At 39.5% G+C, this 60,948-nt stretch overlaps 2 protein-coding genes across 2 annotated transcripts; both read right to left on the bottom strand.

Moving 5' to 3' along the window:
• Nucleotides 1-6,080: 6,080 nt before the first annotated feature.
• On the bottom strand, nucleotides 6,081-36,732 carry smc3 (structural maintenance of chromosomes 3). The gene is made up of 29 exons (XM_053330655.1): nucleotides 36,553-36,732; nucleotides 35,969-36,044; nucleotides 35,054-35,092; nucleotides 34,898-34,965; nucleotides 34,553-34,624; nucleotides 33,681-33,760; nucleotides 33,496-33,574; nucleotides 33,079-33,196; nucleotides 31,946-32,121; nucleotides 31,336-31,416; nucleotides 30,648-30,812; nucleotides 28,932-29,053; nucleotides 28,337-28,550; nucleotides 27,915-28,018; nucleotides 26,696-26,795; nucleotides 25,441-25,601; nucleotides 25,034-25,175; nucleotides 24,681-24,831; nucleotides 23,524-23,675; nucleotides 20,982-21,134; nucleotides 20,681-20,839; nucleotides 18,682-18,789; nucleotides 17,349-17,457; nucleotides 15,405-15,652; nucleotides 9,828-10,040; nucleotides 9,093-9,284; nucleotides 8,492-8,669; nucleotides 8,155-8,261; nucleotides 6,081-7,238 (listed from the first exon to the last, which is right to left on the bottom strand). The coding sequence occupies exons 1-29, from the start codon at nucleotides 36,565-36,567 to the stop codon at nucleotides 7,167-7,169; spliced, it is 3,654 nt and encodes a 1,217-aa protein (XP_053186630.1). The 5' UTR covers nucleotides 36,568-36,732; the 3' UTR covers nucleotides 6,081-7,166.
• Nucleotides 36,733-37,888: 1,156 nt separating this feature from the next.
• On the bottom strand, nucleotides 37,889-43,196 carry dusp5 (dual specificity phosphatase 5). The gene is made up of 4 exons (XM_053330741.1): nucleotides 42,738-43,196; nucleotides 41,760-41,899; nucleotides 40,874-41,093; nucleotides 37,889-38,674 (listed from the first exon to the last, which is right to left on the bottom strand). Exons 1-4 carry the CDS (start codon nucleotides 43,099-43,101, stop codon nucleotides 38,268-38,270), a joined length of 1,131 nt encoding a protein of 376 aa, XP_053186716.1. The 5' UTR covers nucleotides 43,102-43,196; the 3' UTR covers nucleotides 37,889-38,267.
• Nucleotides 43,197-60,948: the final 17,752 nt, after the last annotated feature.

The raw sequence follows: 60,948 nt of genomic DNA, 5'->3' as shown, positions 1-60,948 counted from the left end.
TGAAACACAGAAATTAGCTGTAATGCCACATCCGCCAGGTATAATGGAGGCAAAGGACTTTGATAAGTTTTCATTTTTAATGTCTTAAGATGACACTGAGTAAATTTAAAGCCGTTAGATTAAATATTTAAATCGCAGCAAATGGCGGCAAAATCGAAAAGTAGAATTAAAATGGCTGACTTCCTGTTGGATCTTCGGTTGGTCCCAGATAGCCAGCTTCGGCCGGTGAGTAGAGCCGTTCAAAATAATTCTCATGTGAGGAAATGATACATTTTTCCATGTTCATAGACTCTGGATTTTCAATGATGGAGAATGAGTAACCTAAATGTATTTCTAAGAATATTGCTACCTATAACTAGGTAATCACACTTGTGGAAAAACTATACCAGATACAAACTATTATTCAAGGTAGAGTGTTTGTATATGAAATATAGGAGGTGAAATATAGCATCATTTCAACATTTATTGAAGTTGAAGTTGTGAGAAGTTTGGAGGGATAAATCATTATTTTACTTATTGATATCTGAAATATGACCCCGACTACACAGTGCTTTTTGTAAGATGTCAAAAGTCAAAAAGGTTGGAAACCATCTATAACAATGTGTTATATTTTAAAAGCGTGTTATATGTGTCTGAATATGTTCTTCTGAAAAGTAACTAAAGCAGTCAAGTTAATGTAGTGGAGTAGAAAGTACAATATTTCCTTAGAACTTTAGCATAGCATCAAATGGAAATACTCAAGTAAAGTACCTCAAGATTGTACTAAGTAGGCCTACAGTACTTAAGAGTAAATGTACTTACTTCGCTCTTGAGTCTCCTCTTCAGGAAGCAAACACTACAACACTTGATGACTTGTAAAATATTTGTGCATAAAATGTGGTCAATTTCATGTTAAACCAATAACTGCATTTTTTAAATTAATTATAACAAATTAGCTCACACTTTGCGTTTTAAGATTTGTGTTCGTTGATAAACTCCATTGTCTAAAGTTAGCAACAAGTTAATTAGCTAGCATTAGTCAGCTAAATATTAAAAATAAAATATTGCTCCATGGAGAGGTGCTATCAATAAAAATGTTAACCTAAACCACAGGAATAAAGTGGTGGTTTATGGCAGATAAATGTATATATGATACAGAAGACTTCAGTAGTAGTTTTCTTATCAGTCATGCTAACTTTAACCACGCTGTTGGATCTACTTCAGCTGGTGAAAGTGAGATGCTGCATTCACGGTACCAAGGACATTTAAAAACAACATTGGTTAACATTAACAACATACTTTACTGGGTATACCCATGCTCTCATTCGAGCGAGATTCTACTTTGCTATCTCACATGAGATTGAGACGCGGTCTGGTGTTAGCCAGGCTAACTTTACTACATATTTCATCATACAACATGATTCTGTGTAAGGACATATATCAGGATATATCATGATTTCTCATGTTTAGTTTTCACATAATCTATACACCTTCAGTAATATTTCTAAATGACTGTCCGTCTCTTTCTTGGTGTTATAATTCTGTTTAATTATTGTTAAATGGTCATGCATGGCACTTTGTGTTGATATACTGACCGCACTGAATTCCCTGTACTCGCTACTTGGCTAAATCAGATTCTTCTGCTCCTAAAGTCATCTAAAGTTAGCCTGACTATTAACAAGCCTCTAATATTACTTGGAGATGTCATGTTGTACCTCACCCTCTTCATCTATCATCCCAAATGGTAGAACCTCACTTATATCATCATCCACATTTCAAGTTCTCAAAAATTCAGACTAATCCTTGAATTTCTCTAAACCACCAACTATACCACATGACCACAAGTTAATGTATGGGAAAGAGCTCATTAAATCAGAGCCTGGAGATAATAATGCATGGAAGACTGGAAACAAACTGACAGCTATATAACAGAAAGAACATTTTAAATCTGTTTTGCTTGGTTGTGAGATGTGTGTGTGTGTGTGTGTGTGTGTGTATGTGTGTGTGGGTAGGGCCTACTCTCTAATGTCATGCCCATCTGCTCAACACACATATACACACACCAACACTGGTAACTTCATGAATTACATTATATTCCCCCAAGTGCGAATCATGCTTGTAAAACTATAACTCCCATCAGTGGTCCATTGTTTGGCAGGCTGCAACTTATCCTTCACCACTTTCAGGCTTCAGCGCAGACTTTCCAGCAGTAAAATAGTCATACAGTTCAGGAACCCTAACACAGACCAGAATCACATGTCTGCGATAGGGAGAAGGCAGAGTCAAGCGTCGACAGATGACAGACTGATCATCTGACAAACAGATAAAACAGACGGATATGGAGATGACACTGGAGCAGCAGAGACAGATAGAGAGAGAGAGCGAGATAGAGAGAGAGTCAGTCCATCAGGCCTGCATGGCAGATGGACCACCATGAAGTGCAAGGACACAGCCAATCTGTTCACAGGACTCACTCCTCCTCCTACCCTCCACCACAGTTAATAAGCACCTGTTAGACAACAAATTAACTTGTTGACTGTAAAAACCAGGACAGCTTTATGCCTGTTTTTATGATAAGGATCTTATGGTTGCTGGTATTATCTGTTCATGACTGTGCTCCACGTCCTGATACCAGAGGGCATGCTTGAAAAGATAGGGTGTTTATTGTCTGAAAATGGAGAGAAGAGGTGCCAGGATTGAAATCAAGCAGAAGAGAGGTGGATTAGGTGGTCAAGGAATTGGTTTAGAGAAGAGAAGGCATCATCACTCAAAACCAAAACTTACCTTTAACATAAAATAGATTTCAAATAGTTATCACATTACAGCATTAATGGAAACATATTCCTGAAGGGCAGGGGCGAAAAGAAAAAAAGGGCACATACAGTGTGTTCTTGCCACTGAAGAAGGCACTTTAGCGCAGGCTTTTGTCACCACTGTTCCTGATTGATGACCTGATATGTCCTTTTTATTTGCTTGATCATACATTAACCTTACTGTATTGACCCCATTGTCTTTATGTAAGACAGCTGATTGATAAAACTGTTATCAATTTAGTGTTTCATCTTAACAATAGATGCAGCAATTGTCTCAGTCTTTAAAGTAATTTACTACAGTGGCACTATAGCTACAATGGTGAAAATGTCCTGTGAGTGTGGCCTTAATTCCCTCAGGATTGTTAAGACCCATTTGTTTCTAACTAACCTTCAATAGGCATTTTTCATGTAAATAATAAATGAGAGGTGGCTGGTAGTGTGCACACTAGCTCGCTGTCACACTGTCATGGCTTACTAGCACACTTTGTATGAAGCCATTGTTGAAATAATAAAAACAAAAAAAAATGCTAGAAAGAATTATAAGGTAAAAGTAGGAGAGAGGAGAAGAGGAAGTAAGACGAGACGAGACATGGATGAAAGGAAATCAAAATATGTAGGAGGTGAGTTTGGGATCAGACAGACGGCAACATAAAGCGTAGGTCTTCTTGATCCTCCTCATCGTCTGTCAGCTGACTTGGCGACAGAAAGCATGCAGGGTTGTTAATATCTGGCAAGCGGAGCCAGAAACCTGCTCCGTGCTGGCAGGCCCCCGGTACAGAGAGCTGAGGTGTGCTGTCAATGTCGCACTAGGTCCACTGACATGCTCTCATCTGATCTCTGACCATCAGACTGAGGTCAGCACAGTTCTCATGTAGCAACAGAGTCAAAAACATGAATCTTTAAATGTATATCTCCTCCCTCCACCTCATTAAAAACACAGAATCTACAAATATTGTTTATGTCAAACGTTTAACAGCTGAACTCAAGATGTCTTCTACTTCACTCTGTTCTCATGTGCGCTGGAGGCCTCACATTTCAACATCACGCTTGTGTAAGTTACATACTGGACCGCAATTGCCTTTCACTGAAAAATTGTTGTGAGGTCACACATCACGCTCGTAAGTACTCACCTTGAACTCAAATTTAAGGTGAGCACAGACATACTTTCAACCTTCAGCAGATATATGTGAAAATAGCCTTCATACATCGTTGTGCAAAGTGAAGCTCAAAAATCCAAGTGAAGTGAAAAGGGAAAAAAACTGATTTTTGAGTGGAGGGGGGCTTTAAGTTCAACAGATAATGTATTGTGTAGCTACATGTATACTTTGTATCATTATGTCCTTTTTTGAAATGATGTCTTAATCTTTTTTGCTTGAACTTTGCTGGTTGGTTCAATAAGGTAAAATGCACCTGTTGTTTTTGCTTTACCTTAAGTTAGACTGACATGTCTAGTATAACCATCACTCTGATTTACTGTGTGCAAATGGTTGCTAAAGTGCATACAGTTTTTAAGCATGAGGGGAAAAAAATGAATACATATATTTCAGCAACTGAAGTCTCTTCACTGCAAAATCTTGCATTGCACTAATAGTGATTACATCTGGGCATCCTGGTGCACACTATCAAAAAGGCTAACAATTTCTCTTCTTCTTTCTCTACTTTAATTTCATAAAATCGTTTTGTACTGCCTTGTGCTACTTTTCTATCTTTACTTAATATATTTTTATATGTTACATAAAGCTCTTTGAATTGTCTCTTTATTCAAAGGTGCTTTACAAATACACTTGCCTCTTTTTCAGTCCTCCTTGTCTCCACTCTGAGTGAAAGGGCCAGTGTGAATTACTGCTGTTCATCTATTTAAAACTCTCATCCAGAACAACTTAATATTAGTGCCGTTCTGAATAAACTAGAATGCAAAGGAGTCATACAACATGGATAAGTGTTCTTCACACCCTTGAGTTTAAGAAAAGAAAGTGAATGTTCTTTAAATATGAAAATTAGATTAACGGTGGAGAAAATAACAGAGAAATAACAGATTAGGAGTGAATTGGGTATGAGATGTGGGGTTGTTATTTCTATTGTTCACTCCAGAAGTGTAAGTGTGAGTTGTGATAAACAGTTTAGGAGCAGAACAGCAGAGAGTGTGATGTTAAGCAGTGATTCTCAAGATACAGTATAAGAAGTGATTTGTATGATGTATCAAATTGTGTTGCCTCATTTTGCAGATGCTGACAAGTAAAATGACAAAATACACTCTTTGTCCTTTTCTTTTGATCGGTTATTTGGCTCCCGCAGCAGGCCAGAGGTGTATTTCTGCTTTAGATCATGACTAACAGCACAAAGGTTATAAAACCCCTGTTGTGGGCTTCCTGTTTTTGTAAGTTGAAAACCTCTGACGTACAATATCATTCGAGCCCTGGCGACTGCTGTGGACCAAGATACTTGGGAAGTCTGCGGTATTACAAGAAGGATGCACAATCCCATCTCATCGGGTCACAACCTTTCAGATCGGCTGCCAATGCAAGGTGAGGTTACACTAGAATGGCACCCACACATGTGTGACATGCAGGTTCTCCCCTGGCAGGCTGCAATTCAACAGGATCATTGATATAACAAACAAAATATAACACAGGTGTAAGGACTGAGTAATGTGTGCCAGATTCCTACCTTGATCCCAGACAGTTGCCGGCCTCGTGTCCACTGTGACCTGATGCTGAATCCTAAGCTGTAGTCAAGTTCTTTTTCAACAACAAATATTATTGATCCAGTGAGGCTCAGTTTGTGGTTACATTGAAACATAAAATACAGACATACAAATATAAGGAATATTTGAATATATGCTGATGTTTTACTTTATGGTAAATAAGTAGATTAATACTATTGATTTTTTTCATACAAAGATGTTTCTAGCAGTCAGTGGTAATCAAATGTACATGTAAAAAAAGGAATAATTGCAAACATGAATGAAAATGTATAATTGTATATTCAACTATACAAATATTTATGTTTATGTATAATGAGAGGGTAACTACATGTTTGTATCATATTTTCAGAAATGTAAAGCATGCAAGACATATTGAATCACTCCATGTTAAATAATACTCCAGTCATGTAGCGGTTATCCTTCTGAAGAGTACATAATGTTTCCTCAGATGTGTCACCTTACTTATTGACAGACGTGTTATTTCTCACATGGTGAAAACTGCTTTCACCATGTGAGAAAAACTGATATCAGTAGCACAACACCATCTAGTGGTCTTATAAAGGGATGCAATTATTTTATTTTAAAATCCTTTATTTTTTTAAGTTTTCTAATTACATAAAAAGGAACAATAACATGTAAAAAGCATTGCAGATTTGAAACTAGGTACAAGATATGAGGAGTTTCATTCCAACAACATATTTACTGAAGAAATTAAATGATAAATTACAACTTCAAGAAAAAGCACTTAATATTTAGTAATTTCAAGACCCAAATAGATATGGATTTCCACTACACGTTGCTTGTTTTTTTAATGCTGAAATTTTTTATTTCTACAATAGATAAGTTGTTTTGGAATGAAAACTTTCACATATTTAAATGACCTCAAACAGGAAATTACACAATACAGTAACAACCATAAAAAGGAACCACAACCTTTTAACTTTTTAAACCATATGTCTGGTTATGACTGATACAAGTTAACATTGTTTCTCCAGTACAAAGGGTATACACAGCAGAAAACTCAGAGTGTTTTTCAAGGGTGTCGACAAAAACAACAAAAATCCAGATCGGTTTAAGACTCTTCCATTTCCACAGAGCTTTAAGGTTTCACTTGAGCAATCTTCATGTAAGTCATATCAAAACAGTCTGACCTGTACACAGAATGAGGCGCTTTCTAAAAAGGTCCTCAAGGCTTGTTGCCCTTCGGAGCACCTCTGGCACTTCTCATTTCAAATGAAAAAATAATCACAACAACACAAAAGGGAAATGAGTGCTCTCTTCAGACAAAATGCCTGTGTAAAATACCTACACCTGTGTTTTCTAGTCTAGTTTTTCAAATCCAGAGCCACTGATAGATACAGAAGCATGGCTACACAGGAAGGGTGACAATGTATCTGTCTCTTTTTATGAAACCATGAAGTGATGTCAAACGTAAACTGTGAACATCAGCCATTTTGAGCGAGGGAGTTGCCTGTTTTTACTGTAATATGTCCAATTATATTCTCAAGTCAGAGATCGTCCAATAGGCTTAGACAGCACTGTTGATCTATAACAGGAGAACTAAAAGAGGCTGGTAGGCTGAGAGAGACATTTCTGTCTTTGGGCCCTGTTGCAAAAGGCTTCGAGCTACGCAGTGCACTGTAGAGTAGGGGAAGGAGGGGGGGAGTCTATTAGCCATGGGTGGTGTCATCCTCCACAAAATCTTTGGCCTGCTCCGCTGTGATCACATCGATGTGACTCACCTAGAAAGAAAAAATATCCCACACACACACACACACACACACACACACACACACACACACTCAGTTACTCAGTTATATGACCAATCGATACCTCCGCTTTAGCCACTCTGACTAAGCAGTAATCAGTTAGCAGTTTATGTAAGCAGTTTATGTTATGAAACCTCAAAAACTCAAAAGAGAAAACATTTTCTTTTCAGTAAAGCAGCTCAGCAGAAAACCACGTCTACCCGGGGAAATTGTGTAGCAGTAAACAGAAAACGACAGACTGAAATCAGTAACAACAGCCATGAGGGAAATTAAAACCCAACACCAATTGAGCTGCAAAATTGTGGGTGCCAGTCGGCTCCCTGTGAGGATGGTTTCTTAGATAAAAAATCAATAATAACAGAATTGTACAATATTTATTAAAAAATATGGGGAAAAAATGACTCTGATGCAAAGACTTTGTGACTGTCTTTTTCAGGCTCCTCCAGAAGGACAACGATGACACTGAACCTGAACCGTTCTATTTTAGGTTTCACAGTCATATCAAGCAAACCATTTTATGACTACAGCTCTTCATTCCTTTTCACCCTATGTCTCACGACTGTGTTTGGTTCATGTTGAATAATGCTGTTTAGTTTATTTTTAAACAAGTCTGGAGAGAAGCTGCGGGTCGAGCAGATGTAATGCTCAGGAGCGTGTTACGCATTACATCAGCAAATGCAACAATATGGTTTTTAAGAAGTTTTTGGTTTTCTTTCCATGTCTATAAATGTGATGTTTTTTTGGAGAAACATCACAGCACTTTTTAAGTCCTCTAACGGACTGCGTGTGAGAAAACCTCAGAGAAGATTAAACTTGAATGATCCCTGCAGACTTACTGGGCAAATCCCGGCCTTTAACAGAACTAGAACACTTCAAGTAAAAGCCTCACCTTGTTTCTGAATTTGACACCATAGAATTTGTCAGCTGATTCGAGCAGCTCAGGCCTGAAGGTGGTGGTGATGAACTGGGCGTGCCCTGCCAGCTCAACAATCATGTCTGAAATATAGATGCAATATAAAGATAAAGATGACGTCTATTTGAAGCAGAATTGCACAGATTACATACAACTCAACCACAAACTGCAGCCATATGTTTGAATCATCACCTCACTGACACAATGTCAAAAAAACACATTACGTTGAGCCTTACTACTCAGTTAAATGTATTTATTTATAATATTGTCCTAATTTTCTCTTTACATATATGAATTTATGCTAACACTTTACCTGAGACGGCTTTCCTGTGCTGGGCGTCGAGGGCCTGGTCAATCTCATCAAACAGGTAGAAAGGGGCAGGGTCGCACTTCTGGATGGCAAATATCAGGGCCAGAGCCACCAGAGATTTCTGACCCCCAGACAGCTGCTGCATCTCTCTCATCTCACCCTGCTTCCCTGTGAATGAAACCTGCACAGGACAGAGGAGGAACAGTATTGGACTCCAGGCAGAGAAATGTCATATTTATGGTTTCAAACTTGAGAATGAATGAAACAGAAAATGTTGTAATTGAAGTACAAATTACATCAAGATATTGAATATTACTGACTCATTGTGTGACTGATCTAAACACCATTCAAACACTTGATATTCACCATCTGAGAACATCTGTGTCAATTGTGTTTGTATATGAATGAAGACAGAGATAGTGGATATATAGATGTTAATCAATTTAGCATATTTTAAGAAAAATACAGAGTTACTGACTTCTAAATTAACCACAGGTTGCAGTGCAGTGAACTTTTGTCGCAATTCAGTCAATGTGCTGAAAATAATCGACTGGTTCATCGTCAGTTTTGTGGATAGGACCCCTAATGACAAACGCAATCTTACCCTGATGCCGACTCCAGTGAATTGGTCCACGGAGGGAACGCTGCTCTGTGAGCCAGAGCCCCTCTCACTGTCTGCACCACCCTCACCCTCATCCTGAGACTGGCTGCCTTCAGCATCACCCTTCTTCATCACCAGTGTTGCTTTGCCTCCAGGCACCAGCTTCTGGAAAACCTCACTGAAATTCTTCGACACCTGGGGGTGAGAAAATATGCCAAGAACAGGCGCTGGTGAATATCAGTTATGTTCCTAAACAGTTCTTAAAGTGAGAATCTACAGATTTGTAAAAGTATAAAAAAATCTGTAGTAAAAAAAATCTGATTGTCTAAAACTTCAAATAAGTAAACAAAAGTATACTACTAAAAATATAATATATTAGCAGACATCTAGTAAAATATTTCAAGAAAAAGCTTCAACTTGTAATAATGTTATATTTCTATAATGTTATATTATTAGATAGAGACTGAAGTACTTGTGGGGACTCTATATGAACAAAATATCTGGTACCAACTAGAAAAACACTGCTGTGTTTCCAAAATATCAACTACTGACAAACTATCTTAGTGTATAACAGTCTGCATTATTGATCCTTCAAAACTGAGTCTGTCTGTTGTGTTCACCAATGACTGCAAAGCCCGGCAGCTGGCTGATGCATCATGGACCTCAACACTGGCTAACTCATGAGTTTAAGTGAAAGTGGATGTTCCCTTGAAGCTTTGAATCTCAGGAGTAACAAACCTGTTTGAAGGTGAGCTGGATGGCCTCATACTTGCGCAGCTCCAGGACGTTCATGAGCTCCATGATGGATTTGTAGCCACGGTCTAGCTCCTCCTGACGCTTGATTAGCTTTTCCTTCTGCTCAGAGAAGTTGACAAACTGGTCCAGAGCTTTCTTGTTGACATGACTGTACTTCTTCAGCTCTGTGTTGCACTGCTCCAGTTTACGGAACAACTGGATTATGAAGGAAAGAAACAAAACAAAAAGAGAAAGATTAAATTGTTGTTGCCCAGACGGTGTCAGTCAGCAAGTCCATGAGTGTCTTTATTTCTTTATCTTTAGTAAATAACAGCTAAAGCAAAATCTGTAATATAAACTTTAGTGTGTGTCACCATCTCAACAGACACAAGCTCTGCAATGTTGGAAACTTTGCTATATCCTGTGAATTGATTGAACTGTCTTAAAGCAGGAAAAAAATCCAGATATATTCTACCTTTTAGAACAAGCATTTAAAAGTGTCTTGCTTGATTCTAATAATATCTGATGATGACATGACCTAATTAATTAGGAACCAGCTTAGTCTGGCTCAAAAATGACATGCACTCTCCAAACTCTTCAAATATAAATTCATCCATCTGAATCACTGATGACCGAGGGAACATGAGCCATTATTACTTGGCCCTCTCATCCACTTCTGTAATCAATGGCACCATCTTGCCCCCGAGCAGTGTCCCAAGGAGAAAGATTAACTATGTGGAGTGTTTATGAGAAAGTGTGAGGCTATTTTCAGCATTGTCGGGGAGGGGGGCACACACGCACTATGTACATGCTCAGACACTTATGAAAGACGCAGCCAGGTCCACTCAACTCACAGTCTAAGCTCCCAGTGGCAGCTGGCTGAAAAATCAGAGACGGAGCACTAACTAGTGTCTGAGTCACTGGTGAGTGGGTGGGATGTGATGGTCTCAAGTCTTATTCCTTGGGGAATCTGGGTCTATCTGTATGTGTATGTGCGGCGCGCACACTCATGGGTGTGACTCAGACTATGTCTGGACTAAGTTGTTGGAAACCGTCGTTTTTATAGTTATCTCTGCCCACAGAGAAACACCTGAACAATAAAAGAAGACTGTAATTTCTTCTTCTGTCTTCCTTTCAGATGGCAAACAACAAAAAAGCACATCACCGCCAACATGTGTAAGGAATGAGACAAAAAGCCCAGCTGACATTGTCTGACTAAACAGCTGTGTGATCAGCTTCATAACCTGCATCTACAACCTGAAAATTAAATGAGAAGCACATTAATCGAAGTGCTAATTATATCTGACATTTTGAATTAACAGCTGTACCCTACCTATGAAGCTGATCAGATTAAAATGTTGATTTGATATGAATCAAAGTTTAACTGGGAGACATCTCTCAAGAGAAGAGCTGTCCCTGTGGGAACCTACAAAAACACACAGTCTGCTCACGGACTTCTGGGGTTTAGATATGTAGTAGACGTATGTTAGGGGAACTCCACCTCGACTTCATCATTTGCCTCACTTAATAGTGGCACACTCAACAATCTTATACAATCTTACAATTTGGATTTCCGGAGGCTTCTCCACCCCACCACGAAGGATTTTTCTTATTTTTTACACACATCTATGCCACCTTTTCAACAAGTAGAGTAGAGTGGCCCTACTACATGAATTCTGTGCTCAAAAAAATTGGATTTGGACCCTCCTTCATAAAATGGATTGAAATAATGTATTCACGACCGACTGCATCAGTTATCATCAGAACATCTCCCCTCCATTTGCAGTTCACCGTGGGACCCGTCAAGGTTGCCCCCTCTCCCCCTTTTTGTTTGCCGTTATCATCGAACCACTCGCTGCCAGTATCAGATATAGCCCTTTAATCTCTCCCATTGACATGTTTGGCTATAAACATCATCTTTCCCAGCCGCATTTCCAGCAAGTATCAATACCTCCTCTCTTGACTCTCATTGATAAGTTTGGCAGTCTGTCAGGATTCTCTATCAACTGGGAGAAAAGCAAATTTATGCCAGTCTCTGCAGCAGTTAACGAGGCATATTTACAATCCATTCCATTTAAGAAATCCTACAAAGCTTTTACATATTTAGGAGTGACTGTCACCAAAAACCCAAATGGTCTCCTCCAATTAAACTGGCAAAGCAAAACTGAGCAAGCCAAAACCAATATTGAGTTTTGGAAAACACTCCCAATATCCATGGTCGGGAAGATGAATGCAATCAAGATGATCGTATTGCCCCGCTTTCGCCATCTTTTCCAATCCATTCCATGTTTTATTGTGCAACTACAAGCAGTTAGACTCGATTATTATACCTTTCATTTGGGGCTATAAAACAGTTAGAATCTCTAAAAAAACACCTATCAAAACCAAAGGATATGGGAGGTTTCACTTTACCGAATTTTAAGTTGTATTATTGGGCTGCACACTTATCTATTCTCGCATGGTGGAAGAAGGGCCCTCTTTCTGAGGCAGACTCCTGCCCTGCATGGTTGTGTACGGAATGAATGCTTGGGAAAAAAAACTTCATTATCCACTCTTCGTAACAGTCCCACTGCTGTTAAAAAGGCATGCTTTAATAATAGTTTTGTAATTGGCAACACCATAAGAATCCGGAAACAGATAAAACATTACATCGAGGCTCCAAAAACCTACTTGGACACCCCAATATGTGAAAAACTTTTTTTTTTTTTTTTTACCAGGTCTGACTGATAATGTTTTCCTCACATAGGTTCCTTTCAACATAGATAAACAAATTTGACCCTGCTGCTAAAGGGGCTGTTTCGTTCTTTTGCCAGATCCTGCACAACAATACTTCATTGAACACAGCGAGTCTTAGACAGGCATGGACAGATGAGCTGAATGCAGAACTGGGAGATGAAGTGGGATGAATGTTCATCATATACATTAAGGCTGCTCAATTAATCGAAATTTGATCGTGATTATGATTTAGGGGCCATACGATCTCAAAACTAATAACGATTTTTAATAATGAGATAGCACTCAATAACAAAAGGTTTTATTTTGAAAAGCTTAGACCAGAAGCCACCGGAAGCCGCTGCAGCTCCGTCAGTTTGACAGAAGCTGAAACACACGGCGAAATGTTTTAACTGTAAGTAAAAGTGCAGTTTCTAGCCTGCGTCAGACAATGCTGAGTTTATTGACTAATTATTAAAAACCTGGATGTGATGTGTGAACTATCGTCATCTTAATCGGCCAGCACTAATATCTCTGCACATTTTCTGCTGTGTGTTGCATTAAGCAGCAGATAAAAGGCTGCTGCTTGGAGAGAAAATGTATTAAGCCGAATGGACAAGAAATGTATTAAAAAAAACGTTTTAATAATCGTGATTTCAATTTTGACCCAAATAATTGTGATTATGATTTTTTCCATAATCGATCAACCTTAACACACATGATTGCGCTGTGAATGTTAGGCATTGCCTTATACAGTTTAAGACATTATGTAGGCTCTATTATTCTAGAGAAAAACTGCACAGTTTTTTTCCTGATATTTCACCCGTTTGCTACAGATGTAAGTCCATGACTTGTAACTTAGCACATTCGTTTTGCTTATGCAGTAGATTGTATTCATACTGGAAAAGTATTTTGCATTGCTTCTCTATGGCTTATGGGAAATGTTGGGAGCCTAATCCATTTGTAGCCATTCTTGGGGAAACTACCCCTTTGTCTTTCGCCATAAATATGAGAAAAAGGCTATCCTATTTGGAACTGTGATTGCGAAGAAGTTAATCCTCCGGGCATGGAGGTTGGACATTACACCCATGTACGATCTGTGGGTGGGAGAAATGATAAATATGCTTCACCTGGAGAGACTGAGACTTTATAATGAAGACAAGGGAGACACGTTTGATAAGATGTGGGACCCGGTACTGCCACTGTTTCAAAGAAAGGACTAATGTGTCGATCACTGGGAAACACCTTGCTGTGCGTATCTCTCATTTTACTCTTCACTTTGTATATTTCTTTTATTTGTATGTTAATTTTATTGTCATGACTGTGGCTCCTGTTAATATTATTATTATTTCTTACTTATGATGTGCTGATCCTGTTCATGTGTTTTGTTTTATTTGTTAGTTTTGGGGTGGGGGGAGGGAGGGTCTTTTTTCTATTATCTTTGTCCTGTGTTCTTGTTTCATTCTGAAAAACAGTGAACATATATATATTTTTAAAAACTTCACCTTTCAGCTGTAACAGAATAAGTAAAGCTGCTCTAATCTAATTTTGTCATTTTAACCAGCACCAATTGGAAATGAGAAACAAGCTACCTGAGTGTTTTCTATTGCCCTTTGCTCCCCAGAAAGAATGAGGAAAGATGCTATGCTTGACTAGAGATTCACCAGCACAGGGGTTTAATGACTCCAGGTAGACGTTATCGTTTATATCGATATTATTTATTCACACTCTTTATGGAGTAAAGTAGTACGACAGTAAGAGGCTACAGGACGCTGTTGTGTTAGCTGTGGTCGAACGAGGTACAGAGTGAATGTAGTGAGGGAGCTCTGACAGTAAGAAAGCCGGTGCACCAGACCAATAAAAAGTTATTTTCTGATTGTTTCACAGCGGTTACGTTCAACAGCAGAAATAAACTTCCCCACACACGTTCACTCGACCCTGCAGTTCAGCCTAAAACCTACGAATCTGAAATGCTGGCGTGCTATTTAAAAGCACATGGCAGCAACATTATGCTGGTTTTGGTTGGTTCAGTGTAAAAAATCGAAGACTTAATGCAAGATCTTCCTTATGGCTATGATGATGATGATGATCTCTGTGTTAAAGAGCTATATGTTTCACCTCAGTGTATGCTACACACACAGAGACAGTGAACCTGGTGAAAACTGGACAAGTACACTTGTTATGTTACTGTAAGTACAATAAAAGCCAGAGTAAAAAACCAAGAAGTAGTAGAAGTAATTTAATTTAATCCACTATTATTCAATTAAAATGTGTGGCCACTAAACTATAACGCTTTGGGGGAAACCCTAATTACTTTATGGAAAAAAAAAAAAAAAAAAAAAAAAAAAAAAAAAAAAAATATATATATATATATATATATATATATATATATATATATATATATATATATATATATATATATAGTATATCGCCATTCAACTAAAAAATATCAAGACATGACTCCAAATATCTTGCTCATCAGGAATGAGATCCAAAATGGGATGAACTATCAGAAAAAAATCTCTTCATCAGACAAGTTAACGTCAGCAACTAGCTGGTGAACACATAAGCTGCCAAGACTAGAACTGTTGCTCTGTAACTGCTAGATGTATAAAATAGGCAACTGTTCAAAAGAACGTGTACCCCACAACAACTTTATAAAAGCTGATAATAGAGTTGTATTTAAACTGCTGCCCCCAAGTGTTCACAAACAGATAAAATGATGAATCAAAGGTCAACAGTATGAGGTGGCTATTGTAACATATAGAAATCAAAATACAACACCTGTCAGGGATGCTAATGGCAGCTAGTAGAGAATGAAACTTAAATATCACAAATATAAACATGAATATATGAGGCTTTGTGTACCTGTTTGAGTGTGAGGGTCTGGTACTTCTCAAATGCCTCCTGAGGCAGTGAGCCCAACTCTCTGATCTTCTTCATACACTCCTCCTTCTTCTTGAGCAGCATGCCCTGCCTGTTGGTCATTTTCTCCAGCTCCTTAGTGTCGTGGTTGATGGCGTCATTCTGCTCCTTTTCGATGTTCTTCCAGCGCTCCATGCTCTTTATGTGGTCCTTGATCTCCGCCTCTGTCTTGTCAATCATAGAATCCAGATCTGGGGATAGACATGAGAGACGTAAGGGTGATGCATTAGAGGTGAAGGATTTCAAACCAAATGAGACATTATTGCAATATAATGTGGCTTATTCCCTGGTTCAGAAAAAGCCCAACACTGTCACAGGCTGGATTCTCTGGTTTTAAAAGTTACAGAAATAAACTTTTCCCGAGTAGAAAAAAACCAGCCAGCACTCTTTATAAAAAGGTGTGAGTTTCATCTTCACTGAGGAACCATAATTACTCCTTCAACAAAAACCTACAAATACAGAGGCTATTTCTCCCACTTAGTGAAGAGAGAGAGACACAAGAAAATCTGATTAACTTCATAATCATAAATGGAAAAAGTGACATGCAAAGAGTTTCCGACAAAGGATTAAATATAATATCCACTTAAGAAGAAGCTCATGCTGTGAATATGTCATTAATAAGTTAGTGAGAATGATCAAATATGAATCCATGCAAATTAATTCTATTCAGGGACAAGTGCTTGCTGACAACTGCATTCATCCTCATCTGAGTCACAGCACCACAAGAACATTTATACAACTGTGCGTCCCGGCTGTTTGTAGAAGAACATATTATCCAAACTGTGAGTCAAACACATCACACCAATTCCCACCATCTGCTGGACATACCAACGAAAAGACGTAGTCTGCAGTTTGTCAATTTAGATTACCAAGTTTTATAGGACATTATCATTATTGTGATCATTAAAGCTGCAGTTAGTAAGTCTTATAAAAGTAACTTTTTGTCATATTTGCTAAGACTGTCACTGTGTAAAGACAGCATTACATGAAACTAGTAATCTGTAAAAAAAACAAAAAAAAACAAAAACAGGCTCATTTAGCCCCACCTACTGCTCCTACTGCAAATTGACAGAATCCACCGCGACCGGACAAAAAGCCAAATCAGAGCCAGGATTGTGTCTGATGGAGTGTCTGACAGCTGTCAATCACTGGTCACGCACAAAGCCCCCTCCCCCTTCCTCCTCAGCTCGGTCAAGCTCATATCTCCGAGAGCGGCTTCAGGAGCGTAGAGAAAGTAATGGCGCAGCAACAACCACCACGTGCACGTGGTTGCGTGTCGTTGCGCGCATGTCAGCCTCCTCTGGGGGAGTGACTTTGGAGGTAGGGCAGGAGTGCAGCGGAGAGGGAGGGGGAAGGATCTGAAAGTTGTACTTCTTCAAAATTTGATGCTAAGTCCTCTCTCTCCTCAAAGTTACCATCTGCAGCTTTAATCATTAAGCTTTGATTTGTTAGTTTCCTGAAAAGGCTACTGTACAATATGGTATTATGACATCGATCATTACATTTGCCTCTGTTTAACACATTTAGATATTTCTCTTCATGTTTTGTTTTTTCTGGCCTTTATGTAAATACTATAACTAAATTACTGAGCTGACCTTGTACTCATATTGCCAAAGATGATTGTAGTGCATTATTGGTAGAATGCAGACAGATGTGTGAAAGCTGAAAAAGCAACTAACACATATTATATTCAATCAGAGCTAGATTGTTCCAGAGTATAAATAAACAACTCCAAATATGTTGTTTCAACTGTTTGATTTTTTTGCATTTAACTGAGGCAAACTAGAACCTACCACCAACCATGAAAGTGTGTGTGTGTGTGTGTGTGTTGTTTCTAAACTTTATCTCACTACCTCCTATCTGTTTAGTCTTTAGCACAGTGCGTACCTTCTGATCGAGACAAAGTATCTTTGACACGTTTGTTGATGCCGTCCAGCTCAGATGTTGTGGCTGTGAGCACTGTGCCTCCTTCAGTCTCTCGCAGCTCGTTTAGCTCCTGTGTTAATGCAAATTAGGTCACATCAAAAAAAAAAGAGGGTCATGCAAATGCAAACACCCCCACTAGAACATGCATGAATCAAACAGCAACAGTACAGTGTCAACACATTACAATGTTTTCTTCATTGAATCAATTTGTTTGAAAATTCAAACAAAGCACTTGATTGCAGTTCTGCATAATTATTGCAGCTCATTATAATATATAATATATATATATATATATATATATATTATATTAGTGTTGTCACGATACCAAAATGAATACCCACAATACTATACCAGGCCAAGTATCACGGTTCCGGGTAGTATCACGATTTTTTTTTTTTTTTATGAACATGCAATATATTTACAGAAGTTAGAATTACTTAATATTGGTTGGTGCATGATAAACATACATTTAATGCATTGCATTGTAACTCTACTGGTTAAGTAAAAAATAATTGCAGTGTACATAAAAAAAATACTTGTGGACCAGAATAATCAGCACAGTCCCAACTATAGACAACATAAACTTGAATTAATTACGCCGAACCATCGCTTTAAATGCAACAAAGTCCGCTAAAATCATGTTTAAACAGACGTGTACAGTATTAGCGTCTCTACATCTCTCCTCTGCCATCCAGAGTGACTCGTCAACCCACAGCCTGTCAGCCAGGACGCTCTGTGCTGCGAAGCACTTCTGCTGCTGCACAGAGTGCTGTTCGCTTATTTATCAAAGTTTATGAATATTGAACGTGTTGCAAGTCCAAATTTCCCCTCTCCCCAGCCATCGCTCTCTGTTGTTGGCAAGCTGCATGCATTAACGCGTTTACTTTGACAAAAGCGCTTTGGAGTTTGGCCGCGGGAGTATTTGTTTTTATTTGAACAACCAGTTCCGTTACTGAAGCTCTGCTATCATGACGCTCAGGTCTGCTGCTTCTGCCATGACTGTCTGTGTTTTGTGAGTGACTGCAGCTGCAGAGATGAGATGTGGCGCGAGCACCACTGCGCAGTAGCACGGGACAATGCAGCTGTGCTCACAAGCCAGATTTGTTTATACAGAAACTATGGGTCCCACTGGCACCGTGTTCAATGGTAGTACCGTTGTGTACAAATTATAGTATAGTAGGCACCGTGATGTTTTGGCACCGCGGTATACCGTGGGTACCGGGTAGACCGTGCAACACTAATATATATGTATATTTATACACCTATTTCTAGGGAGTTTATAGGGACAGCGTACCTGCTCCACTTGGTCAAGACGTTTCCGCAAGTTCTCATTGAGATATGTCTCCACTCTGGTCATGATCCCCTCCAACTTGATCCTCTCATTCAGCAGCTGTCTGTTGTCCTGTGGGTGGACGGGGGGGGGGTCAACACAAAACATGTTGTTATGTAACACACTAGTGCATTTTACAGCTACTATTTATTCTCAAGAGTGAAGAACCTGCCACACATAATGATGATGGCAGAGTGATAGAGAATTCCAAAAGTGAGTAACAGAATATTTCAAACAAAATTTTGAATAATGTTTCTCCAACAAGACATTTGGACTGCCCTTGTTTGACCATAAACTTCTTGTGCTCTACACTGAACAAAACAGACGCTAAGAATTCTGATTACTTTGATTAATATCTGACATATCTGTAATTATTCACTGTAAAACTGTCTTTTCCCAAACACAGTACACAACCCCCCCTCGTGTGTATATTCAATTATGACAAGACAAATGGCACAATAACAATAAGACCCTGTTTACACCTGGTATTAACTTGCATCTTGAGTGCTCTGATCACAAGTGGACAGCTATAAGTACGTCACTTCACACCTGTGATTACAATACATCTCCACGTGCGTCACAAGTGACCACTTATGATCGGATCTCACCTCCCCGCTCTATGTGTAAATAAATACGTGAATCATTTCTGTTTGCAAGGACCAAATGCACTGTTGTTTTTAATAGGCAAGAGGCAGCAATGCACTTCCTGCGCCTAATCTGCCAGATGTTAATAGAAGTTTGCAAGGACCTTGACGTGGACAAAATCAAAACTCTTTGACACAAATGGAAATCAGTGTGTACTCCGTCCACAATAATACATTTTTTAGATTTACATTTAGAAATCCCCAGACGATCAGCGGGTGGGAAGATCTATGATGTTGTGGTATTGCGAGACTATATTCACACCTGCCCTTCAACCTGTTCACTTGTGGTCGGATCACCTGACACACATTTTAATGCCAGGTGTGAAGAGGGCCCAACTCATAATTACAAGACAAAGTGTTATGTGTCAAGCAATATAATTCAACAACTGCCAACACTGCAGAACCATACATGAAATGCTCCATGTTGTAGGGGCGGAGTTGTTACACAACCATAGCGGGAATAGCTGAGAGTTCACTGAGGTGAGAGCTGAGAGCAGCTGGCAGTGAAAGAAAAAGCGGGGGCAACGCTGGATCACAGAAACATCCCACACACAGCTGCTGCCTGCTACTTTCACCTCAGTCAGGTTATTTGAATACACTAGCAGGATGGGGGGGGGGGGGGGGGTGTTCTAAAAGGTTCAATCTGTGGGGTCTGAGACACTATGTACGATAAAAGAAGGAGCAAACATTGAACATTATATTCTATCATCCCTACACAATACTGTAATGTCATGCAGCTAAATTGGATTTTGTTGTTTGATTAAGTCACAGACTGAATGTTTATTGGCTGCTGTTGATCTTTGTCATTTCAGCCAGTGGTCACTCACTTAAAAACGGTCTAAAGGTTATCCTCTACAATTACATGCACCTTCATGATGTGCCATTTGAACAAACCTTGAGGGAAAGAAGTGACCTTAAGGGAAAATTCACAATGAAATTTGTGGTTAATTAAGCTCAATTATGGCTCTGACAAACTTCAGTTTAATTTGAAGTGTCAAATCTGCATGCTGTGGTTTTAATGCGCAAAATTACAGACAAGACACTTTGGTTATATAAATAAGTTATAAATAAGTCAACACTTGGTCTCAGCCATATTCAAAATATCTAACACAGAATAACTGGTAGCTGAATCGGGCAGTGGCAACATTGAAAGTAAATGATATCACTTTTGAATCTTGTAGTGCTTCTCCTCAATAAAGAAACTGGACAATAAAAAAACACTTATAATGCAGCAGCTTATATTGATCAGTTATTATACACTGTGCCACAGATCCTGAGTTTAACAGACAGATCGTATGTCTGTTCCTTGTCGTCCTGACCTGCTGGAGCTGACGGATCTCATCATTGAGGTCGTCGACACGCCTCTGGTCCTCCAGGCTGAGCTGAGAGAGCAGATCTGTACCAAGCTCAGCCTTCAGTGACTCCCTGGTGGACTCCATGGCATGAAGACTGGCCTCCAGACTTTGGAGACTGCGTTGCTGGAGAGGAAGAAGAGGGAGAAAAGACAGACGTCAGTGGACAGCACAGGGAGGCTGCGCACTGGAAACAAGCTGAACATAAATATTAGAAAACGCCTCAAGTACAAATAAGGATATTATGGCATCAGCAGCACATGATCACCTTGGGCATGAATGTCTTCTCCGACTGCTGCCTCTTCTCCTTCAGCATCTTCATCTCTGAGAGAATACTGTCTCGGGATGCCTTAAACTTCCTCTGTTGTGTCTCAATCTGCTGCATCTGGTTCATCAGTTGGTCAATCTCATTGTTAATACGTGGAGGCAGCCATTAAGGAAACCTAATGAAATCAGTGTCTACAGGCTACAGCTGCCCTGAACACCTCTGCACAACATTTACCTTATGCAAGTCTTTTATAGCTGAAATTGTGCATACTCTAATTCAAGCCAAGTATAAACTACAACAAAATAGCATTATAAACAAATGTACGACAACAGAAAAGACAGAGATTAGCCTTTGTTGCGGCTCTTCTTGTTAACAAATACAAAATCTGTAGAGAGCTTGTGGACTTTTTTGTTAAAGGTGAAAACAAAAGGGCTTCAATAATACGACTGGGTTTCCAGGGCAAGTCTGTGTCATCACTGATATCAAAGCAGAGGATTAAGGAGGGTTGCACATACTCTTCATTAAGCTAATTTAACAGACGGTTTATTGATCCTCAGGGACTGCAGCTCTCCTTTGGCCCTTTGAGGTTTAACAAGACTCAATAAACACTGAGGCAAATCAATCTGCTGGTGGTTTTATCGATTTAGAAAGGGCCACTGAAAGTCAGGGGACTACCCTGATTCAAGACCATCTGATCATTGTCTTGAATGGGAGCAGCTGACATCTGGTCCCCCTTTCCCTGAATTAAATGACTTTTTTTTTTTTAAAAAGAGAGAAACATAATCTCTGTGATGATCACTTTAACACCTATGAATAAAATTTAAACAGACGCATTACACATAAAGTCGGTAAGAGTTGTAGCAGTTATGATGATTAATCACAGCACAAGTGCACTTATTGCATGACCTCAATACTTCCACTGCAATGTGGTGCTGGTGGCAAAATCGAGTTAGCAACTTAAAATAGAAGGAATGGATTGAGGTGCATCAGCGTAATCTTATGCTTATTGACAAAAGAAAGGTGGAGAGTGAAAAACAAGAGGCTTTTAAATAATTGATCTGTTCTGTGACTCACTGCTGCAGGAGTGAAGGACGAGCGCAGTGTCATCGACTCAGTCATCCATTCCCCCTGCCTATTCACACATGTATGTAATCACCAGGTGCGCGTATTCACCCGCACACACATTACCGGCTTGGAGTGTGAAGTAACACACAATCAAACAGGTATGCAAACACATAGTTGATCATACCTAGGCGGAAGTGACCATATCTATAAATATGCAGTACATGCAAGACCAAATCCTCTCTCCAGCTCTGACAGCAGTGAGTCATGGCTCTTTCCAACATGACCTGACATCCTCTAATCCTTCTTGACCTGCTAACACCCTCTCATAGCATCCGAGTGAGCCTGCTGCTGGCTTTGAGGTAGCTATATACTCCTGATGTGTTTAATCCTTCTCTAAAATACAGACCCAGCCACATGATATCACCCTGTAATTGTGTGAGGGGGTTGTCACAAATACAGCTCCTAGATAGAGGAAATGCTACTATATAGTACAGGGTGGTGTGTAGATTAAAACATATTTCTTCTGACAGAAGAGGACAGTCTGAAGGTTTTCTTGGTTCTAAAACAATTGCTTTCTTATTTACCTACCGTTTGGTATTCATGTGTGACTCAACCCATTTTGTTATAATCAATACATATCCCCATTTGTGACCTTTGCTCCGTTCATTATACCGTGACTCAGACTTCTCAGTGCAAAACTTAGGGGAGGAATACAAATGTAATTTTTTTGCTTGTTGTCTGAAATCTATAAAAAGAAGATCTAAAAAGGTGTTTATTGTCTGCACGAAATGAGAACATATTTCCCTGGGACAAAATCAACATTTGAATCCAGTATTTCCACAGACATTGCTTACCTTTTCAGCGACAGCACTACAAACAGCTGAGTATTGAGCTGCACAGTGGGCAGTCTGTATAATACTGAATTTAAACGTTGGTTGCACTTTGGTCAAGATGTTCTCATCGCAGGGATGATTTGCTGGATAACACGTAAAAAAATTACATTTTTATAGCCCTCCTTAGGTTTGCCCTAAGAAGTAAATGTGAGCAACATACAGAGCACTGAATTTACAAATAGGAATAATAAAGATGTTGACTTCAATAGGTAAAAAAATCTGTCCCTTATGAAGTGGTAGTTTGGGGAAGTTTTTCAAGAATCTACATGACTCTCTTCAGAGTAAACCACGGCCGTAAACTAAGCCAAAAATAACTAACTAACTAACTAAATAAAGGCTGAGTAAGATCTTTCCAATCCACATTGAAATATTAACAGATTGTCTAAAAACCTGTAGAGCTCTGCAGCACAGCTCTCCATATAGCCACTTGCCTAAACTCTGATATAAATCTCACATTTAAAAAGGATTTCAATTACATGCTCTGCCTTCCCAATGGAGAGCATGTGGAGACAACATTTTCCTGTAGCCATAGATGACTAAACATGATCTTCAACAAACCCATTATACAGCATTATTAGGATATGCTCAATGTTTCTGCGCAGATTCTCATTGAGTTTGGCCTCCAGTTCACCCAGCTCCTCCTCAGCTTTCCTCATGTCCTTCTGCAGCTCCAGACGAGACTTTCTGGTATCGTAATAACCTCCTGTCAGAGCTCCACGGTGGCTCACCTGGTCACCTACAAGGTCACAACACGATGTACCGTATATAAGAAATAAAAGGCCACGACAGGACTGTCATTACATTCAGTCCTAAAAATAAATCCCTGCTACATTAAAAAAAAGTTCAGTGTTGCTGAGGCAAGTAATACCAAACCTTACTCTGAAAATACAAATAACAGATATCCTTTCATAAATATGAACAGATGTTGACTGATTAACTCTGCTCATTGTTCTGTGACAAGGACTGGAACTCCTCTCCTCTGCTGCTCATTATATTTATTAGGGGTGTCACGATCTCGATTGTAAATCGAATATAGATCGAAATTATGTCACGGTCTAGACCTTTGAAATCAAAGGAGGAATTGAGGATGTAGCCACACCCCCAAAGTCACGTCCTACAGGCGGGTCAAGAGGGAAAAAAACACACACGTGTTCCGGGAGATTGTATATAATTTGCGGGTATGTGGGAGAGTTGGGATGTCTGCACTAAAGCAATAACTAGCGCTATAGGGGTATTTGTAGCACCAGAGATGCTACTGTTAGGATACAGTTAGAACACTGTTAGGACAGTTAACACACTTAATTGTTCAGGGATGGCTATGGACATCACTGCTTTAATTTAGTTTTCGTTTTATTATGAACTTGAATATCATCTAATATGAAGAGTGCACACTGCAGTTACAAAATGGCCACTAGATGATTCTTTTGTTTACAGTAAGTTTACAATTGACTACTGAAACAAGTGTTGGTTCCATTATATTGCTAATAAATTATTTAATTTTGACAGTAAGGCCTTAGTGTGGTACATAGCAAACAACTGACGGAGATTATATCACTCATTAGTCTAGAAATGGCATCTGTGCTAAAAGGACCCAAAAAAAGGCTTGAGAATCGAATCGAATCGTGACCTTAAAATCGAATTAAATTAGAATCGAGGCTTTGGAGAATTGTGACACCCCTAATATTTAATCATTTATTGGCAGTTGTATATATACTATAGTGTGTATTTCAGGTGAGCATACCCTCCAAGGTTATACAGTCCATGGTGAAAGCTCTGGCCAGCTGGGTGGAAACCTCCATGCTACGACAAATCAGGGTCTTCCCAAACACATGCTTGAAGGCTTTGTCGAAGTTGGTGCTGTAGCGCAACTTGCTGATCATGGGAATGGCGTCCTGGGGGGGTGAAAACAGGTTGGAATGAACATAAAAGCAAAAAGTAGCTGTAGTTGTGATGAGGAAAGGTTTGCGTTGTTGTAATTCATCTGAATGTTGCATCAAAGGCTTGATGTAAGAAAGCACCTGTCAATTAGTAAATGCAGAGAATTTTTGTACCTTTTGAACTATGCAAAATACATTATGTACACAAAGTCCTTACATTGGTCTCAGGGTAGGCGGTGTCCCTGACGTCTAGCTTGGTGAGAGGGAGGAATGTGACTTCTCCAGGAAGGTTCATTTTATTGAACTCCATTAGTATTTTGGTGCTGACTTCATCAGTCTCCACAATGTGGTAAAAGAGTCTGAAAAATAAAGAATGGATGGGTTTAACACAGTGTTGTATAATCTGTTGATACTGTTTGTGCACTTTTATTGCTTTACATGTTTTTTTATTGCTTCTAATGCCTCCATTTAAATGAAGGTTGAAACAGGTCACCTATGTGTGAGCGTGTAGCATGTGAGCAGTGAAGGTAAAAGCCACTGTTGTTTTTTCTACTTTTGGTGCAAAGTGTTCACACCTGCCACAAATGTTTGTAAGTTATTGAAAACAATGGAAAAAAACCTGACCTGGTACCAGCAGTCACCTCCACGCAGGTGTAAAAGGCGGGCTCGCACTCAAAGTTATTCATGACGATGCCGTGATAACCATTGATGACATGCTGGTTGATGCCCTTCCTACGGAAATGCTCAAGGACTTTGTTGATGCTGTCGATACCATTCAGAATGGCCTGGAGGAAGAGGACGAATATTGAGCACTTTATTTATAAAGTAAAAAGCACCTATTATTGCTCTTATTTAATTAGGATTGGAAAATAACTGACATGTATATATTCTATAAGTATAAGTATATATTCTGATACATCTTTGATATATCACTTTTAAATGAAATTACAACTGTGTAAATCTAAAAAATGCACTAAAAGCACTTTATCAACTATTATAACTGTTTAATAATGTTATTCAGATTTTTTCTCTCACAAAAACAGACATGACTTCCTCTCAAGCAGGGCACTGCTGTAAGAGCAGGAAAATGTTTTTCCATTAAGTGTATAGACAAATGCAAAGATGTCTTTATTTTGTCAATATTGTGCAACACTATACACTGTGCACAATTAATTTAAAATATGAAATAGGACAGACAGTCCATCAAAGGCTGGAGACAGGATGAGTCAGACGGGACCAATGAAAGAAAAATAAATGCAGGACATTTGTCCATGAAACCACAGACAGCATCCTTTCATCTCAGCAGAAATTATTCAGAAGTGATATTTGATTGATGCATCTGCACAGAAGAAACGACTGGCAGTGACTGGATGGGTCAGTGAGGAGTGAGTCATATGTAAATTTAGCCAGCTATGATAAGGTGCCAGTAGCGAGGCAGATGAATGATTCCATTTGATATACCTATCCTAACAACAGGCTGAGTCACAAAGTGAGTCTTTCACAGTATTCAGGTGGGCTCAGAGAGAGTGAGGCACTTTTTCACTTGGGAGTTTAATTTATCTTCACTTGCCCATTTCCCCTCCATTAGTACTTCAACAAGTTAAGTGCATGTGTGAAGGTTTTATAGACATGTGGCATGACAGGCAATCTCTGCTTCTGAGTGCCATCCAGAAAAAAGGGTGGAGAGTGTGTATTATGTTAGCAAGCTAATAAAAGGATTAACGAGATACCAGTAATTTATCACAGCTTTCAACCATCATCATTTACATGTCTGTGCATAAAGACAAGTGCAGCACTTGTGTCCAGACGGAAGTGTTAGGTATCCCGTAGTTCTGTTATACAAGTCAATAATTATGCAATCATGCACAGAGACACAGACCTTGCCGGTGGCCGCTCGAAGGAGCTGCTGTTTCTTTTCCAGGTCCTCTCGTTTGGCTGCCAGGGCCTGCTGTTCTGCGTTCTCCTCACGCCACAGGTAGCTGGACAGACATGGACAGTCACACACTGTTACACTTATGTCACCAGAAATACAAAAAGTCAATTGCAGCCATGATACTGATGACAGGAGTCAGTCAGTGATTTTAAAAAAGAAAATTCTGACAGATAGAGGGGAACTGTAATAACATAATGTAAATAATGAATGAATAAACACAAACAAAAAAGAAAACTATGAAAATCTCAGGTTGGTTTTAAATTGAATTTGCACATCTTTTGAAGTCTTTTTAGTTTTTAACCAATATTGAGACAGCTTTTATCCTCATAAATACTTTTCTCATAAATTCTTATTAAATATTCAGATTCAAATAATTGAAACAGTTCCCCTCTTGTTTCAATTAGGAAATTGTCCTAATTTTAGATCATACATTACCAACAGCATGTGGCATCTACATGTTGTGTTCCATCTATTAAAGCTGTCTCCACGCTGCTTTTTCACCCACTACACCCAAACAATGGATGACAGAGGAGGGTGCAGACAAGCGTGTTAACTTATTCATAAAAATAATTTCATTCCGTTTTATTGAATGATAATCAGTGTTTTTTATTGAATTTAGAGGAATTCAGTTTGGGTTTTTTTTTTTAAAGAAAAAGATTACAACCTCTTGTTTCAATCTTAAAAATAAGTGCCTTGAGTATGTAACTTAAAATTATACTTGGAAAGAGCTGAATGGAAATGCTCCATATATGTCATGTTTTCAAGAAGCAGGGAAGCCTCTCTCTTGACTCTCATTTCATTATGAACTTGCTCCAGAATTCATCCAGACTAGTAGATGTTATAAAAGCAAAAAGTGTCTGGCAGCAGAAGCCTGAGGCATCCTCCTCCTCTGCATTATATAAATACACCTTGTTGTGTAAGTGGACATAGAAGGCCCACTGACATTCACAGCAGACGATACAGCAGTATGTCAATAAAGGTTGCCAGGCAAACACAGCATAATAACAAACTCAACCTTTCAGCTTAATACAAGATACCGGCATGAGTCGTGAGAATACATATAAATCAAGTGACACTATAGTATGTGGAGTTACTTAAAAAAATATAGTAAATAATAAAGATGTGATGTGAAATAGGAGGTTAGAGGCAAAGATAAGAGTCTTACTTTCTTTCGCTCTGCAGTTCATCTTTCCTGTTCTTCACCTCATAATACTTTTTGTCCAGCTCCTCAACACGGGTCTTGACCTCATTTAGATCTTGATCGAGTTTCTAAAGAGACAAGTTGAAAATGGGTCAGACACACTCACGGGTTAGATTAAACCAGCAAAAACCTTTTACAGCAACAAAGCAGTTTTTATGATCCACAACAACTGGATGTAATTTTGGAGGGGAAAAGAGAAGAGAATAACACTTACAAACAGCAGTGAAATCAATGAAAGTTATAGCTATAAAAAGTACCATTCTTAAACTGTAACTTCCTTTGAAACTGGTCTTAAAAATTAGTATTAAAACCAGCAACTAGCAAATAATCGAAATATAAACTGCACAATGGAGAAAAAGTGCTGTGGTATCGGTTCCTCCTCCTACATTGTACTGCTCCAGGTTCTTCTCCTTGTTGGTCTCAGTGTCTTCCAGGTCTTTGTGGATGGCTGCGATCTGCCTCTTTTTATCATTGATGGCTTGGTCCAGAGACTTCAGCTCCTTCTTGATCCACTTGTCCCTCTCTTCTTTGGAGGTGAACTGACTGCCGCGACCCTGCTTGGCGTACAGGTCTGTCCTCTCCTGTGTAGCCTGAGCCAGTCTGGAAGGAGATGGTACCACAGAAGGAGTTAAGACTTTGTAAACTAAACCACAAGTTCACACAGAAAGCCACATCAATGGGTCATTTTTTTCATATTCATTTCCTGATAAATTAGAAGTTGATCTTGTCAGCCAACAGTTATATTTTCATAATTTTGATGCATCTGTGTGCCTCAAAGGAACTCAGGGTCCCCTGTCTGCAATTCAGGATTCAAAAATATTTGTAGCACACCTGCACCAAAGTGCTTCAAAATAATCCATGAATATGCACCTCTTGATCTCTCACTATCAGAATGTATTCATAATGTAATGACTGACTCATCAAGTTAAGGCTGGTCACTAGCTGCTCGGGGTACCATAGCTGTGAGTGAGTCATCCCTACCTGGAGATGCCCCGCTCCTCTTTTTCCTTCACCATGTTGAATTTGGGCTCCGTCTCTTGTAGCTCCTTCTGCTTTTCCTCAATTTTCTCCAGCAGCTTCTGGCGCTCCTTCAGCAGGCGTTTCTGTAAGAGCAAAAAACAGGCAACTTTACAACAGCTCCCAAATGTAGAAGAGATAATGATGGTAAGAAAAGAAAAACAGAAAGTAAAGATTAAAGATCAAATAAATTAGGTCAAGTCAAGACTGAAGGTACTAAGGAGGACAACTGCTAAAAAGACTTTGATACAAAACTCACGATCCAAAGATATAGGCTGCTCTAATCACCTCAGTATGGTATTACCTATATACCCATATCTATACGCTACATTTGCTCATGCTATCTTATCTTACTCTAATTGACAGTGAAATGTAAACAGTTGAGTTCTCCCTTTTCATTCCATCAGTATCATGTTATTAACCAACCATTTAGAAAATCAATTCTGAACATTGAATTGATGAGGCGATAAAACTCAAACTTCTCATGTGAACAGATTTTTTCCCCCATGCCTAAAAATGAAGAAACATTTCCCTGTGTAGAGTGACCTATTATGAAAAATGCATGCCTCCTTTGTATAAAGATTTTGAAAATTAATTTTTAATCCTTCAATTGAACTTCATTAGTGAGGTGCATCATTACAGACACCAACAGGGATCACCAACTGCAGAGCCACCCACTGACCACTGGCAGTGAGCAGACATTTTGTCAGTCAAGGCCGCCTCAAATCTGATCAAAATCAGTACCATCAGCAGATAATGACGCACTTCTGTTTCCCTTGCTTTTCATTTTGCTCCAACAACTTTTGGCTGATGCTGTGCCAGTTTTAGCCAGGTGGGCTTAATCCAACCACCAGCCAGCATGCTGCCTGGGACCCATCATGGTCCTCAGACAGACTGAGCCAATAAAGCTGTTCTGTATGATTGTTCATACTCACACGTGCACACAAACACACACTGAACATGAGGCCATAAGGACCGTGAGCCATGCCAGCTCTATACACACCAATTCATGCCAGGAGTGATGTATAGTGGGACTGCTGGCAAGAGTCCGATATGCAGGCTGGTGCTGCCTCTATTTTGGTTTGTCATCCCAGTACTGGAGCAGAAAATAGTTTTACTTAAAAATTCAGCACCAAAACTGTTAACTACATTTGGCCATATTTCTTGTTTTTAAGGGGAGAGGAGACATTAGGATCTGTGCTTTTTGTTTAGTCAGTGAATCTACTGAGACAATCAAGAGAAAATTAGTGATGCTTTTGTAAATTAATTTGAGTCATTCATTCAAAAATAAACATTTGCTGTCAACAATTTTTGAATTTTCCTGACATTCTGTGTTTTTATATTTATGTAAACTGAATATGCCTGATTTTGTTCACTTTGTTCCCTTCGAGCTCTGGTAATTTGTTTTCTTTTATTTATTTTACTACAAAAACCATAACACTGAAAAAAAAATTCACCAACCAATGAGAGGCCATGAAGACTACCACATACTATTCTTGCAGAGATGCATGAAAAGTGAATGATTGTGGACATTTACCAATCTTTTAAACATGTATGAGCGGAGTGGGTGCAAAGACAAAAAGACTATCATCACTCTACATGCAGTGCTGTAGGGGAAGGGGGAATGTTGTTGGTGCAGTATCACGTGTGCAGAGTGACGCAGATGGGAGGCTTCCGTACCCTCTGTTCGCTGTTGCCTGCCAGCTCATCCTGCAGGTCCTTGGCCTTCAACTCGAGCTTGGTCCTCTGCTTGATCTGCTCCTGGCGCTCAGCTGACAACTGCTCTCTCTCCTCCTTCATGGCGGAGATCTTGGACTTCAGCTCCCGCACAACACGCTCCGTCTCCTATAGAATGAGAGCCAAAAGGAAGAAACAGGCCATGAGATTGAATTCAAACTTTAAGAGTTTACTTCCACGTCAGTAAATAAATGACTATCCATTTATTTACATTAAAATACACGAAATGTCAGAGCGGTTGGGAACATCAGCAGTCTAAAAATGTTTTAATGGTATTCATTTTCTACGCTCACTACAAAAAATATTGAAGATCATGATGACACATAAAGTTAATATCACTCAAGTAGTTTTGTATTCTATTTCTGTTATATCCTGCCTGACATTTTGTGATTCACAAATTATGCTTGTGTAGTGAGTACATTATAATCTCTCAGTGTGAGATATAAGAAAGAATAATCATATTTTTAAAAAGTACAAAATTCTACAGCATAAATGCAACATTTTACCATATTTTTTTACCGTATTTCAGTGTATATTATAGCAACTTGTTAAAAGGATCATGTATTTTTGTTGAATGTTCATTTTCATCCACCACTAATCACAGGTTTACATCCATGATGGATTACTTTACCTCTACTTTGTCTCGGGCATCTTGCTGAGCATCGCGCAGCTGTCTGGATTTGTCTCCACAGGTCTCTCTCTTGGAGGACAGCTAGAAAAAAAACACAAAACAAAACGCTCAGTTTTGAAGCTGTACATGACTGAAGTACCACTTAAATGCTTAGTGGACAGGCCACAGTGATTGGTAGATTGTTGCATTCAAGCATCTACCAAAACAAGGCAGACTCCTTTATTCTAACAAATTTTGAAATGCCTAAGTGTCTCACATTTTCATATATGTGCCATGTGTAATGCACATGGATTGTTGGCTTCCAGTTGAGCCAACCTGGCTTCATGATTGCTGCCATAGAGACAGTGCTAAAGTAAACAATCTCATAATGATGTTTTGACTTGGTTGCCTGGGTGCTGCCTGAATAATTCGTACTGGGTCTACACCCACACTTTCAATTGTAACTGTCATCTTCTTGGTTGATCAACTTTGTGTTTGTCAATCAATCTTTTTGCATATGACATCCCTCTCTCCTGGAGTTTCTGATTTGACAAGCTCACAGATCACTTGTGAAATGCTATATGCATAAATTGGGTCATACACAGTTCAGATCTTTGTGGGACTCTCTTACCTCATCCAGCTTGGCACGGGTTTCGTTCAGCTCCTGATTGTAGATGGTGTACTCCAGGGCTCTTCTCATCTTGTCCCACTTCTGGTACTGAGCCAACTCCTCCTTCTCATCCTCCAGGGTGTGCAGACGCTCTTCAATGTATTTCAACAGCTCATTGATCTTCTCCCTCTTCCCCTCTGCGATAGACACACAAGTTGTTGTTTTTGTAATGCAAACAAGTGATGGTTTAGTGGCTAATTCTGTTTGCTAGTACTGGAATTGTAAGTTTTTCACTATCATGTATAATGAATCCACCATTAAGACTTGTTTTAGATTACTGTTCCTCAATGGACACAGATGTATTTCCAGCATTATTTTCCAAATGAACAACCTTTTGTTACTGTGCAGTATAGTGTGTATTATTTAGTAGGCTTTACGCCTATCTGATCGGCTATATCGGATCGACTGATATTTCGCATTTCATGCAATTTGTGAGGTCGGCTGTAATGTCTTAATTCACCGGTCCGATCAATGTCATCATTTTGAAACTTTTTGCAACATGACACTTGTGACTTACTTGTGTTTTGTCGGTCTCATTTACTCCGAAAAAGTTCCACACCACCGTCATGTTTGTTTGAATCCGACAACTAGTTTTGAGCCCTGTCACGATGTGACGGACAATAAAGTTTTTTGAATCTTGAATCATTAGCTGTCGGATTCAAACAAACACGTGGGTGGTATGGGCAGACAGATAAAACACAAGCTATTTGCAATCTGTGCAACACTAAAGTACCTCGTGCAGAAGCACCTGCAAAATGTTTCAACACCACAAATTTACCTGGATAGGGAACACAAGGAGGAGCATGCCGAGTTTAAGAAACGCAGCGGTCACAAAGAAGACGTGATCGGATATCGGTTTATTTAAACTCACTAATCGGTGATCGGCCCCAAAGATCCTGATCGTGTAAAGCCTATTATTTAGACTGTTCTTATGAAGCCTATGGCTCATGAAATGTACTAAGTGAATATAGATGGACAATATGAAACCTTTTCAAGAACACTTGGATTTCTCAAAATCAAGTAAAGAAAGCATCTTGTAATGCAGTCTCACATGCATGAAGGTACTCAACACAATAACATTAAGAAGCTCATACCTGTTTCCTTCATGAGTGAAATACTCTCCTCTTTGCGCTCATCATACACCCGTGTCCCTGCCACCTCTCTCAGCAGCTTCAGACGCTGTGAGTCGGGTGCCGTAGCCATTTGGTTGATCTGCATGAACCATTGAAATAACGAGTGAGACAGAATACGATACTGTTCATGTTCCGTACTTGACACAATACACTTTACATTTAGTGGATGTTAATTTATGATTTAACAAATAAATTACAGTCCCTCTATCAGTTGATAGATAGATAGATTTTAACATGAAAAATACAAAAAAAAACACCCAACTAGACAAGACATCCATCCAGCACTCTGGCTTTAAGCCCTGCTTACATATTACGAAGAACAAACCCCAAAAAAATGGGTTAAACAAGTATGAGGTTATGCAACCACTCCTCTCTCACCTTTCCTTGCTTGACAATGTAGTAGGGGTTACTGCGGGAGAAGCCGGCACTCTCCAGAAGGTTCATGACATCATTCTTACTGCAACAATCACAGACTCCATCAAACAAGTGATTACATGGATTCACAGAGTTGTTACTTCCTGTGATTACAGGGGCACAGACAGTCTGTCCACAGCAATACTTACGTCACCATCTTCTTGTCTAAGAAGTACTGGTCCTTCTTTGCACCGATGACACGACGAAGGGAGACTTCTTCTTTATCAATCTGGAGGGTGAGACATTTATGACTGGTCAGGAAGAGAATCACACTGCAGCAGAATTAACTGGTTATGTCATAGTATTAGTCACCCGGTTCACACCCAGTTAAAACCAATCTTTGTATTTCTAGAGTAGTAAAAACATCCTGTCTGTCAAAACAATAAGCACAGTGTTTACCGAAGCAGTCTCGACTATATTCAGGGGTCACAACCACGGTCAGCAATTTACGGTGACACTTCAACATGAATATAACAGTAATGCAGTTCTGTGTCCACAGGTAGCCTAGGCTAAGGGCGCTCATAGAAGCAGTTCTAAAGGTAATATTAATATCAGATAGTTTGCAACATATATTGATTATGATGTTGTGTAATATTTTGAGTGCCTTGGTATAAATGCAGTTGTAAAATGGGCTATGCCTTTGGTGGGTGTGTTAGGTGTTAAGGTCACTTATTATAATGCTGTTAATTTGGCATTGGTAGGTGTTGTACACAGACCAGGCAACAGCGGTGTAAAATTATATTGGACAGATGACACTATGCACTTTTTAGATTACAGTCCAGATGGCGTGACAAATACACAAGTGCACTTCAAGCCTGAATTTATGATGGCAGCAAAATTTAAAACAACAAAGTATTTATTACATAGACAGACAGGTAGGCCTCCTGCTAACACAGGAGACAGAGTATTATTTGGCAGGCTTATTGAAAGGTTTCAACAGCACTGCAGTAGGAGGGGGAAATCAATCCTTTTGTCAGACATTACAGTAATAGGATCAGAATGAAAATTGTCTCATTCCTACCGGCAGCCGGTTGTCAGAGTTGTCAAATATAATCTCCACAAAAGCCGAAATGACACGAGGACCAGTTCCCTCCTACAGTGACAGGGGAGGAAAATTCATGTATACATTGAGACAACAACTGAACATGGAGTGTATGTTATAATGTATTTATCTATGTTTTTCAGTCTCCTATAAAACTAACTTTACATGTTACATGCTAATAACAGATACAGTAACTAATGTTCTTATGCCTGTTGTAATCCAGCTGTGATTAGACAGTTACACAGGTTACATAAGTGAAAAGTTCATTTTATTTTCAAAAAAGTGGCTGAACCTGTTGTGTGTGTATCATTTGCCAGTACTTACATGGAGCAAGGCCAGGCGCTGCTCAGGTCGAAGGTGGCTGAACTCATCACTGAGCACAAACTGAATGGCTAAGGAAACAGAAAGGAGCCATCATTTTAGACAATGGGCTTTACAAGAGGGGACCATGTTTGATTGTTGTCATTGAGGCCCACTTACCATAGAAAAAGTTACTTTTTCCTGACCCGTTTCTTCCAACTGTAAGGGGGGAGGGAAAACAAAATGAGGGCATGACGACACACAGCATGTTCACAGCCACCCACATCAAATTTTGGCTCACTTTCAGCTTATGTTTGTGCCTTTATTCGAAGTACACCCCAAGCACATGAATGCTATATACTTATATAGCCACGTTCATTTAATTTGTATAGCATTTTTCATATACAATGGCAGTTCAAGGTGCTTAACATCAGCATAAAACCAATTGACCAACATGATGACCATTTAATGTTTCACTCAGCACTGCTAGTATTTTTCTCCTCTTTGCACTATTTGTTTACACTGTGACTGTTTCACATGTACATCATCATACCTTATATTTCTGAAGATTGTGGTGTTGCTATTTGTGTAAGTACACTGCTAGAGTCAAATTCCTTGTGTAAGTTAACATGCTTGGCTGAAATATAATTAAAATCAAACACCAAATCAAGCACACACACACACACACACAAAATAATATCAATAATGAAAACAGGAAGAAAAAAAACAATATAAAGTTGAAAATTAGTTGTCCAGGCACACACACTCAAGTAAGAAACTGGTCAATCATAATGCTGAAAAAACTTTATTCTTTAAGAGTTTAAAACATACCTTTACCACAGAACTTTTAGTTAATCTGTATTTTTCTTTATTTTCTTACTTGTTTTAATGTTTGTTTTTAACTTGTTTTATCGCTTAAAATGTAACGTACTTTGATTTAATGGATGAAAGGTGCTACATAAAGAAAGTTAGATAGTTATTATAAACGTGGAAACAGTACAGAGCAGGACCAAAGGAAGTGGATCGTACTCCTGGTACAGTAAAACCGCAACTACACCATAAGCAATGAGCATGTGCGGAAAAGTTGATACTCACCAATGACATTGTGCTTTGGACTGAACGGGTCCACCACAGTTTGGTCCCTATAACTTCTGAACCCCTGGATGATGACCTGCACAGGACCCCGGAGACCAACGTGAATACACAGCCCATAACACCATCATAACCTCAGATGAGTTATGGATTACTACTACTAAACACCACTACACACAGACACAGGGCCTTGGCTGACGCTCATCGTTTGGTGATCCCCTCATACACATAAAACACTGGTTAAACCACCACAATAACGCCAGATTATATCTTTAAATACGAGAAAGCAAGTTGACTGCATGATGCCGGTGCAATGTTGACACAGACGCGACTAAATCAAGTAACGTTAGCCTCACGTTAGCTTGTAGCCTTAGCCTAGCTTCCTAAAAGGGGGCGGGCAATTCAATGCAATATTAATCTAGGTAGCGTTTATAGGCTAAATATCTAAATATGGTGTGATCCTGCTTAACTTTGCGACTAATTTAGAGCTATAATTCGTGTTGAAACGCTGTATTATGAACACAATTATAACGTTAAGCTAGCCTCATTAGGCCAGACTGTAAGTAACTGTAGTGTTCCTCGCTTACCTGTTTGATGTACATGGCTGTCTAAGTAGGCCGTCTCCTTGGCTGAATTTGGAGATAAACTTCCCCTCCACTAAACCGGAGAAGTCGGGAAGTTAATGACCCGAATTTATAAGAAAAAAACCCGAAATATTTGCATTAAAAATCGGTGAAACACTGTGCGGCAAAACACAGAATAACATGGAAAATGGCGGCGGGGGCGGGATGTAATGGATTATACCATGATCTAAAAACCGGGTGGTAGCAATAAGCTTATACTAGATAGTGTATGATTTTAATGTAAATTAGATTGCATTTGATAATTGAACTATACAGTGTCTTTAAGAGCAGTATGCTGCATTTTCTGTAACTGCGTTTTGTTGTAAACAACAGGTTTGGCACGTTTATTTTTTTAATGCCTCCCTATTTTTACAGTTGGTACAGCCCAGCTGTCTATCCTCTGGGCGCCAAATCCCGAAAAGAGCGTCAATAGCGTTACGTTGTGTTGACAGAAGTATGAAGTCTATAGATTCATTTGTTAATTATTTTATCCAGATTTCACATACACGAATCTAAATTTTCAGGCAAGAAACCAGCTTTTCTGGAACGGTGTGCGTATGTTAAACAATAGGCTACATCTCTTCTATATATGATTATAAAAATAAAAAAGCTAAAACGTAAGCTTTACAAAATATTAATTGAATAAGTATTCCCTTTCTTCTTTCTTTATCTTAGTGTCACCCTTAAACCTCCTGGCGTGTTTATGATTGTATATTTGTGTAATAATGTTGTATACACTTATCTTTATATTCATCCATGTGTTGTCAATAAAGAAAAAAGTATGAAGTCTATAGTATAAACTAAACTTATTGAATTAAAGCTGCTGCTTGGCAAAACTAATAATAATAATAATAATAATAATAACAATAATAATGAGGATATTATTATTTGTAGTAGTAGTAGTATTATGATGACAATCCATCCTCGGTCATCACTCACACACACATCTCATACTTAAATAAAAGGAGTAGATAGAATAAAATATATACACATATAGATACATACATACCCATGCACACATACATAGGCTACATAAAACGTAGCCTATTAATAGTTATACTGGGTCACAATAACTTGATGACCTAGATAACCTATAAAATGACCAAGAGGCTATAACTATAAATATGAGCAAATAATCTAAATCTCCTCCCAAAGGCCAACTCTAAATCACTGCAGGTGTCACCGTTGCCTCCTCTTTATGTTGTCCTGTCCTGCAAAAATATATAGACCTACTCTAATACATGCATCATTTATACCATGCACATGAGTCAATGATCATAACATTGCTTTGGAGGTGAAAACATTTATTAAACACATATTAACATCCACATTATTGAAAAAATCAGACAGACTGTAATTTTCAAATAAATTAGGTTTAAATGCCTGACTGTATTTGTGAATAGGCAAATAAATCACAATATCAACCTAAGGCATGTATATTGCAGTTTATCACTGTGCTATGTTGTTTCATCACTGCAGTTCAGACGACAGGAAAACAGCATCAATGTGAGGCCCATGGATTTCACTGATCTGAAAGTCTCATGAAATGAATACTACAACTCTTCTGTTGCTGATCTCCAGTCTATCGGCTCTGCTGGTTTCAACACCAGGCACACAGACAGCACTATTTTTTATTTTTTATTTTTTTCAAGTAAGACTACAAGCAGTCACAGTTCATTTTAAGGCAGTGCAGTTATTGGGCTCAGTTTGAACTGGTGGTGGACCGGGGACTGCAGGCAAGAGGTAGGGAGGGTGAACACGGATGGCTCAAAGTTTTTGGTGTTGAAGGTGGTGGTGAAGTCGTTGGCAAAGAAGGAGGCAGATTCTGGGGCGCAGGGCGTGGCTGGTTCTGGTGTGGCAGCATACAGTGGGGCTGTGGAGAGGACCTCTGACTCAAACTGCAGCAGCTGACCCATGAAACTAAAGTTGGGTGAGATGACTGCCCGGCGCTGCTTGATGATGTCGAAGGCAGCATCCAGTCTCAGCTGCTGGGTCCTCATGATGTACGCCATGCAGATGGTAGGGGAGCGTGAGATGCCTGCTTCACAGTGGACAAGGACCTTTCCCCCTGATTGCTTCACGTGATCTGGAAAGAAGAGAAGAAGGACACAAACCAATGTTAATTATCTGTGATGAGCATGTATGATCTGAATTGTTGCACAAAGTCTGGTAAAAAAAATGATTTAATTTAATAATTTTAACAGTCTAATATTATTAATTTGGGGGTTAAATGGTGAATAATAACAATGAAAAGTCACATTGATTGAACTGGCTAATCATTTAATGCGAACACTTGTCTACACATCCTATTTAGTTTCTCTCTGAAACACATACACTCACAACAGCAGCAGTGGCAGCAGCACAATATGGATAAGCATGACCATCAGCCTCATTGGAACTTATATATTATATTCTCTACCAGTTTGAGTTGTGCACACACAGGCACTTGTGAGGCTTGTCTGAGTCACTGAGTGCAGCTGTATGTGAGACTTTCTTCTACACTGCTGTGGGGGTGCTGGGTACTGCTTCAGAATTCACTGGCGCAGAGATGTGTGCTCTAATTTAGAGCTGACGCACTTCTACACACATATCTGTATGTTCTGCCTACACAAAAATCTGTCATCTTTTTTAGGGTCGCTCCTGACATATTTCAAGATTTTGCTCATCGGAGCCACTGCAAACACCTACGTGTCTCCTCTTCTGTCTGTCTCATGTGTAAATTTGATCAACCAACAGAGGGCTTATTCCACAAAGTTACTGCAGACACCTGCACATGTGTCTCTCTATTAAATAGAAACATTGAGTGCCACCTCTATCTAGCTCTCAGAGCCAGTGCAGGAGGAACAGCTCTGGTCCTCGATAAACCACATGAATGAATCATGAACATCCCATCTGGAGTGAAGGATGCAATGAGGAAAAAGCTTGAAAAAAGGGGTGACAGCAGCAGTGGGTGTCTTAATGACTATCCTCGAGTGTTGCGCTTCCATTGGCTGGAGATGTCACAGCACACTTCAGCAGCTGTTTTCATCCAGGATGTCGATAATATTTATTATCTCTTCCCTGACTGTAAATCATTACCAGGTCAGAAAGGCTTCTGATTGATTCTTGTTTGGACACGGTGAGGATTCGTGTGCAATGCATTTACTTAATAATTACATAATCACCTGGCATGGCTGATGAATTTTTAGTATAGTTTAGGCCAATCCTAAATGTAGACTAAACCTTCCCCTGCAACAATTAACAGCCTTATGTAATAGACAGGGTTACACGAAGACACCCTAAATGTAGGCTGCATCCCCAAACAATACAAAATACCAACAACAGCAGCCACCCAATATTGGTCAGCTAAGCTGTTTGTGGGTGAGCTTTGTCCTTGGTTATGCCTGTCTAAAAATAGCCACAAGCACATTGTGTACATCTTTTGCTGCTGTTGCTGCTGTTATTATCCAGCACCTCTCTCCTCTCCCACACACTCTCTCTTCTGCTGGAACACACTCACTGCCCTGCTGCCCTCAGGCCCATCAATGATTCCCACCTGCGAGCAACCAACAACTGTGCTTTCTCATACTGTGTCAGCCAGCTTGCTTTTATCCTCCACCCAATCGTCATAAACAACTGTGTGTGTGTTTGTGTGTCAGTCAGCCCCCAACCTCCTCCACCCAGCCATTACTAAACACGGACAGCTCACTCACTTGTCACACTGACTGGCCACACCCTGCAGAATAAGCTACCGAGATTAGGCCTGGGAGGCGATGACGGCATGGGAGCGTCTTTTTCAAGTTAAGACAAGGGGAGGGAGAGAGGTCGAAGGGGGGGAAGTGAGCAAATCCTGAATGAAAGCAGACTGGCTGGATATGTTGGTGGGGGATTGAAGGCAGGCGATCAAGTTAAACTGATTACAGCTGAGTTTCTTGGCAGCAGGCAAGAAAGCGGTGATAAAGGAGGCTTATTTGAGCATGAAGACGCATTTCAAAAATAAACACACTCATGTATGTGGCTGTCTCTCCATCACCTAACTCAGCCTGGATATTTTTGAGACTTCTAGAGGGGGGATGTTGCACTATAAATATACAAATACCGAAGTTGATGTTATTCCTGGAAAAGACTTGGTGGTGGTGTATTTATTTCCCTCCCTAGCTTGTTTGGGTGAGCAAACTATTTTTAGTATATTGAGCCAAGTGAATCAGCTTCTTTATAAAAATAACAAAACAAAAACAATTCTGATTCATCCTACATACACCAAGAGTTGTTCCCCATAAAGGGAGAGACACAATGTTCAACTCACCAATAAATTCTATGGCCTCCTGGAAGTGAGAGCTGATGTCGGCCATGTGGCTGTCCTCCACTGGGATCCACTTGTAGTCGTAGTGGCCCTTGGCCGGCTGCTGGTCCCTGCGCGACACATTGAGCAAGGCCGTGATGTGAAGGTCGCTGAGATAGTCCTGTCTGGAGGCGTGGTAGGCACTACCGAGGTAGAGGAAAGGCAGGATCTCTACAGGTTTACCCTGAGAGAGGACACAGGGGAGAGAGGGGAGAAGGGAAAAAGAAATGTGAGTCAAGTAGATAATGCAAGACATCAGATTAGACCCCTAACCTTAAAGTATTTGCCTTAACCCATGCATAATGCATAGCTGGGAAAATGCCACTTTTCCCCGAGTGCAAGCCATAACATCCAAGCACCTGCCAGCTAGAACATTATGTTCATCTGCAGACAAAACGCACCAGCTTTCTTACAGCTGAAAGGATGGATTCCCTCCAAATATGTAAACAGTTAAGTGAAATAACCCACAATATGTCAACCACAGACACAATAGAGTGTTCTTTTAGATGTGAAGCACGCAGGCACATGCTTTCTATTTGGGCAGTTGAGGAGATAGAGGAAAGGTCATAGATGAAAGAGTGTTTTTCTCTATGGGGTGTCCTAATGTCAGCTGGGCAGCATTGAGTTGCCTCTCCATTTATGAGCCAAATATGAGATGTCTGGGGAGCAGTGAAGGTCAGAGAATATCACAGCTATGTATGTTGAGAAACTGTTATGATGGGCTGATGCCAAATATAAGTCACTCTGATGTCAGCAGGGCTTTGCTTTTTTTTAAGAATAAAAACTGTCTGTGGATGTGCGCCCTGTGTGGGAGGGAGAGGGCATGTATACTGTAAGGGTGTTTCCATACCTGATCATAATCTGGTTTGTGGTGAAAGAGCTTCTCGCTGTGGCTGTTGACTCTTTTCTCGGTTTCAGTTCCGCTCTGGTCGATGGTTTTCACCTCAGTGCAAAGTTCAGGATATTGAGAGTGGAAGTTCTCGTATCCTCCTGAGAAAAGAGGGGGAGAAACACATAAGCACATACTCTAAGAAATAAGCTCCGAATAATTCTGCTTCCACTCTAAACACACAAACACGCATCTTGTGAAATGGCAGCGTTTATGAAACAACCTAAGACCCGGATTATAACTTTTATAACCTGATTAAAGCGCGTAATTAATTACAGGAGCCCGCTGTAGACGGACCGGTAATCCTTTTAGGCCAACTCCCTGAGGATGTAAAGGTGACAGACGGAAATGGATGTGCTTCAACATGTTATCACAATTCGTAAAAGAAGGGATATTTAATTGTCTTTCTATCTTTTTTATCAATGAAAGTCGTCGCACTACCAATGTATCCGCGTCTCTGCCTCACTGACTCATCCGCTCCATTGACGCACGCAGGACATTTATCTCTCCAATAAGTGAGAGAAAAATGTAGGCTACTCCTCACACAGTAAGGAAGGATAATTTTAGAAAGATGATTTCGGTTTCACAGTAGGCCTGGCTGTCTGGATTATTTCAAAAAGACATAATAGATTTAAAAGTAGGCTATGTATTTACCTTCGCGTTCTATGGAGAATAATGAGCCTGATATGTTTTTTTAAGTATAACTTTCCTTTTAAGTTTGTGGGGCAGCCATAAAAAACAAACTGAAACAAAAAAGGTTCAATTTCACATCATCTTTGCCATCTTTAAAATAAAAATGAAAGTTTGTTCAAATAAGAACTAGCGAAGTAAAGAGTACAAGTACACCGCCCTGCATTAATTCCACATTAAAGCCAGGAGTCTCTGTTTTTTAAACTAGATTACTTTCACTTTCTCAGTTTAATTTCTCAAAGTTCTTACCTTTCAAGAAACAGACGTTTGTCCCGCTCGCAAGATGTGAGAGGGTGTTTATTACTATTTGTGCTACACTGTCCTTTTTCAGTTTTTGCCAGTGGGACGTCCGGTCATCCAGAACTATGATCGCCGATATGCTCCCTTCTCGAAGCCTCAGCAGGGCTCTCTCATCTGGGATGACAAACTGCAGTGGTACCGGTCCACCTCGAGACCTCCGGACCACCACTGAGTTGAGATTGACATTGACAGAGCCTTTGATGTTGGAGTCCGTGAATGAGAAATAAGGTCGGCAATCCAATATAAGGCAGCTCCCGTACTCTTTCCTGATGATCTTCCTCAGACGCCGGCAGTCCATGTTGGAGACTTTCATTTTGACACCTGGAAGTTGTTGTTATTATTGCCTAAAGAATCAAACTGGATTATTCCTAAACGGCGGATACGGGCAAGCGATGAGCCCCGTGCGCGTCTGTGCCTACATTTCCTCCAAGGGGATTCCGGCCGATCAGTTTTATGTGAATGGGACCTCCGGCGCGTGACGTCACGAACCATATAAGGACACCGGCGGCGAGGTGTGAACGCGACACAGAAACCCGCCCATAAATATGACTGGACTGTGACTGTGACTGTAATGACTCCGCCCCCGGTTCTTGATACATAAAAAATCCCACTACTGCAGCGTGCTTGTTTCGACTATTACTCACGCGGTGTCCTCTGATGACACCTACACCTGTCCACACACAAGCTTCCAGTATTTTTTAAGAGGCTGTCTGTGGACAGAAAAACCACAGTTTTGAGAAGGATGACTACGATTAATTGAAAACACCCATACTTCCCCGAACCTACAAAAACAACGTTAAGGATGCGAAACGCAACCACACTTAAACATTTCTAAATACAACAATAGTGATACTGAATGATGAAGAACACACGCACGTACACACACACACACACACACACACACACACACACACACACACACACGCACACACACATCATAAAATATATGTAGGCTAACAGAGCTGTAACTAAGGACTCCTAATTTCCATCTTCTATTATTCAACACTAATCTTTCCTTTATTTTTTCAGATGCTCAAATAGCCTATTCCTTTGCTTTGAGAAATGCCCATAACACATTTCTAGATCTACAGGTGACATCTTTAAATAGCCTGACCACCACCCCATCACCAAAGTTATTCAGTATTCATCAATGATGTAAAACAAATGGTCAAATGGTCAGAGCTAAGGAGCTGGAAATTAGGGAATATTTAAATAAATCAAAATTCCAGCAAGACTTGTAGTATATAGGCTACAACAATTGTATTGTTTGACCAATGCATTGTAGCTTGGGGGCTTCAACAGAATCACCATGTCAACATCTGAAACAAACAAACAACATTTAAATAGGTATGAAGCAGAGAAGAATTCAAAAAGATTTAAAAAATATATAAAAGACAACCAATCATGTACATCCAGATATGTATCAGCCAATCAGGCATCTACAAATTTGGGTTGGATATATGGTCATGTGACTTCAGGCCAATCATTGTCCCAGACTAGGGAATATTTTGCATTTTTTGCTCAAAGAATAATATTGGCTAAACAAATGATGAATTATTGGTTGCTGATTAAGTCAGACAGTCGGTCAACAAATCATTGATGATTGTATTAGCCCTAATCAAAAAAAAGTGGGTTGTGTATGTAAACTAACACACTCACACACTCACACACATTCACACAGTCAAACTCACAGTGAGTAACACACCTACTGTAAATACCCAAAGGTGATTTATTTTTGGCAAGGCTGTCTATGAATAGTCTTCCATGTAGTAGGCTACTCAGTACTTTAAGGAAGAGATCAGTAGCCAGACACGCAGCTGACAAAAGTAAACTTCTAACTGCATCTACTTATTCCCATGTATAGCCTGTTGAACTTGCCTTATATCCGAGTATGTAGACCTAATCCCCCAAATGAATTAACGGGTTTAAACGTCACACTGCTTGCACTCACATGACGTGCAATCAATCCTAACGCAGCTCAGGATGGTGTTTGGGTCTTGCAAATGTGTGTGTGTGTGTGTTTGGTTTTAAATATGTAATCTACCCTAACTGTAGCCCTTTATCCAACTAAAACTACGGGAGTGAATAACAGGCCTTTTCCACAGCAGACGTTTTGACATGTCACAGTAGAAAAAGCACAGATTTAAATGATGATGGCTAAATGTCACACTCTTTTGACTTACTGGGACACTGCCAATGCTATTAGTAACATCTGTGCCTTTCTAAATCCTACCATATGATGATGAAAAACTATATTCATACCCATATACATACATACATACATACATACATACATATTGGTTAATATATTTGGCACTTTGCTGAGTGTCCATGTTAAATTAAGCTGCATTGTTTCTTGGGCTGGTAGTTAATTTGATAGCTGTTAATAGTTAATCTGACATTACATACATAGTGTACTAGAGGCACTGAAAGCCTCTTTGGACAAACGAATGCAGCAAATATGGGTTACATCATGTTGTGTCTGCTGCATGAGTGCGTGGTAATGATACAAAGAGCAAAACACAGAGAGAGAAAGAGAATGGCAGTGAAGTGACAGATGCAGATGGACAGACACCAAACAAAAAAAGAAACAAATAAACAGTGACAAACAAAACAATAGATAGTCTTCCTAGCCATGACAGTAGATAGATAGATAGATAGATAGATAGATAGATAGATAGATAGATAGATAGATAGATAGATAGATAGATAGATAGATAGATAGATAGATAGATAGATAGATGTACTGTGGATCAGTTTTTGGATGGTGAGATTCCTGGGTGGTGGCTGAGGATTAGAAGGACAGCAGGCAGCGTGCCATATGGTCCAGTCTAATCTGGGCTTGTGACATCATGGCTGATGAGTAGGGAGGCCCACCATCCGTTTCCGAGCCCTCATTTCATTATGAGGTTTGTTAGTGTCAGCTGTAAATAAGAACAGTGGACCCAGACGAGCCAGATAAACAAGACGTGTGTTCCAGTTGCTTCTCACTCTTTTGTATATCCCTTCACCCCAAACGCCCCCCTCCCCTTCCTCTCACATTAGTGTTCTGAGCCCGTACATATCTCTCTAACAGGATTGCTTCAGTATATCAGAGGCTCTGTAGTATAGCTAATGCATTTAGGAAGCAGGCAGGCAATTTTAAAGCCAGCCTCAATCCTTCCTCCACAGAACCGTGTAGTCAGCTGGTCGGCTATTAGGACTGTGTTGTGTCGACTGTGTAGTGTCGACCATGATTGCGTCTAATGCGGTATTTTGACAGAGTGTGTCATCTGCGTGGTGATGTCATCTGGCCGGAAGTGCAAGGGGTCAATTTAAATTTCTGGGATTTTTATGTTCATTGTTGAAGGTTCAATTGATTAATCCGTGAATAGATTCATCAAGAAAATAACAGGTAGATTAATCAATTATATAAATAATTGTTGTAGTTGCAGCAATATATGGGGGAAAATACCTTTGAGAGTGACTGACCAGTGTACTCAGTTGACTCGAGGAGGACACATCTTTCATAACTCTACAGAAGATCACAGTTGACTGAGTCCACTGCCAGCCCAACCTGCCTCACTCATCTATCATGCACATGCACAACAGTCATATATAACATCCTCAGCGTTTGCATGAGGATGACCAGTATAAATGTGCTCAACAAGGATTCAAGTCAACTCACCATTAAAAGTACTTTTTTCTGAAAAGAAATGCTTGCAGAGGTAAATGCAAACTGTAGCATGTCCAAGATAGAAAGCTACAGGTCCTGTACTATATGCATGTATGTATGTCTAAACAAATAAACAAACAAAGAAAAAGTTTTATTGCACTGCGTGTTTGTGGTAGTCTTGTTGACTGCAGTTCACAGTGCAAGCAGCTTTATGTATCTGTTTTCATGCTGCAAGTAATTCCTGTAAGAACACTTTCTATTTACACCAGACAATAACTGTTGGCCAGACCGCATTGGTACGGTATGTGAGTGCGTCAAGTCAGTTCCTGTCCAGAATGTCCCGTTTTCCATGTGACTTATAAAAAGCACCCAACACAATAGGGCGCCTTCGCAGGGACATGTACCCCCGCTCCCCCTCCCTCCCTCTCGGCAGCACAGGTGCTTCCTGGCTTGCTGACGGAGCCTCCAGATAATGATGCGGTTTCCCAGTGAAGCCCACATTACTCATTTCGATCACCTCAGCTGACCACTGAGTACAATGTATTGGAATTCCACATGAGTTCCAAAAAATGACTCAAAAAATAGTTTTGGTGTAAAAATACAGTACATTTAAACAATAATTCTCTGTATACTTTTCTTGGTTTTACTGGCATGTCCCCAGCAGAATAAAAAAACCCCATCACAATAATAAACCAAGTAGCTGAGTTGTGGCATCTCATTTAATCAAAGTAGTTATGGACATTACTCATAAAACATCTTGTTGTTGGAAGGCAGCAGTAAATGCCACAATTAGCGCATATAAAAATAAAATAGTTTCCCTCTAAAGTGAAAGTGTAAAATCACTTGAAAGTTGGAACAATAGAAGCGTTACATCATTTCAGAATGACAGAGACTCACATTTATTGTTTTATTTCTATAGTCCAAAATCACAAATTAGTTCCAGATGGCTATTCAGTCTGTACAACACAGGACACCCTCTGTCGCAAGACGACTGATTTAGATAAGGAAAAACTTGAAATAGAAACAAAAAGCAAATAATCCATTTAAAAGAGCAGCAGAAAGCTCCATGCTCCAGGTCCAACATGTACTTGTGTCACATACACATAGTAGAGAAAAGCAACAGTAGTACATTTACTGTGTGGAGAAACAGTCTTACAATATGAAGTAAATTAAATACATAAAATTTTAAGTAATTATCAAATACATAACGTAAAATGTTAGTTTCAATAGTGTTGTTACCAAGGAAAATGATCCACCATCACGAGTTTCTCAGTAATAAGATTAGTAAGTATTTCAGGAAATGCTGATGGCATGTTTTCACATGCCTGTTCTTGTTTATGCAGTGATCAGAGACAGCAAAATGACAAATGTCAGCGTTTAGTCAGTGAGTAACCTGACACTCAAATCATATCACATCCAGTGCAGCAGTCAACCTGTAGCTGCCAGATTCAATATTAAACAGGAATGTTTGGTATTCTTGAACTCAACTCATGATCCAGTATGATGCCGCTGATGACACATGCTGAACACCCAAGCAGACACACACACACACATATGCTTCAAAGGCTTGACTCACCACCCTCAGTCCCACCCACTGCCCACCGTCATGTCATGACTGCTCGAGATAAGCCAAACTCTTAGGCAAGACAGTCGAAGAGAGAGAGGGAGAAAAGTGAGAGAGAGGGATGAAACAGAAGACAGCTCACTGTTACTCTGATTCCAGTTACTCTGGAAATGAAATTTCCACTGTGTAAAAATAGTTGAGGCCTCAGGTGGGGACAAATGTGGCTTGCCCTGTTCATGCTGCAGAGGTAAGAGTGCTGTGGAAATTCACAGTGGAGTTCTCGGTACTGTCATGCTGCTTTCTGACATGAAAAACATAAAGAAACACAAACCCACCCAGGCAGAATTTCTGGTTAAGATGCTTTACATTTAGTCCAAAGAAAGCAGAATTTCACGCTGTACTACATGAATCACAGTGTGACCCAGTTATTGAAGATGTGTTTTGTTCAGGTGCCCATCACACTTCTTAAAATAACATAAGTGCGCACACAGATCCGTGAAAGCTACCACAACAGATGACAATCCAGTAAGGCTGACTGCATGCTCTGCACCTGCTTCACAGTCACACTTAACACACATTCATGTCTGAACTGTTTGTGGTACTGTTTCCCATCAGACCTGCTCATAAACCCGCAGTATCATTAACAGGACTTTAAAAAATGTATTCTTTATTTCTGTGCTTTACCGAGAAATGAGTAAGTAATTTACAGCAAAGGTTTGAACAGAAACATGTGGTGAATAAGTAATACATCACCACACAAGATAGTGCAGTCATTTCCTGTTTTGACTTGTCAAAAGAGCTATTTAGTATTTAGCTCATAAAATGTGTTGCAACACAAATACCACAAATACTTATAGTATCTGTTGGCCACAGTGTGCTCTATTCCAGTTAAAAACAAAGTGACAAGAATTTTAAATGTCTCTGGATGCCAGATGGGTAATATTTCTTCCAAAATCCAAAAGTAGTCAAGAGAGTTATGACAACCGGATTACAGTAGATGCTGTATTGTATATTGTTGGTAATGTCGTGTTAGAGGTTAGCAGAAAATCTTAGATGCACATATGTAGGGATATGCACATAACCCTAACCCTTTAATTTTTAGGCACAGGTGCAAGTGTAGGATAAAATATTCAGTGGAAGAAGGGGGGTTATTATTATTATTATTGTTGTTGTTGTTGTTGTTGTTGTTGTTGTTGTTGTTGTTGTTGTCATAACTTTTCACAGTCTTTTTCTGTACATTAAAGTTTTGGGGGCTTTAATTCAATGTGTAGATACTCTCTTTTCTTCCTACAAAGGTACTCAATGGGCCTTTGAATTGAAGACAAATTAAAAAGCGAACTTCAATTTTTAATAGAAAATGTCCATGCTTCTTGCATCCGTGGATTTTATTATTAGAAGAAAAAGATCGTAGTTGTATATTTCATATATCTGCATTCTCCTGCCCTACAGACATAGTCTTTCTTGTGCTAAATCAGTTCACACGCTCCCTTACGGTTTCGAAGGGAGTAGAACCTCAGAGTAGAAATGCAACTGCAATGCTGCCTCACACCCTCACTAATGAATCAAGTTGAAAGTATGAACACAGACGTTGGGATGCCGTCACCCTTCAGTTTGTCTGCTCTGGACTATTATAACATATCCTCAGCAATACAGTATATATAACAATGCCTCTGCAAAGCTGTGTCTGCCTCTGCGCCTTTGCACTCACTTTAGTGTCTATAAATATACATATATGTCACTATATTGTTATTTGTCTTCACTTCCGTTGAGTACAGTGGGTCACAGAAGAGGATGAGGAAGGAAGCAGAGGATAAATAAACACAGAGGCAGTGCTGAATACATATGTGGTGTTTGCCTCTCTGAGGGCGTTAATGTTACTTTGAGGAGGCAATACATATCACTTTAAGCCTTTGGCAGTGAGTCAGCCATTGGATCATGAACTTCAGAGCCCTGCAGACTGAATCCAAACATGCACCTCGTACATCAGAGTTGTCTGCATGAAGAAAACAAATAATCTGGGTTGTATAAAAAGCAGGAGGGCTGGCGGAGTATGAAAGCCTTTAATATCATGGCCACTGTGAAGAACTCATTCCAGTCACAGTGGATGTTCATTTTTATTCCTTCATAAAATGATGAAATACACAGTAATAGAATAACTGATACAGGAGTATCAGTAGAATAGATGATAGAAAGTCCCGGGATTTTCAGCAAGTCACAACATGGGAGAACTACATTACAGTTTTGGAAAGTTTTCAGAAAAAGTACCTGACAGTGTTCAGGTGCAGTATTTCCTTCTTCCACGTCTTTGTTGGCACAGGACAAATATCAAACTGATTTACAGGCGATACAGCCTCCATCTTGTCCTGAGCATTTCCTGATGCCAGACAAACCCAGCCTTTATTGTTCAAGGAAGTATGTTCCCTTGCAAGCTCGAAAAACATTCCTGCAGACAATTGAATGTTTTTATCTGCAGCTTTGTGCGTGTTTGTGTGTGTTTGTGTGTGTGTCATTTGGCTTGTGATACTCTGAAATTACAAAGCATTTTTTCAGAAGCATTAAAACATCTGATTCAGCAAAACACAGTACAATAAATGTCAGATCAGTGACATGGCTTCCTGACAGTTGACAGTAAACAAGGCCGATGTGTTTCTATACAGACATTAATGTGGCTCACCATCTGAAATGTCCGACACAGGGGGAAAAATCATGTTGAACCCTGCAGAAAGAGTTTAGAAACAGTAGAACATAATAATAATAATAATGATAATAATAATAATAATAATAATAATAATAATAATAATAATAATAATAATAATAATAATAATAATAATAATAATAATGATAATAATAATAATATTAATAATAATAATAATAATAATAATAAATAATAATAATAATAATAATAATGAAAAGTACACAATAAAAACACATTGTAACACTATAATGTAGGTATAATTAAGACACCCATAAGTGGACGGGACATGGAAACAGGAAATAAAAAGGAATGACTATATAGTAAAACACTGATGTAATATAATAATATTAAGTTATAGTTGCTGATGAATACTATAAATCATGAATGCCTAATTATAGTGTGTTTATTACATGTTTATACTGAACTCATAAACACTAAACAGGGAGATTTAAAGTAAAGTTTTACCAAAAAAAAAAAAAAAAGGAATACAGAAACAATACTACAGCATTGTTACAATCTGGCGCAAGGCTGAACAAAGGAGGGGAGACCACACATGAACTTTAACTAAAAAGATAGATTTGTTATAGATGTATTGTCCATAACTAAAAAATGAATGAAAGTAAATGCAACCTGTGCTTTTATTCACATTTACAGACAATAGTTAGTGTTTCAAAGCAGCTGGAGTTTTAGGTTTTACTTTACAGTCTATTGTCATAGCAATATTGACAATAGGACTATGACTGATCATGGAAACAAATACATGACCTTCATGGGAAGCTGTGTCAGAAATCCTCCCCTGCACAGATAAACCGAGATAAGAGAGATTTTTTAAAATATTATTGTTAAAGGACGGGAATTTAAGAGTCACTCTGGCACCCTCCCTTTGTCTGTCTGCACCCTCATCTCTGTGTTTCACTTCCACTCTCCTCTCTCATCTCCTATCGTCCAGTTACTTTCCCCTCCTCCACTTCATCCCCTCTCATCACCTGTGTGGGAGGCACAAAGCCAAATCCACTCAGCTGGAATTAAACTCACTGGGACCTTACAGATTGCACTGCTCCACTTAAAGCACACACACATAGACACACACACACACACACACACACACACACACACTCACACACACACACACACACACCTGCACACTAACACATATGATCACGCACACTGGCACAGAAGCTCTCCCACTCAGCAGCTGGAAAGACAGAGGCAGGGATGGAAAGATGTAATAGATAGGAGCACGGGGAGAGGTTGGTGACTGGGGAGTGCTCACGTCATAGGAAGTGGGCATACATAACTTAATACACACACGGTATATACAGTATAAATACACACACACACACACCCACACGCACACCACACACACACACTCAGTTATCATTGTGAGCAGGTGTCAGTGTGCCAGAGAAAGAGGAAATAACAGAGATGATAGCTTGGTAATACACACAACTCGACTGCCCTGTTGATGACAGCTGTGGCTCGCAACGCTGCTGTTTAAAGGACAATTACGCTGTTACAATTTTACTGTTCTTTTAGTCATTTTGTATTCAACGCATCACTGGATGTACTTTATGATAAAATACTATCATTTACTTTTTGTGTCCTTCCTGAATACATACAGTACATTATATGTTAGTTTGTAATATCTTCTCAGTTTCCCAGAGTGCCTTTCTGGCATTCACAGAACAGTTGGGAACTTACTGTTTTTAGTCATTAGTAGGTGTTTAGACAAAGTGACAATTACCGCAGCCTTAAGCTTGAACAGGCCCTTCTGTGTAGTGTGGTACTTGTTATTCTGTTAATAATATTTGATGACTTATAGTAGACTTTGATGTCTGCAGTGTGGAAGTTGATTGACAGCTGTGTTTTGTGCAAACAATTGTGTTTTTGGATGCCAAAAAAAAAGTCGCCACTAAAAAAAAAAAGGTCACACACTCTAATTTTTCGTTGGACCGCCTTTAGCTTTGATTACGGCACTCTACGTTACGTGCTGGAGAAGGCTTTGCACAGTGGTTCGACTCTCCCATCATCAATACAAGATCTTGGTGAAAAATTAATGCAACACTGGACGGAAATGAATCTTGTGACATTGCAGAAGCTTATCGAGACAATGCCACAGTGAATGCGTGCTGTAATCAAAGCTAAAGGCGGTCCAATGAAATATTAGAGTGTGTGACCTTTTTTTTTTGGTGGCGACTTTTTGTTTGGGGCCAGGCAGTGTATTTTAGGCATATGAATGATAAAAGTCAACTTGTGTACAAACACTCAGTAGTGTCTGTGATTACATAACATGTGCTGTGGGAACATTTGCATACTGAGGCTGAGTCAGTAGATAAAATGGCTGACGTGTCTATGATTAATTTTTCTCTGTAATTTTGATCATCAGTGTGAAATATAACCCTGTCTCCTGGAAATGTGTTTCACGGTTGCAGAATGTTGTGGTCAGCAACATTATCGCTGTCTGGATTATGTAGATAGACATTGCTGTTTTGCAACACTTCCTCATTGTGGTTATAGAAAGTGTAATTTGGACCACATTACATTTCTTCCAAAACATCTCCTATTGCAATTAAGTCATATATGAATGTAATTTCTACATTTCAAGGAGACAGTGTTGATAAAATGGCTGCTTCAGAAAAAAAGCCCCACATCTCTAGTGCAAAAACCTCAAGATGTCTACTTCCTATCTTTCTTAATGTGGCATAATGTTTATGTTACCTCCTAGAACAGGGGAAATAAAGGACACACACCATCAGACAAACAAAATCAAAAATGGAAAATTCTCCATATCCTCAGGGACCCATCACACGCAGGACATTCACTCTTTGAGCTGCTGCCCTCAGGCAAACATTTCAGGGCAATGAAAGTACACACTAACAGATTTAAAAACAGCTTTTATGCTAAAAACCATATATGCACTAAACTGCAGTAAGCTTTTTTAAATAGAAGTAATTATATATTTATTATTGTCATCTCAATGTCGTTGTGCTTTGTACAATGACAATGAAACATTCTATTCTTTTTTAAGTTGGGTTTTTCCTTTTGTCACAAGAAGGAGCAACTAACATTCAAACACAGACACCATATTACATAAAGAACATTGAGAGATTATCATTGGGTATGCAAGCCTTGTGTAATTACACTGTCAAGGCAGCCCATACCCTGGTGTTCTTGTACAAATGTAAGACATTCTTCTTGTGACCAAAATGGTTTGTGTGGTTGAGTTTGAGTTTTAAAGATGTCATGTAGCACACTGACGGCCGTGGGTTTATCAAGACTGCTGGGTTCTGACATTTCCTCTTTCTACACCAATAATCTCTCAGAGGAGCTGAGGTAGGGGACGGGCTGGTGACTCATACGTTGTCTGTCTCCATCTAACCTCCCCCAACGTGGGAGGCTTCACTCTCAATTTCTTGTTGTTTTTTTTCCCTCATACTGGCTGTACTCCCCAGGCCGCCACCTCAAACTAGTGACTCGGGGGGGGGGGGGGGGGGGGGGGGGGGGGAGTTTGGCTGGCTTGATTGAGAAGACACAAAGGTTGCACATTCCTTATTGCTGGGGGCATTTTCTCCCCCTCTATCCCCTTCCTTCCTTCCCACAGAGCTATCAGATAGAGTGAGAGACTAATTTTATCTGGATAACCCACTGCCTTGATTATGAGGAACCGCTGTGTCTTGATAAGGCTGTTGTGTGGGTGGGGTTGAGGGGGTTGTAGCAGTGTAAGGAGGGGTAGAGGAGGAAAGACAAATGACACTGGAATCCCAGCTCTGCTCAAGTGGCTGCATCCTCCTCAAGGAAGAAACTATCAGTTTTGGACAGGTTGGATGAGACATGTTATGATTGCACTGACAAACCAAATCTAAAGAGGGAGAGAAGTTCTGTTCCCCAGTTCATTCATGTATGTATTTTAAGTCCTCCTAACTAATAATACATAAACATACATTGTTTGGCCATGCAGGTTCTCCAGTGATACATGTAAGCTTTTTCACTTTTGACACCAGCATTGACATTTCAAATTTTGGTTAGGTTTAGGCACAAAAAATATATAATATACAATATTTTTCACAATAACAATATATCAAATGACAATGTGTAATGTGAGAGGTGTCACTTGTAGTGATGAACCTACAGAGAATTATCACCTGACTCAGCAGCTCCCCTTGGCTTTATGAAGGGAAGCTTATAAAGGTTATAGTTTCAGGCCTCTGGCCATTCCTATAACTACCACCCACATTTCTTTTCCCCTTTGTTGCATATGATGATGTGAGCAAAGCCAGCATGTCTTAGTTTGAAATGATGCACACGTCAATACGACCAATGAATGACTGAGTCACAGTTGTCATAACGTGCTATGTGGGCAGTGGACAATATCAATCCAAACCACATCAGGGCCGATTTCTCGCAATGTTGATACTAGTACAATGCAATATAGGTGAAAGGGTTTGTCAAGCTATTATCAGTAAAACATTACAGTGTGGGGAGTGTCTTGACATATCAGATGGAGGATGTTTATTGTTTGAGGAACAGTGTATTTTGAAACCAAGAAATCCCAGTTTGTGGTGAAATATTGCAAATGTTGAGTCACATGTATTGACCAATGTACTTATTTATTTAGATATACTATATAAATTATATTTATGTGTGTAGCTTGTTTTGCACTGCTTGGAAATACGTTTTTGTTTTTCGAGGCGTCATGATAAAAACAAACCTCAAAAAAACTCAAAAGTCTTAAAATGACTGGGCTCATGTCTATCTGTGCTTCCAGTAACTCATTGTTAAACTAGGTGAAAGTGTAGGGAAGTACAGCAATCTGTTTGTGTGCGTGTTTGTGTGTGTGTAGTGTGTGCAGAGGTAGATTGGCATTAAGTTGTTGTGCAGTCATCCATGAGAAAAAGACATTAATCCTCCTGAATCCTGGAGGGGCAGAGAGAGGGTATGAGATGCCAGAACCGAAGAAGTGTGGACTGTGTGTTTGTGTATGTGTGTGAGTGTGTGCCTGTTTATGCCTGCATTGGATAGCTGTCAGTTGACAGATAACAGGAAACAAAGGGAGAGAGAAGAACAAAGGTCCCCGGGGCAGATGCAAACCGGGCACATTGGTATTTGTGATCAGTGACTTAACCCTTTAGAAAGATCTATCAATGGCCACATCCAAGGTATTTAGCCTTTTCCCTCTATTATATGAAAAGGTTGTCAATACAGTTCATAAAGTGATTTGTGCAGCCAATATTATTATTTGAGATTATATTCAGTATATTCACATACAAACTGTGATGACAACTATATTTGCAGTTCATATAAAATAAATTAAAGTGATGGAGAATAGTGTTAGTTGAGGCAGATCACTGCAGTCACACTTCATTCATACTTCACAATCACTGGCTCAACGGCCATTATAACTTGACACTGCCCATTACTACCCTGCTGGTACCTTCATAACAATATCAATTGCTTCTGCAACTTCCTCCACCACCAAAACCTAGTTGTTAATTTATTAATGTCTTAACTGACTTAGTTCAAACGGGAAATGAGACAATTTGGTTTTTGTCTGATGTTGGTACCATTGCACAGCTCTCCAAGATATTTCACATTTTTAGCAACTCTGAGCAGCTCTTCAACTTCTGTTGTGTGTTTTATAGTGGGAAATGAAGTCCACCAACATCACACTCTAAAATTAGTGATATTAGTGCATTCTAGTATTTTAATTTTCACACATCCATGACTGTAGAAACAGATGTGCTCCATCCTGATCGAAGAAACAATCAATTGGTCAATCCATCAATCAACCATGAACGATCGCACTAATAAATAGGGCATTTATTTTCTCTGTCCACAGAAAGGTTACCTATTTAGATTAAGCATTACACTGAACAGTGCTACATTTGAGTGTGAGGCTGTTACGGGCTGCAACGGGGGTGGAAACATAAAGAGCACGGCTATCAGAAAGTTTTTCTTTTGTTCACTAGTTCATAACAGTTACCGAGGTGGCGATAAAAGTGCCCTCGATGACTCAGCATGGCGGAAAATAAATCTCATTCCTGAGTCACTGAGAAAGAAATGATGAGCAACAAAAGGCCATCAAAGCCTGTGAATAGGGCCCACACTGACATACACACTGTGAAATATATAGAGCAGAGGAGAGAATCAGACATAAATATCTTCAGGGAATACCCTGGCAGAGTCATTTCCGTTCCTGCAGAAGGACAACGGACACTCAGCCCCCTTTGGTATTGAGGCAAATAGAGGGCACTAGCAGCACAAAGAGTCCAGACATGGGAGGGAAAGTCCATCTTAACACACAATGACACCATTAAAAATCTGCTCTGGGTAAAGTACCTCTCAATTATTTGCCCAGCTTTCTGGTTTAAGGGTGAATTTTGGTGTCAGCCCTGCAGAATTAAAAGGCTTTGACTTAGACTGACATGGCTTAGACTCACCATTTTGCAGCAACATTCAACTTTTAAAAAGTTAAAAAATTGATAAGAAAAAACACACTGTTACAACATTCCACTAGTGAAATGCAGCCCTAACACACATTGCATTTGAGTGTTACAACATCAAAAATCTTGACCTTAGGATGCTGTTACTACTTACTAGCCCGCCTACACAGCCTGGGCATGTTCAGACACATTCTCTGGCAGTTTCTGATCATTCTGGGAAAGGTATGAAATCACTAACAAAAGCAGAACAAAATGAGGCAAGAAAAGAAAGAGAAACTTTATTACAAAATAACTGCAGCAAGCCAAAGATGATAATGACTAACGGTGAAAGATCATCCAAGGACTCATTTAATTATTACCGGGAACTGCTTCCTCTTCCCAGTAATTTCCAGTTTTGTTTGTTCTCCTCCTCCTCCTCCTCCTCCTCCTCCTCCGCCTCATTCAACAATTTTCCTTGTGCCATCTCCCTCTGACACACATCACACGAAGGTCTAAAGGAGAAAATCACTTAAGTATCTCATTCTGAGTCGTATCTTGTTAGAGAGTAGCATCTGAATGAAAACTGCTGCATCAACAGAGTTGAGACTGATCAGCTGTGATCTGTAAATTGCTGGTAAATTGTTGCTTGGGTAATTTGTTTTTCTGTTCTACTAGCCACTCATGCAGCAAGCAAATCATCATCTTGTGTTTTGTAAAAATCAATTTGGAGAAAGAAAAGATCACAAGGTAATTTCCTGTCTACTGAAAGTCAATGTAAAATCATTTTGTCTGACGTAAAATAATGAGCATTTAATCCACTGTAGGTCTGCTACTGATGGGTTAGGGTTAGGGTTGGAGCGTTTTGCTACGATTCTTCCCTTGATATAAGTGGAGGTAAATACACTCAAAGCCATCTATCGCTACTCTTTGTTTGTCTGAGTTTTACTGCTCTAACTGTAAACGTAGGAGTCTTGATACGAAAGGCTCCATGGTGTCTGTTCATTAAGGAAGCGATCAATGCCCCGGAAATGAGCCCTTCTACCTGAATTCAATCAGTGACAGAGCTAAAGCCTGTTATCATGAAGTACCTCTGGCACTGATGAAAGGGGACGAGGCAGGCAGACGTCTCCCAGCTGAGAGGAGTCGGGTGGGGCTAGTTGCTAGCGGGGCATTATCCCTCTGAGTGGTATTCCTACAGAAGATCTAGGAGCAGGAAGCCAGGATCTGGTCAGTGATATCCCAGAATTCAGTATAAGTTCAATTAGATTAATGATTTATCAAAATGGGACTCAAGTCAATTTTGACACCAAAATATTATATAAAATGGATATTTATAGTTATGTGATCTGTTGAAAAGCCTAGAGCAAAGAGCATGGCAAAAGAGCAAGACAAAAAGCACCTGTCAGGGTTGGAACAGCCGTCTAGTTTTTTTTAGACATTTTTTCCATACACACATGCACACGTTTCCCACAAGTGTTCCCAAAAGTATATCACCAATGTTTCCCTAATCCTAACCCCCTAATCTTAACACTTTAATTGTGTAATAAGTAGATATTATGCATTATGATATTTTTATTGTATAATTTAAATGTAAATAAAAAGGCTCTATATATTGTACATATGTATGCATGCCTATGTATGAATGTACTACTACATAAACACATCTATTTGTTACATTACCCATACAATATTTATTCCAGCACTCTTTGTAATCTACTTTTTAGTCTGTAAACCCAGGTTACAGTGATAGTTTGACCTGTGTATTGACCTTGTGTGTTGTTGTCCAATGTATGTCATGTAAATGTATTTCTTTTTCAATTCATGAGACTTAACATTCATATTGCATATCTGCGAATTACACACAATTACACAATTTTTTCAGTTGGTTATTCCTGCAATCCTCACATAGGAACTGAATGATGGTTAAAATACATCAGCTGTGTCAGAAATCACTCCCTTATTCACTCATTTATGACTCCTTATATAATAGACACTAAAGAGTTCACTCAATAGTGAGCAACAAATCAAGATTTTGGACAACTAGTTTGCTGTCATTTTGTGTCATCACTGTCATGTGGCAGTAGTTTTCACATCTTGGAACATTGCATTGCGGGACTGTTACCAGAACCTAGTGTACATACGAGACACTGTTTACAGAGTTTACACACTCAGCATTTACACGCTCAAATAAAATGGTGGGGGGTAAATATAGTGCGCTATTTAGTAAATAGGGAGTGATTTCGGACACAGCCATTGTTAAGGTTGGGTAGCTAAAACCATTGACTGAAAGTTTGAGTAGTATTGGCTGCATAATTTTACAGAGGATTAATATTAATTAATAATATAGGATAGAGCAGAGGAAAATGTACAACTGTTAACTGTTTAATTACTAATGTATATTCTCCTTTACCTGACAAAGATGGCTATGTGATCCTTCAATAATCAATCTCTTATTCTTCCCTCTGAATTTGGTGTAACCTGCCTGCTGCATTGTTGTATTGAAAATGTATTTATATAGTATAATAGGTACATTTTTTATGACAAATTTTGTAAAATGTTATTCTCTGCTTGTCTATTTTATTGCTTTTATAGAAAAACCTTTTGGTAAACAGTTTCTAAACTGAGTCAGGCACATAACTGGTAATGTTTTCCTAATGAAAATAAAATAAATGAAATGAAGAGAAATGGAAGACAAATCATCCTAATTTGTTTTAATGTTTTGGAGGAATCCACCTCCCACCTTTATTTTTCTCTGCAATATATGAACGTCACACTGCTTCCTTGTTTGGCACTGATGACTAAACATTATCTGCTAATGCAGAATGGTGGCATAATAATGAATTTCGTAGGACACAAGGTTCGAGACTTATTGTCATACTCACACACACCTGACTAATGTGACATTCAGGCTGACTAATATTTGAAGAAACTGATTAGAGGAAAAATCCTCCAAAAACACAAGCAGTAGGAAACACATGAAAGATCTTAATGAGCAAAATGAATGAGTCACAGACATGAGGGACCACCTCTAACCCACCAACACTCTCATTGACAGCTGATGACTTAAAAGCTTATTTTATCCCATTTGATGGCAATTACCTTGCCTCTTGACTCATCCTCCCAACTTGCACTTTGTTTCACCCACGGCTGAAAACCTGATAAATGTCAGCGCAAATAGCCTTTGCTTTTCTGCTTTTCACTCACACCCTTCCCACTTCCCCCTCTCGTCCTCCAAAGTCAGCTTCACCTGCTGTGCGCTCCGCCTCGCTGACACTTGCCATCTCTACCTGATGTCAGAAAGCTGAAGTTAATTGGCTATTTCTCTCTGCTGTGACTGCACCCATGTAAGCAACCCTCTCCCTCCCTCCCTCCCTCGCTGCATGCAAACACACATCCAGCTTTCCTTTAACTAGCGTCTATTTTGTCTAGCAGCAGGGGTTGGGCATCACCCAATGAGTCACCACCACGTCGCCCATCCACCCTCATTCATGCTCTTATTAGCAGCTGCCATCGTCAGCGTGGCAATGATGCTGCTGACCTCAGTGATGATGACTGTCTGAGGTCACGTTGAGCTTCCACTGAACTGATGGCTGTTTTTTACTGTGATTTCAGTGTCGACGAAAAGGGGTTGTGTGAGAATGTGGTGACAGCATGCAAATATATGAGATGCAGATGATTAAAGTGTTTTTTCTTTAATGTGGTTGAAACATCTGTGATCATCATCATGTGAAAATTGTCATAACATTGACTCAAACTGTCTATGCAGACTTCCTGAAACAAACATCAAGTGTAAACAGGTTTGCACTTTTCAAAGTTATGTTTGTGGA

This window comes from Scomber japonicus, chromosome 2 (assembly GCF_027409825.1).
Source record: "Scomber japonicus isolate fScoJap1 chromosome 2, fScoJap1.pri, whole genome shotgun sequence".
Classification (NCBI taxonomy): domain Eukaryota; kingdom Metazoa; phylum Chordata; class Actinopteri; order Scombriformes; family Scombridae; genus Scomber; species Scomber japonicus.
The sequence above is the reverse complement of the archived record's forward strand: the minus strand, read 5'-3'. Positions and strand labels throughout refer to the sequence as shown.

What these genes read in the sequence shown, in the direction of transcription:
- dusp5 (XM_053330741.1), bottom strand. Translation starts at nt 43,101, where the DNA reads ATGAAAGTCTCCAACATGGACTGCCGGCGTCTGAGGAAGATCATCAGG. An exon ending in AAACGTCTGTTTCTTGAAAG is followed by an intron (nt 41,900 to 42,737) that starts GTAAGAACTTTG and finishes CTCTTTTCTCAG; the next exon opens with GAGGATACGAGAACTTCCAC. An exon ending in ACAAACCAGATTATGATCAG is followed by an intron (nt 41,094 to 41,759) that starts GTATGGAAACAC and finishes GTCCTCTCTCAG; the next exon opens with GGTAAACCTGTAGAGATCCT.
- smc3 (XM_053330655.1), bottom strand. An exon ending in TTCGAGCGGCCACCGGCAAG is followed by an intron (nt 25,602 to 26,695) that starts GTCTGTGTCTCT and finishes CTCTTCCTCCAG; the next exon opens with GCCATTCTGAATGGTATCGA. An exon ending in TCCAGCTCACCTTCAAACAG is followed by an intron (nt 9,285 to 9,827) that starts GTTTGTTACTCC and finishes TCTCACCCCCAG; the next exon opens with GTGTCGAAGAATTTCAGTGA.